At 51.8% G+C, this 70,055-nt stretch overlaps 1 protein-coding gene across 2 annotated transcripts; it reads left to right on the top strand.

The window, feature by feature from the left end:
• Positions 1-29,579: 29,579 nt before the first annotated feature.
• MIDN (midnolin) lies at positions 29,580-69,715 on the top strand. 2 transcript variants are annotated; one of them, XM_063147148.1, is made up of 8 exons: positions 29,580-30,082; positions 39,466-39,692; positions 42,197-42,284; positions 42,930-42,992; positions 52,838-53,269; positions 54,233-54,365; positions 55,988-56,278; positions 64,909-69,715. In XM_063147148.1, the coding sequence occupies exons 2-8, from the start codon at positions 39,475-39,477 to the stop codon at positions 65,169-65,171; spliced, it is 1,488 nt and encodes a 495-aa protein (XP_063003218.1). In that variant the 5' UTR covers positions 29,580-30,082; positions 39,466-39,474; the 3' UTR covers positions 65,172-69,715. The 2 variants fall into 2 exon arrangements, with proteins under 2 accessions (XP_063003218.1, XP_063003219.1); XM_063147149.1 differs by lacking the exon at positions 29,580-30,082 and adding an exon at positions 39,060-39,134.
• The last annotated feature ends 340 nt before the right edge of the window (positions 69,716-70,055 follow it).

Here is a 70,055-nt window from a genome sequence, read left to right as displayed (position 1 = left end):
GGTTTACTGAGAACAATCATAATAATGATGTAATATTTTCCCCAAAACTGCCGGCCCTCCGGATGGTTTAGATTTCAGTTACGTTGCATTATCGGATGAAAAAGGGGTCGGGCATTTGACCAGTACTAGTCCTGATGGCTCTGTGCTACCTCCAGTATCACAGGCAGTAAGCATATATGCACCAGTTGCTGGGGAACATGGGCGGGAGAGTGCTTTTGCACCGTGTCCTGCTTTGTGGGTCCCTCGTCGATGCCGGACTACATGGACCCTCGGTCTGATCCATCATCAGGGCTCTTCTTATATACTTCTGTCTCCTCCCGTATGTACCTGCCCAGACCCTAAGATCATCTTCAGGGGTCCTTCTCCGGGAACCCCTGCCTAAAGACGTGAGGCGGGTGACTACCAGGAACAGGGCCTTTTCTGCTGTGGCACCCTGGTCGTAGAATAAGTCCTGCTTGTGGGTCCCTGGTTGACAGCTGTGTGAACAGAATGCTGGACTTGATGGACCCTTGGTCCGATCCAGCATCGCTCTTCTTATCCTTGCATTCTGTTCTTAGATTTATGAGTCCGTGGCTGACCTAGAGCTGAAAGAAAAGAACTCAGGACATGCTCCAGAGTGCTGTCTTCATGATGAACGGCCCGAGCTGAATTTTGGCGTCTGGAATCTGCTTCCGGGCGGGCCTGGCTCCGTTTTAAGCCCGCCGTTGCTTGGGAAGGAATAAGGCCACGGGAGTCCACTCACTCGACCTTGCAAACCTTTGAAGGTCCTTTTCTTTCCTCAACGCCTCCTCGTGCAAAAGAGCGCCCGGCAACCTGTCATTCTGAGCTAGCGAGGTCAGTGTAATGAGTAACCGCCAGTGTTGCTAATTGTTCCAATAACGCAAGGTGATTCCATCTCTCCCCCACCCCTGCTTTTTCTCCATCCCAGAGATGGAAAAATTTCAGCCGCCCACACGCCCGCACTGCCCTTTCCGCCACGCACGGCTACACGGCAGGGAAGGTTACCTCGATCCAGCGGTTCTAGGCGGCTACACAGGGCCCAGACCAGACGCCCCTCGGGTAGAACCGGTTCTGCGTGTTTTTAAAACCTCCTCTCCTGTTGTTTCGCTGGACAAATGCAGAAGGGAGCACAATTATGTCTGCGGAAGGATGTGTCCGCGGGTGTGCGGATCTGCGCACATGCACAGGGCAAAAGAAATGGACCTTGTGACTTGAGAAGACCCCTTCTCCGTTCGTTTTCCCCAACCTGACCCCCTCCAGATGCGGTTGGACTACAACTCCCATCATCCACACAGGGCAGGGGGTGATGGGGGCTGTAGTCCATGCACCTCCAGATGGCGGCACACTGGGGAAGGCCATTTTATTTATATACCATTGCCTTTTCCCCCCTCTTGCAATGAAGCCAGCGTGCCTCTTTTTGTCCTCACAACAACAACCCTGTGAGGTAGGCTAGGCTAAGAGTCAGGGACTGGCCCAAATTACCCCCAATGAGCTTCATGGCGAAACGGGGGACTCAAACCCAGGCCTCAGTCCAACAGTCGCCGCTACGCCACACTGTTTTGAATGTTGTTGCAAGTTGCTTTCTGTCTTTTTTTTTTTTAAGTAAGAAATGTATATTTTTTAATAATAATGAGAAGAAAGGCTTCTAAGAAAGGTGTGTTTTATATTATTATTATTATTATTATTATTATTATTATTATCTTCATCATCTCTTTTCTCGCTCATGGCAGGTTTTTTATTTATTTATTTATTACATTTTTATTCCTCCCAATAGCCGAAGTTCTCTGGGTGGTTCACAAAAAAACCGCCCGTCATGTTTCTAAGCGTTCATGACGGGCTTTGCCTCTTTTTACTGATTCAGGAGTTTCCTGACGTTTGAGCCTGTTTTAAGTGTGGCTGCTTTCTTGATGTTGGTGTGGATGCATTTTGGCTGGCCCAGTTTCTGATGGTTTTCTGCATAGTTTTTTTTTTTTATGTGATGCCGGTGACTGACGTGACGAACGGAATAAGTGCAACCTTTTCCTGTTGCCATCGTTCTTTGACTTCCATACCGAGTGATGTATATACCTAAGGACATTTTTGTCATAAGGTATTGCTATGTCAATGAGGTAAGTGCGTTTTTCTTTTTCTTTTGTCTACACCTGTTAACTCTGGTCAGTCGTCCTGTCTGTATGAATTGTTCTGTCCTGGTATATTTCATGATCTGCATTTTCCAAGATCGTTTTGGGTGAGTATAGTATTGTGTCAGTTGTTTGATGAGGTTGGTTTTGATGGCCTGTTGTGGGTGAATTATTTTTGTCGCTGCATTGGGTCTGTACAGTCCATCCCTACCAGAATTTTACATCTTTCCATTACATGGTCTATGTTTCTTAGAACTGATGACATTAATGTTGTTGTTATTATTCCTCCTCCTTTTGTGCGACTCATTTCCCTTTGTCCGTCCTGGTCACTTGCTTATTTTGTGCACCGGACGATGCTTGTTTTTCTTACCAAAACAGCCGGTAGATGGTGCTAAGGGTTTAAACTAAAACGGATGTGTCTTTGTGTGTGTGTCTGTCTGCCTGTCTGTCTGTCTCCCAGGCCTAGAAACCTGTGTTGTTAATTACATGAAGGATCCAAAGAGCCAACAAAACCCTACATGTCTTTCATTCCTTTCCCTTTTTTGTCCCCTTTCAGAGTTTCACGGCCATCACTCCGTCGTGCACGTGTGGTCTGGAACCGCGACGGGGCTGATGGGTGGTGCTGGATTGTGCAGGACGGCCTGAGCACCCACTGAGGAGGGAGGGGTGAGATTTTGCTGGCACCCCCCCCCATCCCGAGAGAATAAAACTTCTGCTGGCGGTACCCCGAAATGGGTTGGGTTTTTATCCAGGCCCCGAAGAGCTAAGCAGTGAGGATCTCAGTGGTCTGACGGGAAATAAATTTGTACGTCTGCGCAAATGGTGTGTCCATTGCCTTTTTCCGTAGGCGGGTCTCTGCTCCCAAAGAGCTTACAGTCTAAATGATCTGGGAAGCAACGGAAAGCCAGGAAAGGGGGGGGTTAATAGGGGAAAATTTTGGCATTGCCAAGAGCGTGGTGTGCGGTCAGGATTTCGAAGTGCCCCTGCAAGGACTGGATTCAAATCTTGACTGGACTGTAAAGCTCCCCCCATGACTAGCTGTTGTCTTTTAGCCTCGCCCAACCTCGCAGGGCCGTTGTGAAAGTAAAACAAAGAACTATGTACACTGTCCAAAGTTCCTTGGATGGAAGCTGGGATATATTTTTTTGAAAATACTATTATCATCATTATTATTACTCTGCCCCTGAGCTGCTAGATTTCTCCAGACTTTGTCACCAACCTGCAAAATTATGTCCCTGGTCTGCTTTTGGTCCCCCTCTCCTTCCTGGCCTTTCTGTACCTCGTAAATTCAGCCTCAGTTCCCCCACTTGGGGTCACACTGGGGTGCAGTTGAATGGAGCAGGTAGCTATACTCACTGAATGACTAGAGAGATGCTCTCTGTGTACGCTCAGAGGCACTTTCCCCACCTCCTGGCTCATCTGCACTTCCCACACTGGAGTTTGGGCGTCGATTACGAGGCCAGGCCGGATGGCGCCGTGTGCAAGAGAGGCAGTGCGGTGCAGCGGTTGGAGCAACAGTGGGGAGACAGACCCTGGTTCAAATCTCCATCCTCTTGCTGGTCGACTTTGAGCTGATTATTATCTCTCATCCTGACCTACCTCGCAGGGCTGTTGTGGAGGGGAAGCAGAGAACCCAGGGCCGCCGTGAGGCGAGGAAGACCCCAACTCCACCCCGAACATCAGCCGGAGAAGGAACCGCTTCAGGGACCTGGTTTCATTCCTCCCTGCCAGGAAGAATGCCTGCGACGACTTCGAAACGACGATCAGACGCTGGAATCTTGCCCTCCCTTTTAGTTTTCCTCGTCCCTCCCCATCCGTTTTCCTTTCGTGCCGCAAGCCTGCGGGCAGGGATTGTTCACCTCCCGAGGTGGGGTGCGTTGCGTTTTTACACCGGAGAGCGGGGCGTGAGCCCCGTCGACGAATCCGAATTCCCAGAGACGTGCGTCTGGGAGAGGCGGGCCGGAGCGCGTGGGTCCGGATCCCACGGGGCTGGGGCGAGGAGTTGCCACCCCGGCCGGGGCAGGGCGGGGCCCCTGTGGCGCCCTGCTGGCGTGGCGTTGGTAGCAGTTGGCGCGGCCGTACCCAGCTGGTACGATGGCGCGGGAGTGGGAACCGAACCGACGCACACGCCCGGCGCTGATGGCTTATTAGAGAGGAGAGGGGGCCGGATCGGGCTGAGATAACGCAGGGAAGACGGCGCCGCTCGCCCAGGGCCCTTGGGGGCTGAACGTGGAGCGGGGGCCATGGCAAAGGTGTCTGCGCATCAGGGCCTTTGCGCAGGGCGGGGGGGCGAGGCCTCTATGCGCCTCCCCAGCCTTGACTCGCTGCCATGGATGTGGCGGCCTAGCGAGCCGAGGCGGAGCGGCGCTGGCCGCCGGCCAGGTTCCCACAGAGACCTGGTTAAGAAAAGGCAGGCCGCGCTGATGGCGGTTGCCGTGGCAACTGGCCAGCTGCCATGTTGGAGTGCGCGGGAGGGAGGGAGGGAGGGAGGGAAGGCAGGCAGGCTGGGAGGCCCCAGGTGCGCTGCCGGCTTTCCTGCAAGGGCGGATGGTGGGGAGGCAGGCGCGTTTCTGTAGGCCCATGCGTGTCCGAGAGGCGGGTGCGCGAGATGTGCCTGCATGGGGGGGTGCGCATCTGAGGGGAGGCCTGTGTCAGCGCCAGAGGAGGCTGCGCATGAGGAAGGGGAGCTATGCGCGGGGGTGCGCTTGCATCGGAGGAAGGGGGTGCGTACGTAGAAGCACAGAGCAGTAGAGTTGGAACGGGCCTCTAAGGCCATCGAGTCCAACCCCCTGCTCAATGCAGGAATCCTCCTTAAAGCATACATGAAGAGGTCGTACATAGAAGTATGGCTTCCAGATTACAAGAGGTCCTGGTTCCTCTCTATTCGGCCCTGGTTAGGCCTCATCTTGAGCATTGCGTCCAGTTCTGGGCTCCACAATTCAAGAAGGACGCAGACAAGCTGGAGCGTGTTCAGAGGAGGGCAACCAGGATGATCAGGGGTCTGGAAACAAAGCCCTATGAAGAGAGACTGAAAGAACTGGGCCTGTTTAGCCTGGAGAAGAGAAGATGGAGGGGAGACATGAGAGCATTCTTCAAATACTTAAAAGGTTGTCACACAGAGGAGGGCCAGGACCTCTTCTCGATCCTCCCAGAGTGCAGGAGACGGAATAAGGGGCTCAAGTGACAGGAAGCTGGATTCCGGCAGGACATCAGGAAAAACCTCCCGACTGTTAGAGCAGCATGACAAAACATCAGGAAAAACGTCCTAACCGTTAGAGCAGTACGACAGTGGAACCAGTGACCTAGGGAGGTTGTGGGCTCTCCCACTCTAGAGGCCTTCAAGAGGCAGCTGGACAACCACCTGTCAGGGGTGCTTGAAGGTGGATTCCTGCACTAAGCAGGGGGGTTGGACTTGATGGCCTTAGGGTCCCCTCCCAAATCTATGAATCTAAAGTGTGACAGTCCTCACAGTGGGGGAGGCAAGCAGAGCAGGGTGAAAAGCAGGGGGGAGACGTTGGTTCAGTGCAGGCGATGTGGGGTGCTAGGCTGCAGCAGAAGGGGGCTTGTTTACACACTGCCGCGTGCGCGCATGTAGCCCCGTGCGCACAGAGGAAGGCGAGTGCCAGTCCTCTGCGCGCACCCCAAACCCGCAGGGGGCCCACGCAGCAGATCCGTGGGTTGCACAGGTCAGGGTGGCTCTACATCCGCGAGGTGCGAAATGGTTCGTGGGGGGAGCAAGGTTCGGCAGGGAAGGAGTCCCATGAGCACGCGGGGGGGGGGAAGCGGTATAAGGAGGAGAAGGTGGGCGCATGCTCGAAAAAGGGGCGAAGTTGTGCGCTTCGCGGAATCCCGCACCTGTTCAAGGGAGGCTCGTGTTACGGTTGGGAAACTGAGGGAAAGGTCTGCTATTAAGACTCCCCCGCCCCCAAATCAAAGTAGAGAAGGGGAATTTTGAACAGGGGGAGCGGGGCAACGAAAGCCACGGGGCCACGAGTCGAGATGCGACGGCCACGCTTCGTAATCAGACTCTTTCTCTCTTTTTCTTTCATTCATTCTTCTTCGTTCTTCCTTTTTTCCTTTCCTTTTTTGGCCCTTTGTTTCTTTTTCTCTTCCTTTGTTTTTCTTTCATTTCCATTCTTTTCTGTCTTTTGCTCTGTTCCTTCCGTTTCTTTCCCGTTAAACATTTCCTTCTCCTCTTTCTTCTTTCCTTTTCTCTCCCTTTTCCCTTTCTTTCATTCTTCCTTTCCTTCTCTGTCCTCTTTCTTTTACTTTTCATCCTTTCCTCTCCCTCCCTCCCTCCCTCCCTCTCTCTTTGCAAGCTGGGACAAATTCGTCTGAACCTGCCCCCCACCTCCTCCTCCTCCTCCTCCTCTCCCTCCAGGGCGCGCACCAGTGCCTTCCCGGGTCTGGCCACATCTCCCGACCCAAGCTGGCGGCGTCCCCGTGGCCCCTCCCAAACGCTAGGCCGACGGGTTCAGGCGGGTCCGGTTCTCTCTGGGCAGAATGCCACGGCTGTTCATTTTACAGCTGGGTCTTTCTTTTTTCCTCCCTCTTTCCTTTCTGCCCTCTGGTGATCCGTGAAAGCTGACACTGGGGCAGAAAGAGTGCCGTCGGCCGGGGGGGGGGGTGCGGAATGGGGGGGGGGCAGCGCACCCAGACAAGAGCACTTTAACCGATGCAGGAGGAAGAGCGATACAGTGTGGGTCTTTCTTGTTCCACGTCTGCCCTTTTCTCAACAGCCTCCCCCCCCCCCCCCGTTTTCTATTTATATCTGCAAGGCTAAAGGTCGCCCCAGGCCTTGCCTTAACCCCCCCTCTCCTATTTTGGAGAGGGGGGTTGAAATAAGCCTTTGTGTGTGACATGAGTCCCTGATTCTGTCTCTCTCTCTCTCTCTCTCTCTCTCTTTCTCCTCTGCACCCCTCTCCCCAAAATAAACCCCACCATGGCTCTCCTGTTGCGCGTGCCACTGCAGGAGTCCAGCGCGCCGAGCGAGGAACAGCACAAGGCGAGTTCAAGTCCTGGAGCTTCCACACTCAACACACCCCGCGGGCCGGACGCTCCCTTTCTCGGCCTAGTCTCCTCCGCAGGGTTGTCGTCAATAAAACCAGGCGGAGAGAGCTACCTGAGCTGCCGAAAGGAAGGGCAGGATGAATCGGCGCTCCGTGAAATGTTCGGCGCGCATCGCACGCGGGTTACGGGAGCCCATTTCTCCCCTCTGGGCGCGCGACGGTCGCCGGGTCTCGAACGCTCGCCTGGGCGCCCCCCAGCTCATCTGCACACGACACCCCTCTCGGCCACGAGGGTATGTGGGCGCCTACGTGGCCCTTCTTGTGGCATGCGCATGTTCTCCCATGCGCGGCGCATCTCCTCCGGGGGTCCCTTCTCTTCCGCACGCCTGGTTGGGATAGAAGCCATCCTAAAACCACAAAAAGCCTGGCGAGATGGATCCCGGGGACTTATTTCTTTTTTGGAAAATCGAGTTCTGGAACTAGAGCACGGGAGGGGAACGTCCATGGGTTGGAGAGGCGCATTGCCTCCCCTTCTCAGGACCCCTGACCTCCACGCCGCCGAACTTTGGCCCTGGGGCAAAACCAGCGGCGTTTTGCTTCCGGACCGGTTCAGAAGCGCCCCGGGGAGGCCATGAGGGCTCTTTGGGGTCTGTAATCCTGGCTTTCCTTGCCTTTTCCCATCGTGGCTTCTCCCTGCAATGTCGGGCGCTTGTTGAGCGCCATGTGGCCTGCCCTTTGTTCCACTCCTGGATAGGCCCCTCCGCCTTCTGTCGCCGAAAGCGGTTCCTCCCGCAGGGTCGGGTGGGCGGTGGCGGCCCTCCCCCTTCTTTTCCCTAACACCCCTCCCTCCCCCACCCCCCTGATAATGACAGGGCGTGCGTGCGCCCACTGCAAATCCAGGCCTCAAAACAGCCGCCACCCGGTTCAGCCTGGAGGAGGCCGCACCGAGCCTTGCGCCGCAGCCACATTAGGTCCGGGCCTTCCCTCCCTGCCGCCACCATCGCGGCCTGCCTCTTCCCCCCTGCGTCTGGCCCCAGGCTCGCCCCTTGCGTGGGAAGCCGGAGAGCGAGGACGCATTCTGAAGCACCCCCCCCCCCGGAATTGATCTTCTGCCCCCTGCAAACCGCCTGCCACCTTCCACCCACGTCCGCCTCCGCGCTTTCTGCTCCCCAGGACAGCCTCCGCCCCGCTGCCCCCAAATTCCTCGAGCTGCCGCCCTCACTGTCTCCCGGGAGCCGGAACCCGTTTTTGGAATTCGGGGTGGGCTTCTCAGCCCCAGTACCAATTGCTTTGCTTTTGTTTTTCTGGAAACACTGCAACCCTGCTGAGCGAAACGTGAAGGCGAAAGCCCTGTTGAGCATGTGCAAAGGGCATCTCCTTCGCCCTTGGGGGTGAGGGAGAAGACATCTTATGGCCTGTCGCTCAGCTCGGTGGTGCAGCCCTCGCTTCCCACGCAGAAGGTCCCGTGTTCGAATCCCACCTAAGGCAGGGAAAGGCCTCTGCCTGAAACCCCAGAGAAGAGCTGCGACAAGTCCGGGTTGACAGTACTGTGCCAGACGGATCCCAAAGTGTGCTTCGCTATAAAGCACGTATCGGTTTCAAATCTGCTCCGTATTCAGAACCATGAGGACTAGCGCCTTGTTTTAATTTTTAGGGGAAGGACCTTTGCTGGATAGTGGTGCAGCCGCTTTTGAATGTATTATTTCTTTCAGGGGTGCGAAGCCGCTTTCCGCCAGAGTGCCGAATTCAATCTTGGAGAAGCACTCGGAGGGGCAGAGCCAAAAGACCCCCCAAAAATCCTGACCTGTTTTACTTTCAGTCTTTTCCTGTAACTAACTATGCCTTCGGAGGGTGGCGAGGACTGAGGCAGCCCAGCGACGGGACTTCATCGCCAATCGTTCAGCCGCTCCAATTTGCGTCATAAATCGAAATCTCAGCTTTACACGAAAAAGGCGGCTCCATTTTGGTGGCCGATTTGCCACATTAATGTGCCACCAAACAGCCAAATTTCTGCAGGCGGAGCGAGGATTTGGGTGGGGGAGAGGGTTGGCATCGCCTCGCTTTCGGCCAGCGCAGAGTTCGGCTCTGGAATCCGCCCCCCACGGGATGCGGCCACGGCCACGGACGCTTGGATTCGTGGATTCGCCCGAGCCACGGAAGAGAAGGCGATCCGTGGCTGCTAGTCCTGATGGCTATGTGTCACCTCCGGTATCGGGGGCAGGATGTCAATGTGCACCGATTGCTGGGGAACATGGGCGGGAGGGTGCCGCTGACCCCACGTCCCCTTTTTCAGGCGCTTTGCAAAACCCGGAGGGCGTTGGACCGTGAGCATGAAAACAAAAGGACATTCCCTTGTCTGTCCAGGAAGTTGGCATGTCCGGCTCATGCACGCCTTCCGCCCCCCCCTCCCCGTGTTTACTCTAGAGAAGCCCCCCTCCGGGCCATTCTTCCTGCCTGGGATCCGCCCCAGGCGACGGTGGCAGGCGAGCGTTTTCCGGAACAGTGCCTCCTGCTTCCCTCTCAGGATGTCCCACCGCCTGCATTGTTTGCTCTGCTGCCTGCCAGCGGCTTACGGGCCGCGGACGGGGGCCCTGGTGCCGGGGACGCCCTCCCATGAGTTCAAGGCCCCTCCGGCCTGGACTCCAAGCGCCGAGGCGGAGGATGTGGCTGGTGCTTCCATTCTGAGAGGGATGTGAAATCTGGGGTGTGGTGGCTGGGGGGGTGTTCAGTGCTTAATTGGGGGGGGGGCATTGCTGAGACTTGCCGCTGGGGGTGGCTGTTTCGAGGACTGGCCTACCTCGCAGGGCTGTCGTGATGACTGCAACAGGGCAGGGCAGGGGCTGCCTCCCTCGGCTCTGGAGGGAAGCTTCTTTTGTGCACCCCAAGCACTCCCTTTGCGCTGTGCCCTCGGCGCAACCGGCACAGACAGCTCTGCAGGACCGTGCCTGCCGACCCTCCGGCTGCAGAAATTCAGCAGGCGGGAGTTGTCCCTGCATCTAACTTTTTGGGGGGCTACAAAAATCAGCCAATGTGCATGGCAGGGTATCCGTGTTTCATCGGTTGTGGGTTGATTCTTCAAAGAGGGCCCTTCGCACAATTACGTCTCTGCTGGGCTGCCCCAAACGGGCCTTGTATTCGTGCCCAAATTGGAGACCACACAAACCATTCCTTTCTCTTTTCCGTCATTCTCTTGCTCTCTTCCCCCCCCGTTTTCTTTCTTTCTCTGATTCTTTTTCTTTTTCATCCTCTCTTCTCTCTCATCCTCTTTTTCTTCTACTCTTCTTTTTCTTTCTCTGTTTCTTTCTATGTTTCATTCTTTCTCTTTCTCTCTTATTCTTTTTAAATTCTCTCTCTTTTTCTCCTTCTTTTACTATTTCTTTCTCTCTCTCTCTCTTCCAGGCCTACTTGTTCTGGCAAGTTTTCCCACTGTTGGGTGAAGGAGGCGATGAACGCATCCCGCTCAGCGCTAGGGAGAGGCTCACGGGTGGCAGGCCGGGAAGGGAACAGGAGAAAGAAAGGTGGAGGAGGGGAGTTGCAAAACGTGGCATTTTTCCAAGAGCCGTCTGCACGCACACGTGCGCACCTCTGCTCATTTTTTCCACCTCTCCTTCCTTTTCTCCTTTTTCTTGGTTGAACCTGTCGTTGACTTGCGTTCTTCGGTGTGATTACAGGGGACGTGAGACCCCTCCCCTCCCCTTTGTCTGAACACTGTCTCTGGCGGGGTTTACGCGTCTGTGCCTCCCCATCCCAAATAACCCTGGTTTCTCAACTAGGATTCCCAAACCCAAGGGGAGGACGTGCTTTAGGTGTCCAACGAACAGTTTTGGATCTGTTAGGCCAGGATCCATCTCTGCCTTAACAACTTTTCTTTTAGCCTCAGCCGTTCGCCTTCTAGGAAACGGGCGTTTCGTGGCCGGCCACGCCCAGCCCGGCGGCCATTTTGCGAGAGCGCCCCTGGCACTCTCAAAATTCCAGACATGCCCCAAATGGTTGGCGATCCCCGGACGTGGAGAACCCAAACCCCAGAGAGCATCGATGCGAACGAGCGGGCGTTTGGCCAGTCGGACCCGTCAAACTCCATTCCGGCTGGTCAGCCACGAAAAGCGGATCGATTTCAGAAGCGATGAAAGAAGACAACGGCGCTCGGCTGTTTTTCTGAATGCAGGACTTCCCGCGTTTCGGACTTTCGTCTCTTTTTTGTCCGGTATGCAAGGCAAGAAACATTGAGGACTAGGATGATGCGATATCTTAGCCAGTTGATCATGCCTCCTGATGAGAAGCCAGTCATGATCCCAGGGTTCAGCCTACTAAGGAAGCAACTCAGTGCAGGTTTTGTCACCGCGGCTGAATTATTCACCCGGGGAAGGCCACAACCCCGGGCAAAACCGGACACCGGGGTACACCTGGGGACGTGATAACCGATCCCGCTGCAAGAACAGGCCGGGAAGGTAAAGGTTGCTTCCGGTGAGGCGGAGCGCGTCTTTCGCTCCTTCCAACGGCAGCGTGTCCGAATTTCTCGGGGCGAAACGTTTTTCTGTGTGGAAGAGAAGGCCGTCGCGGAGCAGAGCAAACGTTCGTCCTGGGCAGCCTTCTGCGTCCATGCAGAGGGCCCCTCGGGAATCTCATGCATTAGTGTGCCGTTATCCTAACTACTACCCTGTAAGGTGGGCCAGCCGGGTTGTACCCGTACTGCAGGCGGAGGGAAATGAAGGTGACCTTAAAAAGAAGCTATTATAGAGCTGGGAAAAGTGCAGAAAAGGGCGACGGAAATGACCCAGGGGCTGGAGCGTCTCCCCTAGGAGGGAAGGTGACAACCGCTGGGATTGTTCCACTTGGAGAAAAAGGAGCCATGATAGAAGTGTACAAAACGATGCCTGGTGTGGAGAAGGTGGACAGGGAGACGTTTTTCTCCCTCTCCCATAATACTGGAACCCAGTGAAGGTGGTGGGTGGGAGATTCAGGACAGATCAAAGGAAGGACTTCTTCACCCGGCACATGAACTACGGAATTCACTGCTGCAGGATGTGCTGAAAGGGGACGGGTCAACGGCTACTAGACGTGGAAGCCACAGAGCGCCTGCAGCACCAGGGCCAGTGTGCCTGCGTATACCGGCTTCTGGCGAAAGTGTGTCGTTGCGCACGTGTCCTGCTTGCGGGTTTTCCATGCACCCTTGCTTGGCCCCTGTGGGAACAGAATGATGGGCTAGAGAGGCCTCTAGCCTGATCCAGCCTGGCTCCTCTGAAGTTATGTCCTCAGATAGACTGTGCTTGCCCAGTGGGTGGTGGCACTGAGTAATCGCGGCCGCTGAATCAAGCCGGATTACCTTCCGCGAATGCATCTAATGATCCTCCGCCGACTCGAATGGCCGCCCGTCAGCACCACAGCTGTGTGGGCAGCGCATTCCAAGACAAGGCAGGGAGGGGCGTGTTGATTATCGCTGACAAGTTTTGAACGGGTGCCGCGGGGCCGTGGGCGGGAGAAGGCGCCCGGAGCGCAATGTTCGTCTGATCCCGGGGTGAGGCGGGCCCTGGGCGCTGCGCGTTGCGCGTCTCTGCATCCCTTTTCTCAGCTCGCCGGTTTCTGTTCCCAAGGGATTTGAAGATGTGTCCAGAGATGATACGGCAGCCTTTAATCCCCGACCTGTCGGACTACAACTCCCATCGCCCACAGCCAGCAGGATGGAAGTTGTCGTCCCATGCATCTGATGCGGGGGACGGTTTGCGGAAGGTTGCAGAAGGCTCTTACCAGATGCTTTCCATCTCCGTAAAGGGTGCAGAACCTTTTGCAGCCGGAGGGCCGCGTCCCGCTCCGGAGACGCTCTCGAGGGCCGCGTCCTAGCGGTGGGCGGAGCCCTGGGTCCACAGGGGTGGAGCCACAAACACCTGCCTCTTTTAGCTTAATACAATCCCTCCGGAGAGGTATTTCAGCTGCCGAGAAATCACCAAACGATAGGGGGGAAGGGGGCGTGGCCACCGAGAGAAGCCGAGAAGCAAGACTTGGCGTGGAGCCCTGGCTGTCGTTCAAAGCTCCTTCAAGACGCAAGCTTTGAAGCTCCACATCTTTTCACGTCTTTCCGCTCCTGCCTCCCTGGAGGGCCCAACATCCTCGCCCCCTTTCCCACCTTGGTATTGCAAGGTGGATCGTGATCGCAGCCCTATCCAGTGGTTTTTGGAAAGCAGGGAGAGGAGGGCGTTGGAACCTTGCTTCGGTAAATACCCTGAGGAAGTCAGTTCCAAAGATTAATTGCCGGCATGTTTTTTTTAAAATTATTATTATCATTATTGCAAGGGGGAAGTCAGCTTGTTTTTTCCTTCGCAGGCCGCTGGAACAAGCCGCCCCATGACTCACCGTTACACGTGTCCCCTGTTCGGGATAAACGTCGCTAATGACAGAAATACAATTGCCTTCCTCATGCATCACACCATTTATCCCTGCCCGTCTCGGAACAGGAAAACAAAGTTGTTGATTCGTCCTGACCAGGAGCACACAGCTGAGGTTTTGTGTGTGTTTTTTAAAGTTGATGGTGTTGGCCTTGGGCTAGCAGCTGAGGTTTTACAAAGTCTCCGTCTCGGCTGACTCTAGTTTTCCGTTTATTGGTTATTTCTACCTCAAAATAATAATAAAGGCAGCTTATGATCTTTTTTTAAAAAAAAGAAATATAATAACGATAAAACAATGCATCAGTAAAAGAAAAGAATTAAACATTACAAAAGAAGCAACTATATTATTTTTTATTGACAATGTAATAAACAGCAGATTGATAATTGAAATTGAAAGGTCGCATATATATATGTATATGTTGTTTGTTGAAATACAGGAAGGGAAGGAGGATGGGAACCTTCACGAGGGAATTCCATAGTCATGGCACCATGACGAAGGAATTCAGTATTTTGGTCTAACAGCTCATGTTTTGCAAAGCGTATCTCTTTGCGTTGGGCAGCTCATGTTTTGCAAAGTGTATCTCTCTCTCTTCCTTGGACTGTCAGCCAATATTTTTCAGTGGCTGCTTTCGTAAAGGTTGTGGCTGTTCCTCGAGCTAGCAGCCGACGCTTTGCACAGCTTACACCTTGGCCTCGAGCTAGCAGCTGAGGTTTGGCGAAGTTTATTGGACTCCGTATTGCGGTGGAACAAAGTGCCCCAGAAACCCAGGATGCTGGACAGCCCCCCCAAAAAAGGCTTGCACACCCAGGACGAATTAACAGACGGACCAAGCGTCCTTGGCCAGGTGGTGTTGATGCGAATAGAGCCGCTCAGCTGGAAAGGAAGAAGGAAAGCCGTGGTAGCAGATGGACCTTTCACAGGTGTTGGTTTTGGCATGCAGAAGGCCCGACTGGACGGGCTGCAGTTGCACGGGTGAATCAGATGTCAGCAGAGCAGGCAGGCGGGGCGACGAGTCCTACAAGATGAGGCACCGTGTGAGCGATTGCTCCAAATAGTCAAATGAATAACCAGTGGCTAATGCACTAATTGCAAGAACTCCTCCAAGACGTTGGCGTTGTCACACTCTTGGGTTTTGCCGGCGTGGGATCTCAGACCAGGTCTGCTCGCCTGGGTGATCTCACGTGCCTGTAGGCAAGCAGGGCCTTGGATTCTACGGCTGCTTTTAGATCCTCTGGAAAGGAGTTGACCAGAGCCCGTCCCACACCCCCGTAAGGGTTTCAAACTCCACTAAATGTGGCTTTACGGCACATTTTCTGTTGGTCACTGGCCTGACGTGGGGGCAAATTCCATCAGCTCGCTCGCTATTTTCTGGACTTTTGCCCATTCTAAAAGATTGGAATTCGTCTCCGGCTGTCAGAGCTCCCAGCTAGAATAATAATAATAATAATAATAATAATAATAATAATAATAATAATAATATATTTCTTAACTGCCTCTCCACTCGGATCGAGGCAGGGAACAACAGTGAATATAAAACACATTAAAAACTGATTAAAAACATAGCATGCGTGCATTAAAACATCCTTAAATTGGGGCTGAAAGCGATTTGACGCTGCTGATTTTTAAAATACCCCGAAGGCATCTTGAGATATCGGAAGGGCTGCCCCCTAGACACCGGGGCAAAGGTGTTTTTCGGTTGATTCAGGGACACGCTTTGTTATTTATGGGTCCGTCTTTTCCCTACGTGGGATGTCTAAGAGTCAAATCCATCCTAAGCCTCGTTTAGAGTAGTCCCATGGAAATGAATGGGATTTAAGTGAGTCACGTCGAAACGAAGTCCCATTCATTTCCATGGGTTTACTCCAAATAGGACATATGCTACAATCCTATGCCTGTTTAGACAGAGGGGAGGAAGTCCTACAACTTCTGTTTAGATGCGGGAAAGTTGCAGGACATTTTTCGCCCCTTTCTAAACATGGGTAGGATCGCTCCCTAAATAAGGAACCCAGCGAAGTTTGGAGAGAAATGGGGTTTGGATTAGGGCTGTGCACGGAAACCCCCCCCCCCGAACCGCTTCATGGCCCGATCCGAAGTGGAGCGAGATCCGGAGGGGTGGAGCGAGTGAACTGTGGAGGCAGGTAAGTGGGGAAGGGGGGACAAAATGGGGGCCAAATAAGCCCCCTCCCCCCTTACCTGGCTTAGCTGCCATTGGCTGCACAGACTGTGGGGGCAGCGGAGCCAGGTAAGCCCCCCTTCCCCCCACTTACCTGCCTCCATCGTGGTCCGGTGCAGGCTTCAACTGAGGCCCAGTTGAAGCCTGCACCGGACCATGACGGACAAAGGTAAGCCCTCCCTGCCCCCTTACCTGGCTCTGCCGCCTTCACTGCACAGACTGCGGCAGCACCAGGTGAGCCCCCTCCCCCCCACTTACCTGCGTTCAGAGCTCCAGATGGAGGTGAACCACTTCGCCTCGATCCGCAGCTCCCCCGAGCCAATTCGGATCCGCCTTTAGCGGAGGCGAATCGGGCCGCTTCGCTCCCGCTTCTACGACCCGAAACGGAGCGGAGCACAGCCCTAGTTTGGATGGCTCATGGCCCTGCTGGGAATTATCGGGCTTTTTTTTTCTGTCTTAACATGTAAAGAATTGTGGGTTTTGGCTGCAGTCCTATACCCACTAGCCCAGTGGGACTGGCTTCCGAGTAGACGTGCTTAGGACCGTTCTGTGCAAAACATCCAGTCTGAATCACTTCCCCTCCCCCCTTTCTCACCCCCATTCCTGGCTCTGCCCCCAGTTTGGGCTCATCAGAATAATGAGAGGCCGCCCCGCCTTGGCAGTAGTCAGGCACTCCGGAAGTACGGCCTAGCGGTTAAAGGAATCTTGTTCTATTTTCAGCCCTGGTGTTGACAGGTGTTTTGAGGAATCCCTTCCTAGTCCCGCTGTAGCCCTGTGTAATCCTGGGAAATTGAGATAATGATAACTATTATTTTGAATTGGGAGGGGAAAGAGAAAAAGAGATCGTGGCCTCTTTCTGTCCCGGGTAGGACAGAACCCACACGGAGAAAAAGGGGATGGGCAAATAGGGTACCGAGCAATTCATTTTTATTTATTTCATTTCATTTCTATACCTTCCATAGCCGAAGCCCTCTGGGCAGTTTGCAAAAGATGAGAACATTACACATTAAAAACCGATCTACAAAATTTAAAACCATAAAAACGGACAACGTGCAAAGACCACATCCACTTAAAAACCACTTTGAACTCTCAGCCAGACCGAAAGCTAGATCTGGGGTCAATTAAAACTCACCCTATATATAATTTAAATTATACTGTTTTAACTCTGTATTTTAACCTTATATCAATTTTGCTGCGTGGTTTTATCCTGGTTGTGCTTTTTATATTGTATTTTGTATTTGTATTTTTAACTTGTTGGTTGTTTTATGATGATTTTAATTTTTGTGAACCGCCCAGAGAGCTTCGGCTATTGGGCGGTATAAAAATGTAATAAATAAATAAATAAATAAAAATAAATAATGTATTTTTAAATAATGTATTCATTTCTGTATTTGTTTATTATTTCTGTATTCATTTCATTTTAATCAGAGGAGCCATGGTGGGTTACTTCTGTATTCATTTCTGTATTCAAATAAATAATGTATTTGTTTAATAAGCTCTTATTTTTGTATTCATTGCTGTGCTTATTTATTTATTATTTCTGTATTCATTTCGCGTTAATCAGAGAGGAGGCATGAGGGGTTACTTCTGTCTTCATTTATTTATTTGTATAAATGATGTATTTTTTTAGACGTGTATTATTTTTGTATTCATTGCTGTACTCATTTATTATTTCTGTATTCATTTCATTTTATTCAGTGAGGAGGCGTGATGGGTTACTTTGGGTGGCAGTGGGGACAGGCTGTACCCTGTGGATACAGATCTTTTGAGGGATGAGTCATTAGCCCTGAGGATTCGAGTGACGAGATTGAGCTACACCCACTTTGCCTTTGACTCCACCCACTACTGACCACTCTCCAAAGCAGAATGCGGCCCTCAGGTAAAAGCAATTCTTCACCCTAGCCTTTAATCCAGATGGGTCGGGACGGGGTCCCCTGCCGATAAAGGGAAGGCCCTCTGCGCATGCTCAGAAACTCTCCTTCCTTCCTTTCAAGCAGCCTCTCACAACCTGGCATCTTCCAGGTGGGTCTGACTGCAGCCTCTATCAGCCCCAGCCTTGACAGCTGGGGATGATCGGGTCTGTAGTCTGACCCGTTGGGAGCACGCCAGGTCGTGGAAGCCGTCTTTAAAACAGCCCTGAGGCTTGAGGCTGAATACAAATTCTGGGCCTCAGCCCCACCGGTCCCAATCCTGGACAACAGGCAGACAAGGCGCGCCCCTGAAGCTGTTTTTCGTCGTGTCGGACTACAACAACCAGCATCCATGACCTTCAGCCATGATGGCTGGGGTTGATGGGAGGTGAAGTCTGACGCATCTGGGCGCCGGATTTGCGCCATCAGTAAACCCAGCGCTTTGCAGAGTCCAAGACGGCAGGGCCTCTGCCCCGACCAGCTTACAATCGAAACTTCGACAGACGTGAAGAGATCCGTGTTGGCTTTTCGGCCGGTTTTCTTTCTTTTGTGCCGCTTGGCAACGAGGCTCAGCACGTCCTCGGACCCCGGCCTTGCGCACTGTCAGAGAGGGAAACAAGGAAAGGAAAAAGCCTGGCACCCAAGCCCGGCTTGAAGGTGTGCCGTCGGTGTGTTTGTGTGTGCGCGCACACTCGAATTCCCACACACCCGGGGCAGGGCGGGCCGCTTTTGCATTCTTGGCCCGGCACCAAGTGGGACAAGCTGCCTTGGCCTTGCCCTGGCGTGGGAATGCTTGAGCCCTGAGTGTGGCCCTGTGGGTGGTGCGTTCTGTTTCCTTCCCGCTTGACACCGACGGAGCGTCGCCTATCAGGGCAGAGCAACGCCCACCAGCCGTTCTGACTCAGGGCCCTCGCAGGCGGTTATTCACTGGGGACTCGTCCAAGATCCCGGCATCTTTCTTCCCACTTCCACAAAGAGTAGTCAGAGGCTGGGTGGCGGCGCTTCTGCCCTATCTGGCCCCCTCCCCCACTCCAACGCCAGCCCTGCCAAGACGCCTTGCTGTTTTTCGCCGCCCCCGATCGGAAAGCCAACCAACTCGGTCGGGCGGTTCCATCTTCGCCTGCACTTGCCCGGGGTCAAGAGCCGAAAGTGGGAAGGAAGCGCTCGGGAGGCGGCTCCGGTTTGCAGCTGACCTCTTGCAAAGGCAGCTTGGAGCAGCAGCCCAACTCATGCAAAGCTTATCTGTAAAAAAAAGAAAAGGAAAAGGAAAAAAGGCACAGTGCAATTCCATACATTTCTCCTCAGAAGTGGATCGTTGAATTCAACTGGGTTTATTCTCAAGTAAATGGATCTAGGATTGCAGCCTGTGATTGTAATCCCGTACACTTCGCCGGGAGTCAGCCCCATCGAATACAGTGGGAGGCACAGAGGCACAGTGCAACCCTACACAGATGGAGTAAATATGTATAGGGTTGCACTGTGCCTCTGTTTTTCTACTTGCTTTCTTTTTTAAGATAAGCTTTGCATGAGATGGGCTGCCCCAGCCGAGCGTGCTGCCTCTGCAAGAGGCGAGTTGCAAAGCAGGAAGCAAATAACGCTTGCCTTCAGCCTCACACGGCAGCACCCCTTGTCGTCAGAGCCTCTTACACAATCAGGCCTGTAAAAGTCAATCATGAGATGCTCTGCGTTTGCTTTCTAAGCAATTTCAGCTGCCGCTCCTGTTCTGACAAGCAGCTCAGCTCATGCATAGGCGATCCTGGTTTTTATAAACACGTATTTCGGGGAAAAGACAGGCTACAAAGTCCAATCAATTAACAAATATACTGATTAAATCCATACGGAGGGCCATTCTGGTTTCATTCGCCTGTAATAAACTGTCATTTGCTTATCCTGATCAGTTTTCCAGAAATTCTGTTGCGTTTCGGTGACTCAGCCCAACCAACACTTATCTTAACCACTAGATCTGACACCTCAGATGACTCCAGGTCTTCTCTTTCTCCCTTACCTTGATTAACCTGTGCAGGAGATTCTAAATAAGTTCTGGTTTTCCTCTCGCAGACCATATCTTGCATAGTTGGGGTTTTTTTTAAAAAAAAAAAACCAACCTTGCAGAGGCTTTCAGCTCAGATTTTGCAAAGCCTCGCCTCACTTCACCCCCCAGTGCCCCGTTTTCTTTTATAACCCTAAATCCCCCTTCCAAAAGCGTCTTCAGCCAGCAACACAGTTCTTGCAAAGTGCATCTTGCTGCTGGTTACAATCAGCATTTGAGTGGCCTCTTGCTTTCCGTCGGGGTCCCGAGTTCCATTTCTTCCGGGGTCAGGGGAACCGCTTTTCGGGCTGAATTTTATTTCGGAGAAGTATTCCAGGGTGGGGCAGAGCCAAAGGCAAAAGGAGGCATGGCTAAAAAATACCGTATCATAGAATAGTAGAGTTGGAAGGGGCCTCTAAGGCCATCCAGTCCAACCCCCTGCTCAATGCAGGAATCCACCCTAAAGCGTCCCTGACAGATGGTTGTCCAGCAGCCTCTTGAAGGCCTCTAGTGTGGGAGAGCCCACAACCTCCCTAGGACACTGGTTCCATTGTTGTACTGCTCTAACAGTTGGGATTTTTTCCTGATGTTTTGTCGTACTGCTCTAGCAGTCAGGACGTTTTTCCAGATGTCCAGCCAGAATCTGACTTCCTGTAACTTTAATAATAATAATAATAATAATAATAATAATAATAATAATAATAATAATTTTATTTCTTACCCGCCTCTCCATTCTGATCGAGGCAGGGAACAACAATAATACTCAATTAAAACATAATATACATCGTTAAAAACATCTTAAAATTCCACTGGGTAGGTCTGCCGGAAGAGATCAGCCATTATAGCTCAAGCTCAAATGCAGGGCAGCATTTCAATATTTTAGAATGAGGGGGGGAGGAAACGTCAACAGCTGGGAACCCAGTGAGCACTGCGAAAGGGGGCAGAGTCTGGATAAAAAGGCGTGGCTCTCCGGGGGCCGCTGGTGGGCCGAACCCGGCCCGCGGAGCTGACGTTCCCCACCCCGGGTCTCTCGTCCTCATTTGAGCAGGGATTGTCGCTGAGCTTGTCGCTGCCAGCAGACTCGGGCCTCCGGCGTCTCTGGGCGTGAGGATGCCACGCTGACTCGGAGCAAGGAAGCCGTGCCAGGGAAGCCGTCACCGCCGCCAAGAGCATCCTCTGAGCCTCAGCGTTCCAGGCCAAACAGGCAGAGTGAGACAGACGGAGCCATCTGCTGAAAGTCTAGAAACCCTGGCTGGCTGCATCGCTGGCTGCGGGGTTTCACGGGGAGAATGAGGCGCCAAGCTGAGTTTCTGGAGCTGTTGAGGATCCGCCTCATACGATCTGACGCCTGGTGCCCACGGGCCCCTTCCCTCTGCGCCCACTAGGCCTCCCTGCCCTGTGTGTGTGTGTGTTTATTATTTTGTTTAGATTTTTAAAATAGTTACCTGGCCTGCTGCCAAGTGAAACTCCAGCTCCGTCTTTATTCCCCTTGATGCCTCTGCCCACCCCGGGGGCATTCTGGGCCAAGCGACTTCACTCTGAACCCTGTTGGTTTTGCCTTCTGCGAAATGGGCGTCAGAGGAGAAAGCTGCGGGTTCAAAACGGAGCGGCGTTGGGGTTCGTCGCTCGGAAAATCCCGCCTCTGCCTCATATTTTCGGTTCTTGGGCACGTCGCTTTCCTTTTAGCCAGGGCGACCCTATGAAAAGGAGGACCGGGCTCCTGTATCTTTAACAGTTGTATTGAAAAGGACATTTTGTGTCATTTGTATATATGGGGACCCTGGTGAAATTCCCTCTTCATCACAACAGTGAAAGCTGCAGGAGCCCTGCCCTCTTTTGTATCTGGTCACTCTAGTATAGCTCCTGCAACTTTAACTGTGGTGATGAAGAGGGAATTTCACCAGGTTCCCCATATATAAAAGGACACCTGCTGAAATTCCCTTTTCTATGCAACTGTTAAAGATGCAGGAGCTCTGCCCTCTTTTAAATCTGGTCATTCTAGTATAGCTCCTGCAGCTTTAACTGTTGTGATGAAGAGGGAATTTCACCAGGTTCCCCATATATACAAAGGACACCTGCTGAAATTCCCTTTTCAATGCAACTCTTAAAGATACAGGAGCCCGGTCCTCCTTTTCATAGGGTCACCCTATTTTAGCCTTCTGGGTCGTGACTGGCCACCGTGGCCGCCGTTTTGTGAACCACAACACACCAAACGGCGGCCATTTTGTGAGAGCGCCCGCAGTCTTCTGGAAATTCCGAACATGCCCACCCGGCCCACAACGGCTTGAGGCCACAAAGTCAAACGATTTGTCTACCTAGTCTGGTAGTTGCCTTGCGGTACCCAGCGGTTTCCACCACCTCTCGCCCACACAGGCCTCCGCCCTCCCATCTCTGAGCCCGTGTGGGTGAAACTCAGCCCGGCGCAAGAATAGCCAGAGGTGTGCCAGAGGTCAGGGTGCGCGCTGGCGCCATTTGCGCCACACGGCGCATGGGAGAATGCCGGCGACACTTCTGCCCTGAGTCTCAGAGCATTAAGAGAGGTGTGTGGGAGAGCCCAAGCTAGGAATAGCAGGTGTATCGCAGGGCAGGATTTGAGGACGGGGTATTAGCGGCTCCGGCGTGTGGGAGAACAGCGGCCGGGATTGAGGACAGCCAGCCGGGTGGCTCGTTTTGACTGGGAACGGCCCTTATCCCCCGGCATCGTTCGCCTTAAACCCCTGTTCCATTTTTTCCCCTTTTGGGGGCCATGGCATGAGGGAGGAGGATTTAGGGACGCTGAAGCCGGGGACGAGGAAACTTTAGGCAGACGGAGCCTATTCGCCGCCTTTGGGCAACACTTTTATTTGGGGATGTATGAGGATCTCGCACCAGTTCGAGAATCACCCGCACGCGCCGGGTTCGTAGCATCGAATGCGAAGTGGCGCGCTTGGAGTGGGTGGGAAAATGTGCGCATGTTCGCGAATATGTCGGCGCATTTGAAAAAATGTGCTGTTCTTAGGTGCGTTTTGACATGCACATTTAGAAAACTACAGCCGGTTTCCACACTTTTGCAAGCGCACTTTCCCCGTTCCGAGAAACTGAAAAACGGTCCGTGAATGAAAGCAGGAGCGAGTCGGACAGAGCTTCCATGTAAACTTTGGAGAATTTTGATGAGGTCAAACACCCCTGCCTCTCCTGTCCCTTGATCAGGGCCGATCCAAAATTCCAGCCCAACGTGCAAGCTTTTGAGTTCACCAGAACGCTTCGTCGAGTGAGGAGGTCTGCAGTTTAGAGGTACACCTAGTCCCGAAATGGAAATTTGCCATCTGGATGAAATAGTGGCTGGATCTGCTTTGTCACAGTGGAAAATAGTCAGCGATGGAATCAAGGTCACGGGTGCCTCTTTGCATATGCTCAGCTCAGGAATATTTTTCAGGCCCACACACCAAACCTTTCCACACATAGATCCACTCCTGTTTTCCTCCACGGTGTCTCAATTTCAGCAACCTAATTTAAGAGCTGGGAAGAGGCCTTTCTCCCCCCACCTTTAAAACGGCAAAACCGTCAGGAGATGGAAACACGGACACTTCCTAGTGGTCATGAGACTTGGAGCTTCAAAATCCCCGCTGGGCCAGTCAATCTCTTTCGGCCTCACGCTACCTCGCAGGGTCGTCATATAAATAAAATGGCAGCTGGGGTTGTGAACTGAGCTTTTTGTACAATGCCTGGATCTCTTGTGAAAAACAGGCGAGATAAAAACGAACTAGGACTGCTCTGTGTTAGACCGTGCTTCAACCAGTCTGGGCATTCTTTCGTGTTTCCATACATTTCTTATGCTACGACTGCACAATGACATATTTTCCTCCTTTCCGTCTGTGTGTAGATGTCCATCTGTTCAATCAAAGATCCATGTGGACGATGAGAAAATCCTGGTCCGCAGGGTGCAACAAGAAGAGAGCACTTCGCCAGTTGTATTTCTGCCTGTCTTTCATGGACACACACACCCCAGGGCTAAGGGAACAAACGGTGACTCGCACCAGGGGCAGCTTTGCTTGATCTGGTATCCCCTGGGCACGATGAAGCATGACGCCCATCTTCTGCGGGCGGGGACGATGGAACCACAAAGTTTAAATATTGAGGAACACGTTCAGGGTGTGATGCAGATGGAGGAGGAGAACAAAAAGGCCTAAGTGAGCTTGACGGATTATTATTCCTTTTTCAACTGCTTCTTTCTCTCTCTCTCTCTCTCTCTCACATACACACACACATACTCTATTTGTGAGTCGCACACGCACGTTCTGTCCCATCAGCGATATCTTTTCCCGGCAATGAAGCACACGCGCAGAGGCGCAGACACACACAGGAAGAGATAAATATATCCACAACGCTCACCTATTAGTTGACGTCACAAACCAGCGTGCGTGTGTGTCTGTGTGTGTGTAGGCTGCTTGGCTAAGCAGGGGTGTTGTGGGGGAAGGCACTCAAATTCTCGGCCAGACTGAAGTGTTTTGAATGAGAGATTGTCCCTTTTTTTTCACCAATTAGAATCGGACGTTCCCAGCAGTGCCGACGGCCATTAATTTAGACCCCCGGGGGGGATACAGAGATAGCTGTACGGCAGACCTTTATTGTTTAAGATTTTGTGCCAGTTTTTCAACGAACGGTAAGCTGGCCTGCTGCAAAGGGGCCGTCTTTGTTTCCCAGAATGCCCCTGGGCCCCGTGGGGCATTCTGGGACAGGGACCTGTCTCTGAGTCTTGCCAGCTTTGCCTTCTGCGAAATGGGTTCAAAAAAGAGCGGCTTTGGACCCCACCTCTCTGCCTTGTCCTTTGGATCGTGGGCAAATGACTTTTCGTTTCGCCTTCCGGCCGATTTGGAAATGGGCGAGCCTTGTGAGGGCGCCCACAACACTCTCTCAAAATCCCAGATGGCTGCGTGGAACTTCCAGTATCAGAGGAAGTCTATCTCTCTGGATATCAGTTCTTGGGGACCAAGGACAGGGGTGATTATTTGGGTGGAGAAAAAGGATGGAGAAAATGGACCTTGAATCTAATCTCGCAGGACTCCACAAGTTCAGGGCCTTTTCCGAGCAATGCACAGTGTTTGCAACATCTAACTGTGCCCATGAACCTTCTATGTGCACATTACCCAAACCTCAACGTATGTTTTTGAGTCATCGAAAGAAGCGTGAGATTGCAGCAACATCACGGCCAGACGGATGTATCGTCAGAAGGAAAGGAGCATTGTCAAGAGATTCAAACACACCAGAAACAAAACAAGAAAGGAAGGAAGAATTAAAATGGGCCTTTATTGATTTACAACATTGTAACAAAAAGCATTACCAGAAGAAATGGACCACCTTTCATTTTTTTTTTTAATCCCTTTTATGGTAACATACTAGAAACAAAATAGCAGAGAAAAAGAAAGAGGTGTGTGCGATCAATTAAAATTGTCCTCTACTAACTGACATCATCATAATCCACAAGCATGACTAGAAGGAAAGGGCCATCCTTCACAGATGCTTTTTTTATTCCCTCTTACACGAACATACCGGATACAAAATACCTTTTCCCTGACTAATCAGCAAAACCTTTAGCTGGTGAACCTGCCCGTTTGAGGTTTCAGTCTCTAGTTGCCACGTTGTTTCCTCCTGAAGGGCTCTTGTGTAAAGCAGGTAGAAATTCAGGCAGGCTTGTCGATTTGGGGGTGGGGAAAGATTCTCGTGTTGAATTTCAGCTCTTAAGGAGTCCTGTCTGGGGGGGGGGGGGCGTCAGCAGCCCTGCAACGTGTGCCTTGGACGTGGTGAAGAGGTGGGAAAGGGATCTTTGCCCTTTGCCAAGTAAATTCACTCTCCTCTCGGACCTCTGTAGGTTCGTCCGTGGGGCTTTGGGGGCAGACGTCCAAGGCCCAGGAACCAGAAGAAGCAAGAGAGAGAGGCCCAAACGCAGCAAATCTGGATTGCCACATTTGGACAAGAGGGAAGTGACACACGTTGCCGTCTAAAGAGCATTGGGGCGGGGGGGGGGGGGGAGAGACCTTAAGTCCAGAGTCTAAAATTACCAAACTGCTTCACTGACGTCCTTCCAGGGTTCATATTCCAGGTGACTCTTAAGCAGGCCGGTGGTTCCCCTGGTGTCTTCCCGGTGCCATTTTGGGGCCCCAAGGTGTCCCCTCTGTTTTCTCACACACACACCAAACTGAGAGGCAACTGAGAGTCGGGGGGGGGTTGCAATTGAAGCAGGAGCTGCCCTGTGCACAGCTGTGCATTTGCGCTGCCGTCACAACAACCATCCGATTGTGGTTCAGAGAGGGGAGAACTTCAGCCTGAAGCCCCCGGCAACTCAGTCAGTGCAGAGATGCCCCAGGCCTCCGTTCCCCTAACTAAACCCCAGCTCCGAGCCCATTCCTCCTCCCCTCCCATTCCCCTCCCTGTCAGAGTGTTTTCTGCCCGGCTCTTGTGGTCGAGTGACTCATTCAACCACATACGGCTTCCCTGTCCGTTTCTGTTTGACTTTGATTCGCCCGAACGCCTGGGTTGGGCTGTGCAACCCCGGCAGAATATTCCGAGCACCGGGCCGGGGGCAAAAGGTTGAGAGGACGGCAAACAAAAATGTGTTGACAGGGCGCCGGTAACCTTTAACAGCTGGTGGCAGGCTGGGGCGGGGAAGAGAAAACCACCTCGGCACCTGTTGGATTTCTGTCTGCCCTGCCCCTTGATTCTGCTGAAAGCTTTAAAGGCTAGGTAGTGAAGCTGCAGTCATCCCGGCCGTCTCGGCTTACAAGGGTCAAGAAAAGTAGCTCAGAGGTTTGGAGGCAAGTGAAGGCACGTTTTCCAGGCATACGGGACAGCAGGGGAGAGCGCCAGGCATAAGGGGCAGTGAGGGTATAAGGGGCAGTGAGGGAAGGTTCTAGGTGTTGAGGGCAGTGAGGGAGCGTTTCAAGTATAGGGGCCAGTGAGGGCCCAGTGAGGGAGCATTTCAAGTATAGGGGCCAGTGAGGGAGCGTTTCAAGTATAAGGGCCAGTGAGGGGCCAGTGAGGGAGCGTTTCAAGTATAGGGGCCAGTGAGGGGCCAGTGAGGGAGCGTTTCAAGTATAGAGGCCAGTGAGAGAGCCTTTCAAGTATAAGGGCCAGTGAGGGGCCAGTGAGGGAGCGTTTCAAGTATAAGGGCCAGTGAGGGGCCAGTGAGGGAGCCTTTCAAGTATAAGGGCCAGTGAGGGGCCAGTGAGAGAGCCTTTCAAGTAGAGGGGCCAGTGAGGGGCCAGTGAGGGAGCGTTTCAAGTATAGGGGCCAGTGAGAGAGCCTTTCAAGTATAGGGGCCAGTGAGGGGCCAGTGAGGGAGCGTTTCAAGTATAAGGGCCAGTGAGGGGCCAGTGAGAGAGCCTTTCAAGTATAAGGGCCAGTGAGGGGCCAGTGAGGGAGCATTTCAATTATAAGGGCCGGTGAGGCGCCGGTGAGGGAGCGTTTCAAGTATAAGGGCCAGTGAGGGGCCAGTGAGGGAGCGTTTCAAGTAGAGGGGCCAGTGAGGGAATAAGGGCCAGTGAGGGAGCATTTCAAGTATAAGGGCCGGTGAGGCGCCGGTGAGGGAGCGTTACAGGAATAAGGGGTAGTGAGGGTGGCAGTGAGGGAGAGTTCTAGGCATTAAGGGCAGTGAGGAAGAATTCCAGGTGTAAGGGGCAGCAAAGGAGAATTCCAAGCATAATGGGCAATGAGGGAGCGTTTCAGGTATAAGGGGCAGTGAGGGAGCGTTCCAAACATAGAACCATAGAATAGTAGAGTTGGAAGGGGCCCATAAGGCCATGGAGTCCAACATATGGGGCAATGAGCGGGGAGTGAGGGAGAGTACTAGGCATTAAGGGCAGTGAGGGAGAATTTCAAGTATGAGCAGTAGGGCAAGTGCTAAGCATTAAGGGCAGCGAGGGGGCAGTGAGGGAGCGTTCCAGGCATAATGGGTAGCAGGGGAGAATTTTCATTATAAGGGCCAGTGAGGGAGATGTACCGGGATGTAAAAACGGAGCGATGTGGTGAACAGATTGAAAAGGGAGAGCCTTGAATGGTTGTGCCGAAGGAGGGATTTGGGGCAACCGAGGCCCCATGCTTTTGACCTGGCGCCCTGCCCGCACAGGCCTCTGTTGCCCCCTCCCCTCCTGTGGCTCTCTGAGCCCATGAAGGTGAAAGCCCTCCCAGCACAAGAACTGCATCGAGGAAGCAGCCCAGAGGCTCGGAGGCAGGTGTTGAGCAAAAGGCACTCTGTTCATGCTCAGAGACCCGCTTCAGCTCTGTTTACGCCATGGCCTTGGGTTAAGGCAGGCTATTGCATGTACGCTTTTCACAATCGCATCTTTATTCTATCCCCCCAACACCCCAAAACGTCAATTCAAAGGGTCATGCCCTCCAAAAGACGTAGATCAGTGATTCCTTTAAAAAGCCATAAAACCCGCACAAAGATCAGTTAAAAGATGAGATCAAGGGTTAAAACAAAAGCGAAAAACAGGACTTGTGACATCCATCACCGGAAATGTTTTAATTTTTTTTAAACACACACACACAAAACTTCTCCCATTGATGGATATATCGGGAGTTTGCCCAGAAGATCTTCCATTGGCGGGGAGTTCCGACGTTCCACAGCTCACCCAGCATGGATGTGATCCCAACAAACCCTAAGGAGTGTGATCTGGGTTCAGATTCGTGTTCAGCTCCGATGTTGACTCAGTTTCTCCGGCCTGTAAAATGGGGAGAAAGGCTGGATTTGTTGAGGAGACGTCTTGCGCAGCGCCGTACTTGCGAGATTCGTATTGAGACATCTCAAAGGTATTAAAAATGGAACGCTGGGTAGGAAAGGGGTACTTCGTCCTGTGTAACTCAAGGAACCCTATGGGTTTGGGACAGCAAGTGAGGGGGGGTGTTCTGTGCCTTTCAATCCTGGGGCATCCCAGGGAGACTGCGTGATTACGATGTGACGCAGCAGGTGGACGAGAGCAAGAATTTGAGTAACAGGCTGGTAGGCGATCGAGTCACCGTTGGGTCAGAGAGCCGACTGGAAGATGTTAGTCACGGGCTGGCATGTGAGCGACCTGTCAGCGTTTCCCTGGGGCGGCGCCGGAGACCCGCCTGGGCATCTGGACCCAGATAAGAGAAGAGGTCAGTGAGGACGGGAAGCTGACACAGGCATCAGAGGAGTTTGTTTGCAGGGGCTCGGAAGGCAGGCGGGGTCTTGGGGTCAGGCCGCTCCACATCAATCTCTTCACCTCTAAGTCCGCATTCCTTTTTCTTAAAAAAAAGAGAGATAAAAGCAGTACCTCTGAGCATACACAAAGAGGCATTCCCTCGCCACCATGCAGCGGCAGCCCGACGTCACAGAATAAAGGAGCTCTCAGTCTTCCAGGGCAGACAGGGCGGGGTACGGCAAGAAGGAAAGACCATCCCGCCCCCCTCCGGCCGTTCGGAATGGTGGGGATACCTGTCCGAAGGTTTTGCGACTGGCAGGAGGCGAAAACAGGGTGTCATTTGAGGTGCTTTGGTTCGGAATGCGCCCCCGCCAGGGTTGAAAGAAGTTCTGTGTCCCTGGCCTAGGCAAGGACGCCGTCAGGGTCGGACTCCGGGGCAGGAGTCTTGGGGGGGGGGCTCCAAAGATTGAGCAGGAGCCCTTCCCCCCCAAAAAAACCCACCACATTTTCAAGCGATGTGCATTCCCATTTCTCAGTGGAAGGACAGAGTGCCCTGAACATGGGCAGTCAGGGCGGTTGAGGCGGAGGTGGGAATGTGGTCCAGGCGTCAGGAGGGGAGGGATCCAGCCCAGAGCCAAATGACACGGCGTGCTGCTGAGCCCGGCAGCTGGCCAGTTGGCCGCTGCGGCCCAGAGCTCCTGGCAGGCCGCCCCGGGCGCGTATGCGCGCAGCTGTGTCGGCGGCGTTGCGTCATTCCCCCCCCTCGCTCTTGATGAGTCTGCAGGAGTGCAAGCCTCCCTCCTTCTCTTCTGAGTCGATCTCTCTCTGTGTGTCTCTCTCCCTTTTCAATCCTCCTCCTCCTCCTCCTCCTCAAGCCCCACCCAGCATAATGTGCCTGTTCATGTGCGCCTCTGTGCGTGTGGGATAAAAACTTTTCCAGCACCTCCCAAACATTAAAGAAGCCACAGGGCAAACAGTGGGACACTTGGGCGAAGGCAGAGGCTGCCACCGGAGACGGATTACATCCACCCTTTTTTCTTGTCTTTTTTTTTACTTTTGTCTTCTTGGCTTCTTTTTCTTCTTTGAAAAAACTAAGGATCTGGAATTTTTTCCCCGTTTTGTTTTGTTCCTTGGTCTTTTCTAACCCGTTTGGAGGGGGCCCTGCTCACCCAAAGGATCCCCGCACACGTTCCAGGATCCTCCAGCAGTCTGAAAGAAGGATACGATATAGATATATAGATATATTCGCCTGGGGAGAAATTTCGGATTCTGGCGTTTCTCTCTTCGGTTTCGGCGAAGAGACACCCGACGGATTCGGTGAGTCCATTTCGATCACAGTGCCCTTCTGGGTGACGGGGGGGGGACTCCTCTTTGGATCCTCGTCAGCGCTTGAACCCTGCGCCCTTTGATCCCCCAAATTTAGTGTGAGATTCCCCTGCGAATCAAACAAAGAAGCGAACCCATTTCGGGCTGTAAATTCCGTGTGGCTGCTTCGCACTGGCAGCGATCCAAGCTTACCTGGGAGTAATCCCCATTCGATTCAGTGGGGCTTCCTTTTGAGTAGATGGCTGGGAGGGGGGGTATGTGTGCTGAATGTCTTCCAATGCACTGTTTTCAACGCTGCTCCTCTATGCACCTACCTGGGAGTAAAGCCCATTGGACCCAGTGCGGTTTACTCCTGAGTAGACGATGCAGGGGCTTGCACTGCGTAACGCTCTCTCGCTTCAATTCTCCCTCTGTCTGTCCCTCTCTTTCTCTCATCCATGCATGCGCCCCTCCAGTAGATTTGGGGAGATTCCCTAGATATTTCCCACGTTGTTGCCTGAGCGAGGTTAAACAAAGAAAAGGTATTTTAAAAATGAGATTTCTTTTTTTAAAATGTCAATGACTGCGCACGTAAAACCCCTCACCTTTGGATGGTTGGTTGCCATCTCCTCGGGGACGGATCCCTGTCCATTATTTCCGTGGGGCTTCCTCCAGAGTAAACATTCGTAGGCAAGTCACAGTGCAACCCTAGACAGGCCTGTTCTAAAGTAAAAAAAAAAGCCCAGATTCAATGGGGTTGCTCATCCCCACCGCCCAGGAAAAACTGGGCCGAGGATTGCCAGCTTACGTGCGTGTAGGATTGGGGCCTTGAGTCCCAGGAACCACAAAAGAACACAAGGAAGAACTTACCCCATTGGTGTGGGGAGGGCGTTTGAATCGATCAGTAAAGTAGGGTGTGTGAAATCGATCAATAAGGAGTGAACCCAAACCATTGGGGGGCCCAGAAGAACCCATAACGTGTGGGTGACCTCCTGGTAGAAGCTAGAAAGGGTGGGGGGGGACAATACCCACAATTCAACAAAAACTTATTTATTCTCCTACATGGATTCCAGAGCTGAAGCTCTGTGTGTGTGTGTGTGTGTGTGTGTGAATTTGGGCCAGAGTGGGCGACGTCCGCCTAATCCTCCTTCCCTAGATTCCCCACTAACATCTCTACTGGGCCTATGGAGCATGTGCAGAGGGCCTTTCCCGAGCGACCGCGACCTTGCAGGCCAGGGCGGTGGGAGAAAGCCAGCAAAAAAGCAGCCCTCTTGAATGCGGGCGAATGTTCGCCCCTGCGCAACCACAGCTTTGTTTGCTGCTGAGCTTTATCAGCCCAAGCGACGCCCCCCTGGCTGCCCTCTCCCCCGCCCCCCACCCCAGCGTGGGGGCTGGAGACCTTTCAGAAGGCACAAACCCCCGCCAGGAAGGATTTGTTCGGCAAACGCCGAAATTCGTCGGGGGGGGGGAGAAAGCCACCGAATATGCATTCTCTTTCTTTCTGGAAGAGAGGGGAAACGCGCACCTCTGAAAACGCGCACCTCTGAAAACGCGCCCCTCCGAAAACGCGCCCATCTGAAAACGTGCCCATTTCCCCCCAAATTTAAAACCGCACAGCGATGGCCCTGTGTTTTCATTTGGGGGAAGCGTTCCGCTTCACCACTGCCATTGCGGCTCCCTGTTCCGAGAGAGGCTTCGCCCCCTGGCAAATTTCTTTCAAGGTGGGGGGGCATATCATGGCTGCTGTGAGTCTCTCGTTCTCCCCACCGACCCACCCACCCACGCCTTGCCGTGTATTCTGCCCACGTAAGCAAGGGCCGTTCAGTCCGCCCGCCTCCCCTGCCATTCTTCCATGCTCAAGGGGCCTCTGTCCATTCATCCATTTTCCACAGCGGGGGCTGGTAACTGGGCAGGGGATCTGAAATCTAGCCCGATCTGTTTCCCCCTCTCCGCACCCCAATTTCGGCGCTGATCGGAGGCTGGGGGAGTAGACCTTTGTATCGAAAGGACGCACACCCCTGACCACGTCAAGAGAGCATGACCTCTAGAATTCCCGGAGGGGCCGCTGGGTTAGTCTGTTGCAGCGAAACTGGCAGCAGTGCCTGCCCTCCAAACCCTCCGCCGTGACCTTCTGCCCTGGAAAAACCCACACTCCCCACTGGAATGTGTGGGGAGACGCCTTTGTTTACGTCCTCTGGGGGGTGAGGAACATACTCTGTATGCGCTCAGAGGTGCGCCTCTGCGCTTCCTTTTCGGAACGCCCAGGCATCCCCAAATACACACACACACATTTCCTTCCAAACCAACCAACCCCCCCCAGATGCCGCCTCTTTTCAGCGCTCTCCGGCTGGGGTCGGAGTGCAACGCCCATCTCTCTTGGCCAGGGATGCTGGTTGTTGTAGTCCAGCCCACCTATAGGCCGCCAGGCTGGGAGAGAAAAGAAATTAGAAACGTCTGTACACTGGAGGAACACACAGAGAGATGTTTGAAATTCTTTGTCTAGTCACCTCCCCGAGAACAGGAGGGTGGTTCTGCCGGCAAACTTCTCCCCCTGGAATTATGAAAGTCTGGGGGCGGGTGGAGTGGGGGGGGGTCAAATCTTCCCTTGCTCCTTTTCTGTGGAAGGAAATTGAAGAGGGAAGTGGGCGATTCCAGGAGATGTGTCATGGAGGCCTTCAAACCGAAGCAAGACAAGAAGACGCCCCACTGGGTGAGGCCATGGACTCTTGCTTGTGCGGGGAGGGGGCATTGCAGCCCCCCCCAAGAAACGCCCACGCTTTCGGCGCTTGGCCTGCCCACACAGGCACCCCCCAACGCCGCTTCGCCTCCTGAAGTGCCAGGAATGAAAGATCAGGTGTCCCCTCTCTCTCTCTCTCTCTCTCTCTCTCTCTCTCTTTTTATTGCTACGGGTTATTTTCCGAGGGCTTGCAGCCATCACTTCCTGCTAATCCTGCTGGTCTTTTCGGCCTAGAAAATGCCGTGGGCGTGGGTGGAAATTCAGGATGCCGAAAGGCCACGGCAAACTTTCGGGTCACACTGCACCCCTCTTTGACCGAGGACGGTGAAGAGACCAGTGAGACCCGGAAGCTTGTCTGCTCCTTCGCCGGAGTTGGGGGGGGGGGATCGCTCACGGCCTGTCAGGTGCTAAGTCTCCTTGGGCTATAGCCATGGACTCTGTTGGCGACAGCAAGGGCTTGGAAGAGAGCATCTCTGGGCATGAGCAGAGTGCATTTCTCCCCTCCTGCTTCAACAAATCCCTACATATCTGCCCTTGCAGATGTGTGTGTCTGCGTGTGTGTAAGCACTCCCAAGTCACTTGGTGGTAGGGCGAGATTTCAGCACAGAGACACAGCTATTGGCTTGTTTATCCCATACTTTTTCCCCCCTGAATCATACTTTATTTTATCTTACTTTTCCATTATTCACTAATAACCACTAAATGTCAGTGAAGGAGTGTGGAGAAATCAAGAATGTTGTTCCATTCCCTGCTAAGGGCACAGGAGCACGGAAGTTGGCAACCCTCCCCGAAAACCTCCCCTTCAGTGTAGCCTTAGGGGAGGTGGCTTCACAGGCTGCAAGCACTGAAACCCAATCTTTGGGCTTCTGCCCTTCCCACAGGCTGGCATGCTTTGATACAGCAGGGACGCTGTATCCCCAAAAATAACCCCTCGGTGGTGTTTCTGCGTCCTGCTCTTTTGAAATGAATGACTTTACCAACCGTCTCAACAAGATCAGGTTGCAGCGGTAATTCACTCTGCGTTTCCCCCCCTTCAGCATCTAAGCGCTATCCCTCAGCCTCTCTCATCCCTCCATTTTAATTTGGCCAGCCGCTATGGGCGCCAAGTTCAGAGACCCACGGGACGCTTTGACGGTACTGGAGCCACAGCCGCATCCACGCGCGCCGATGCTAATCCGTGCCAAGTTGTTTGTGTGATCTGCGTTGGCCAAATACGCTTTGCAGTTGCCCGCCGCGACGGATCCCTGCAAATGGGTTAAATCCGGTCGCTGAAAATGAATGCTTGGAGGTGGGGCAATCTGGGAAGGCTCTCCTTCCAATCACAAATTCCTTCTAAGCGCACTCAGTTGCACCTGGCCCCGGATGGTGGATCTCAAAACCCAAGTAAAACAGAGCCCGCAAAATGTATCTCTGCATCAAAAGGAGCATCTCTAAACGGAGACGTGGGATACTCTATTTCTCCGCCCCATGGAGCATTTTGGTTTTTAAACTGTAAGCCCCTAGGGGAAAGAGACCTTCTTCGTTCTGCTTAGGAAAGCGGAGCTGCGTAAATAATACAATCATATTTTCTTCCACATCCTGCTGTCCCCGTCCCCTGGATATATGTTATTTATATCATTTTAATTTCAGATGTTTTTATCCAACAAGTTCAGTGCGGTATGCCTTCTCCTCCCAACCCCCTCGGTCCTCACAACAACCCTGCGAGGCAGGTTAGAGTCACAAGATGGTGACAGGGTCAACATCGGCCAGTGAGCTTCGTGGCTGCGGGGAGAATTTGAACCCAGGTCTGGGCCCACCCCACCGCCTTGGCCAATCCGCCTTGGCGTTCATATCTTTGTTTCTGCCAGCAGAGGGCGCCCTTGCTTTGCTGACTCATTCCTGCTATTAATTTAGCTATTACAAAGGAATATCCCTGATTTCAATTTAGACGTCGTCATATCGGTATAAGGAAAGGCAGGCTCAAACCGTGAAGTCTTTTCTTTTAATGTAACAGCAACCATATCAGGCGGTCGGATTCACACCTCGGCTCTGATACCGGGCCTCTTAGTCGCCTATTTGAAGAAAAGGAAAACCAAAGATCTCAAAAACACCCCAAATTTAAGACCCAAAGGAAGCAAGAGGAATTGTACGCTATTGTCCCATCTTCAAAAAATAATAACCAGGTTGCATTTTGCAGCCGTCTAACTCCCGTTACCAATGGGGGAGGCAGAGCAGACGGAACAAAAGAGCAAAGCCTTTTCTTGAAAAAAAAAATTATGCTAAATTTAAATGTTCCCAGCTAGTCAGGTCATTGAGTGTGGGGTGTCAGCAAAAATGCCAAGCTGAAAGGCCAGAGACGCGCTTGATTGGGCCTGCTCAGTTTGGCCGACGCAAGCCGCTGGGGTGATGCAGGGAAGCGTTCGCGATCCGGCGCTGGAGAGACCCGTGCCTCTCCAAAGCTTGCGCGTTTGGTTGGACATCGACCTCGATCAACAAGACCAGAGAAAGATGACCTGTTTTGCCTACTCCCACAGGGGACTACCACGGCCTTCTCTAACTCGGGGCCTTCGAGATGGGTCTTGGACTACAACTCCCATCATGGGAGTCCAAGACCCATCTCGAAGGCCCCGGATTAGAGAAGGCTGTCTACGATTAGAGAGCTTCTGCTATTGGGCGGTATAAAAATACAATAAATAAATAAAATAAATAATATGATTATTGCTGTTCAAAGACTTCACTGGACGCTTTCCGTAAGCTTTCATGGGGACTAGGAACTTACTTGTTTTCAGAGAGGGAGATGAAAGCAAAATGTCCCAATGCTTCACTTTCGGTCGCACGTCTCCTCCGAGACCTAGGGAGGCAACCCCAGGGAGGGTTTCATCACAATTTCATTGACGCAGCAGCAGCGTTAGAAGGATGCTATGCGAATCGCAGATACTACTTTTCAGAATGTACCTCAAAGGGCCCAGTCCTTCTCAGAAGGCAGTCCCATTGAGTTCACTAGGGCATGCGGGCATAGGGCTGCAGCTTCCTTGGAACATCTGAAGCTGTTACACACTGCAAATCTCCAGGCAGGAGGAGTAAATTGCTCAAAAGCAGCAGTCGGATTTTCTCACCTCCGGCCAGCGGGTCAGACTAGATGACCTCTCGATCCCCTGTATGGTACCATAATATAGCACTTTCTCATCGCAAGAATGGGGGCAAGCAAACAAACAGGAAAAAAAACCCCACAAAAAACCATCCTCCACGACTTCAGGGCTCTTTGCTCTGAGTATCCCCTCTACACACAGCCTATGTCTCAAGGCAGCATGATATAGTGGTTAGAGAGAGTCTAGACTAGAACCGAGATGAGATGTGCACCCAAATCTCCACTCAGTTACGACCGCTGGGTGACTTTGGGCAGTCTCTCTCTCTCTCTGATATTCTCTCTCTCTCTCTCTCTCTCTCTCTCTCTCTCTCTCTCTCTCTGCTTGTGTGTGTGTGTACTTAAGCAACCCCGCAGGGCTGTTGGTGTCAGGTTTGCAAATGAAGAAGGTGATAATATAAATGTAATTAACAATAAAAAGGACACTGGTGTGCACAGGGCAGAAGACTCCTGTAGCCGTCTTGGATGAGGTAGATGGGACTTGTAGTTTATACAATTCACAATAGGCTTTGCAGGGCCTTTTATACCTTTTTTAAAAAATAGAACATTGATTCAGACTGGGCTTGCTGCCAAGTAAATGTGTTTGAGGACTGCAGCCGTAGAATCTCAGTCTGGCAAAGAGTTCTGTGTAGCTCCGCAGGTGTGCAGGGTTGTTCTAGGCCGGGTTTCCCCACATTGAGAAAAGGAGCTAAACCCTCTTGCTGCTGCTATGGTGGTCGTGGCGGTCCTTCCGAAAGGCAAAATCATGTCCTCGGTATAATATTCATGGATGCTACACAGAGATTAATGCCTAAAGCTCCAGAGACCAACCCAGCGGCGCAAGCGGGGGGGGGAGGCTGAGGCACTCTGTGCATGCCCCATGGCATGCTGTTCTTTCTTCTTTCTCTTGTTCTGGAGTCCCCACATGGCTGGCGGAAACACACTGGGAATTGTAGGGGTCTTTTTCTGTCTAAACACGGATTGGATTTTATCCTACGTCTTGCTGCCGTTCACAAACGCAGCATCTATGGATTGTCTCCTGACCTCCAGAAAGAGAGAAAATTGGAAGCATTTTCGGCACCCCTCACAATCAGTTCTCTGGGGGTGCAATTCCAGGGCTCTGCTGGGGTTACATTAATTTCGGGATATCTCCGCGCAACGGGGCCTGTCCCACACGATTTGCGTATTATATCGCTACCATCTGTCTAAAACAAGCTTCCCTTCCTAATCCCAGGGGTGTGGGGACCCCAGGGGGGGTGCAGCAGAGTGAACTCTGTGCATGCTCAGAGGCTCCAATTGTCAGCAACCCACATGCACCAAGGCAGAAACCAGACTCTCAGGACACATTTGGGGGCTAAAGGCCTGGATGGATGTGTTGGTAGGGAGAGAAAGGAATCCATTTTGCGTTGCCAGGGGTGCTTTGAAAGAACCCTAATTAGAAATACCCCCCTATTCAAGGTTGTTACCCCCAGGGTAGATGAAAGATATGCGAAGAATGTTTAGCTACCCTGAGGGTATGTGGGATGTGTTCCACATGACAATGGGACATAGTAGTACTTTTCCTCTCCTTTATAAAAATGCACCCCCTGAAACTTTACTAATTACAACAATAATGCTAATTAGAATAAATAAATAAATAAATATAAATAAATAATGATGGTGCTATATAAATAATAATAATAATAATAATAATTAGAAGAACAATGCCAGCCTAATTTATTTATTTCAAGTTTCTAGCCCTTCCTGTTCTCAACACAGCTGCAGTTGGGTTCATTTTTAAAAAATCAGATGAAGGCTGCAATTGTGTATACATTTTACCCATCGAGGCAAGAGTAGGTTTTCATTCAATCCGGCGGGGCCTACTCCGAAGTAAACTATCCACAGACGCTGGAGAGGTCGTTATACCTGGGAGTAACAGCTATTGCAAACAGCTACCTCTGTATTTACTCTCAGGTAAATGAGTGCATTGCAGCCTTTAAAATGAATGCTGCTTTAATTTAATTTTCTTTTTTAAGACTATGCTTAACCTAGGTTTTATTTATTTATTATTTATTTATTTATTTATTTATTGCATTTCTATACCGCCCAATAGCCGAAGCTCTCTGGGAGGTTTACAAAATTAAGACCATTCAAAGTATAAAACAACAGTATAAAACCATAATATAAAATGCAGGTCCCTCTGTTTGCTGGTGGGCATAGTGGTTGCAAGCTCTTTATATTTGTTTTAAACAAATAAAATAAATATTACGAAATAAATCAATCCTCTTTGCGCTTTTAATGACATATTCCACTTTTGCAAAACAAAAAAGACTAATTTATACGTCTCTTTCTCCCTCCCTCCCTCTCTCTCTCTTATTTACAATATTTATTTTGTTTATTTTAATTTTTGTGAACCGCCCAGAGAGCTTCGGCTATTGGGCGGTATAGAAATGTAATAAATAAATAAATAAATAAATAAATATTCTATTTTTAATCCCACCCTCTGCCAATTAATGTTCTCGGGGCAGATCACAAAAGCCTAAAAAGCAATATAAACGGTTAATATATATATAAATGCTATGCAGATACTATTTATTATGTTATTGCCGTCTACATAGCTGTATGTAGAGGTGTGGGGGTGGATATATAGATAGATCAGGCACACACGCCCCCATCTTATTCTTTTATAAAGCTCTTTGTTGTAGAAATAATATATTATGAATGGAGCCCTTTAAAAGAGGAAGGAAGGAAGGAGGGGGGGCAGGTATGGGGGCGGGATTCGCAGAAGCGTGTGGGCGGAGCGAGGGGGGAGAGAAAGAGCCCTCCATCCTGGTTACTTCCAAAGCCCCGCCCATTATGGCTTGATCGCGGGAGGCGGGGAAGAGAGTGAGGGGAAGAGCCGACGTATCCGGTCTGCCTTCCACGTGGAGGGGGGAGCCGCGAAGCCGCCCGCCATTGGCTCACCGCGCTGGCCCCTGGGCGTTCGGAGAGCGCTGATTGGCTGCGGCCGTGCCGGCCGAGAAGGGGAAGAAAAAAGAATGAATGGGGAGGAGGGGGAGGAAGCTCCGCCCCCCGTTTAGAACGTTGATACATTATAACTTTTTTTCCCCTCCCGTCTTCTTCTTTCATCTCCGGCGCCGGTTACTTTCACACCAGACTTCGGAGCGGCGGCGCCGGAGCCGGCTGCTGCGCTGCTGTGTGTGTCTGTGTGTGTGGAGGGGGCCGGTCACGGGTTCGAGCCCAAGGTGGGGAAGAAGGAGATTTTTTTTAAAAAAAAAAAAATTAAAAACCTCCTTTTAAAAGGAGGTTTTTTTGGGTTTTTTTTTAAAGCCTCCCCTTTTCTCATTGTTTTAAGAAAAAAGCGGGAGGGGCTGTATTTTGGGGGTGGGAGAGAGGGGGGGGACAAAAGACAAAGGCGAACGCACAAAGAGAAAAGAAGGGCCAAAGGAAGCGGAGTGACTCCGGAGCCGTGTGAACGCGCGGGGTGGGGGGAGGCGAGGCGGGGAGGCGAGCGTCCGTCCGTCCCTTTGTCCGGCTGGCCTGTGTTCAAATCCTGCCCTCCTGCTGCCGCCCCAGGTTTATCGAATGGACCACCAATCTACCCCCAGGAGCTGCAGCCGGGGGGGCCCAGCCTGCGAAGCCGTCCAGAGCGAGCCGTCCATGAATGTTTTCGTCCACACGACCACCGGAGCCCGGTATGAGCTCTCTGTGCCCGTGGAAGAGACGGTGGAAGGTCTGAAGAGAAGGTTGTCTCAGCGGCTCAAAGTCCCCAAGGAGCGCCTGGCTCTCCTGCACAAAGAAAGGTAATGGAGCGGCCCCGATCCGCAATAAATACAAAAAAGGGGGGGCGCGGGGTTCGAATCCTCCTTTTTTTAATCGAGGGGAGGCTCGTGGCACGAGCCCTGGGCAGGGTCTACTCGCGAGTAAACCCCGCGGCCCTCCCTGGGGCAAGCGTGGCTCTCGGATCGCAGCGCGTCTGGTGGGCGTGGGTGCAGCGGGTCTACTCGGAAGCAAGGCGCCGTGAGAAGGGGGTTTCGGATCCCCAGCCGGGGCGGGGGAGGTTCCCCGTGCGGGTCTACTCGGAACCGAGCCCGCCTGGGTTCGAGGCGGCTTACAGCCCGGGAACTGCGTGCCTGGGATCCTGGAAGGAGGGTGGGGGGGGTCTACTCAGAAACAAGCCCCGCTGGGCTCAAGGGGCCTTAATCTCGCCCACACACACACAAGCAGGGAAAGCGCATGATAGGACTTGCAGTCTTCATGCCGGGAGCGAAAACTTTAAAAGTATTAAAAAGTGGGAAACGTCGCAGAACCTGAACCGGGTAAAGTTGTGTCATTTCTGGAGTGCATTTGTGCGTGTGTGTGCAACAAAAACTCGCCCCTGTGCACACACTTATTCCTTGTACTTTGCTGTGTATTATAGTTCTCCACTGTTTTTCCTCTTTGTCCCCTAGTTTATAAATTTGTTTGGTATGTATTGAGATAGTTGTTTAACAATCGCACCCGTGTATAAATATGTGTGTGTGTGTGCATTTCTACACAATGCAAAACCGGCGGAGTTTCCTTTTGACATGGGGCGATAAGCCAGGTAACACCCCCCCCAAATCTCTCTGTGTCTCTTCCCCTGCCCCGATTTTGCCTTGTTACATTCTTTTCTTCAAAATAATTCTTTAAAACCAAGATCTAACTTCCCCCCCCCACAAAAAAAACTAGCTTCAGTGGTTCCTTTGATCCGTTTTTTTACCGGGGGGGGGGCTGTCCTTGCAGGTTGGACGAGTTATCGCGACCTATTGATCTACGCCACCCCCGCCCCCCAAGTCAAAATCCGTCTTGGCCTCTTTTTTTCTTGATTTTTTAGAGGGGGGGGGAATAAGTGAGCCTTACTCCCCATAAAGGGCTGTGTAGGGATTAGCTTAGGGTTCTCTTTAGATTCTGTGTGGGTTCCCCCCCCCCAAATTGCCACCTCCTGGTCTTCCGCTCATGAAGGTGTCCTTTGTTCTAAAGCTTTGGGTAGCGTGCAAGAAATACACGCCTCCACACGCATGTAGCCGGACCATTGTGACACAGACCTGTTTATAAATTGCCATGCATTGGGGAGGACATTGCAGGGATCCCCAAGGGAGGTTTCCCTCCCTGCCCCCCCCTCTGCAAAGGTTATATATTTTTTGTAGGGAGGGGGCAGAAATTTAATTGCAATTGTGACTTCCAAGGATCAAGGTTTGCATCAAGCCTGTTTCTTTGTTTAACTAAATCACACACAAGATGCAAAACAGGTTTGCCCTGGCATGAGAAAAACCCGGGGTGTGTGTGTGTGTCTCTCTTCTTCCCCCCCCCCACAAACTGGACCCCCCCTCCCATATTTCTCCACCTTATTACTCACTCACTCCCGCCTGGCCTGTCTTTCTCTCCTTTTCTGATCCAGACTTTAAAAAAAAAATAGACTTGAATCCCGAAATGGCCTCTTTTGTTTGCTTTTGACCAAATAAAAAAGGGAAATTGAAAGAAGAAGAAAAAAAGCTCGTTCGTTCGGGGGTGGGTATGTTTTTTCATTTTGTGCTTTTTTCCGATTCCGCCCCACCCCAGAATTGAGGAACCGGTTCGAATTTAGAGAAATGCACTCCAGTTTGGGACCGTTTTTTTAAATAAATAAATAAACAAACAAACCTGGTCCTGGAAGCGGGGGTACTTTATTTATTTGTTTGAGGGTTGATTCATTTCTTTCCACCACCCCCCACACACAAATTCTGGAGGGGGGGTATTTAAAAATCCATCGCCTCCTGTCTGTATTTTATCCCCCCTGAAATGTCTATATAGATTGCCGGTTAAAACTGTTCTGTTGGCTCTTTGTCGGCCCAATTTTCGGAGGGGGGGCGATTGGGAAAAGAGACTTTCTTGAGGGATGTCTGCCGGATGCTCTCCATCTATCCGGGGGCGGCAGAGAGAGAGAGAGAGAGAAAGACTTCTGATATTAATGTTTACATAAGAAGGCGGAAAGACGAGAGACCATGGGTTGTCACGTTTTTTGGGAAGAGGGCCATCGTGGGGGGGGGGAACCTTAAGGAAAGGTGAACCCTCAAATGTAGGGGAAATCCTTTTCTCCTGAAATAGGCAAATAAATCTTTTTTTACAAAAAAAAACCCAAAGAAAACAATTAACACCCAATCCATTTTTTAATTATTTTTTGCATCTCCCCAACTTCAATTTGCGTGAGGAAGTCTTTTGTAATATGTGGGCCGTGTTCAAATTTCCTGGAAGTAACGCTTTTTCTTTCCTTTTTTTCCTTCACCCGCCCCACCTCTTTTCCTCTTAGACGTCTTAGTTCGGGCAAACTGCAAGACCTAGGGGTTAGCGACGGAAGCAAGTTGACCCTCGTACCTACAGTCGAAGCTGGATTGATGGTAAATAATGTGTTTCCCCACACACACACATCCTCCAGTAACACGAATACACCATATCTTCAAGATTTGCTGTTTCATTAGTGGTTTCTAAGCAGAGGCTGGAGGACCACCTAGCAGGGGCGTCGTAGAATGGGGTCAGGCTAGATGACCTCCAAGATCCCTTCCAATTCTTTGCCCCTAACAGCATTCCCTTATTTTATTTAATCAATTGATATATCACTTACTAATATTCAAAAGCCTTGGTTGAGGGGATTTATTTATTTACATTCATGATATCCCCGCCTATCTTCCATGGAACTCAAAGCGAGATACCTGGGCCTCTTCCTTACCCCGCCCTCGCATTTTTCCTCTCTACAACCCTGTGAGGTAGGTTTAGACTGAAAGTTGGAGCGAAGCAGGAATTCGGTTTCTCTTTCCGCCGTGGCCATCAATATTTTTGTGGGCCTTACAAAGGCCTCCACAAGCGGTCACCCCAATAATTTCCGATTATTGTCCAAAAGAAGAGAAGAAACTCCCATTCATATTTTTTTTCTTCTCTCTCTTCCTGGTCGCCTAGAGGCGATCCTGAGTTGCTCCACAGGCGACCAGGCGAAGCGGAGCGTCGAAAAGCCTCATTTTCTCTCCTTTTTTTATTGCCTTCTGCAGTCGCAAGCATCCAGACCGGAACAGTCCGTGATGCAAGCGTTGGAAAGTTTAACAGAAACTCAGGTAAGGCTGATGCAGAGTGACGGAAGCGAAGCGTGTTCCTGTAAGCGCTAATATGTCTTCTGCGGACTTTGCTTTGTGTTGTACCCCCATCCCCAAAGAGAAAAGCGGGATCCACAGAGATCTCTGCAAGGAAGTCAAATGAAAGGACTGCCGTTACAGAGCTAGGACTGTGGTTTTCATGGATTCTGGGTCAGCGTTTGTTTAAGGAGAGAGGGGGCAAAAAAAATCAAAATACGCTGCCTTTGCAAGATTCTAGTCCACAGGGAGGCCAGAAGATTGTGGTTCTTCTGAATTCTGGATCAGCGTGTTCAAGTCCATAGGGAGGCCTGCATTCCCTTTCTGCTGTGTTTGCTCTTCTTTGCGGTCTTCCATTTCCAACCCCCCCTTTTTGTTAATGGGGGGGGACCCCAGTAGGGTCTTTGGTGCGGAGAATGTAGCGAGCGACAGGCAACAAGACCTTGAGCTGTTCTTGAGGGGTGGGGTGTCAGAGGGCACCCCCCCATCCTACACTGTGGGCGAAGATCCGATAAAGCCACCCCCCAAGTTGTTATGGGGCGGGGTGACTTTTAATTTTTATACTCTGACCCATCAGCAGGCCTGCATGGCTAATACTCCTGTTTCCTAACCAGTATCCATTTTGAGTCCTCCTTAGAGGAGACCCATTGGAACGAACGGGGCTTAAGGGCAATGGAACGGGTCTACTCTGAGGAGGGCTGACCTTGGGTATAACCCAGTTGTTTGATTTTTAGCCAGACCGTGGGTTCGATATATTGGTGAAGGGAGCGTGTTCGGTTTCGACATTATGTTCTGTCGGCCAGGCCCCTCTAGGTGGGTTGGACTGTAACTCCCTTCATATCTGGGGATGATAGAGCTTGTAGTCCAAAACATCTGGCTTGAAGAAAAACTGCTCTAGCTAGATAATTTCGTTGCACGTTATGCTTCTTCTTTTTCCCCTTTAATCCAATTCTCTCCACCCCCAAACCTTGAGGGCAGAAAGTTTCTTTGCCATTATAAAAAACAACAAAAATCTGTTTATTTTTTTCAAAACATCTGCGTCGGATCCGGTAAGGGAGACCAGCAGGGAAGGTGTGATTCCCTCACCCCTTAGAGATGAAAATTATTGAACTCCAGACAGACATAACTCATCGAGTAGTCCTGTAAAACTGGGTCTTTGGGGCTACCGATCCGAGATGTTACCTGGGAGTAAGCCTCGTGCAATGCAATGGGACTCCCCAGGAAGCACGTAGAGAGGGTGCCCCTGTAAGAAGGTGGCAGAAGGGTGCGTGAAATCTTTGGTGTTGAATTTCTGTCGCTCCCTCCGTATTTGGCTTTTGAATTTAGCTGCCTGACCTTCAACTCCCCCTCCCAGAAAAATATTTATTAAGTGCACATTTATTTAGGTCTCAGAGGGGGTGGATGGGGGGACCAAATGCATTTGAGTCTTCGATTCTCCCCAACGAAACTTTGTGTGTGGGGAGGGGGTTTCTTCTCTCCTGGACACCCCCCCTCCAAAGCCTCCCTGCCCTTCCATTTCCCCCCTTCCTCCCCTTAACTCTGCCCTTGCCTGCGTCTTCGGGTTTTCTGCACACTCAGCGTCACGCCTGAGTCAGGCTTTGGGCGATGGCAGCTTTTCTTTCGTAATCCAGCCTGGGTGTCAGTCGTCGTGCGGCCCCCACCCCACAATTCCCTTCCCCGCCCCGCCCCTGATATATTTACGCCTGTCCGGTTTGTAATCCTGGCTGAAGATGTTGGGGGTTTTGGAACCGAGAGATTGCAGCCGGAATGGGGGGGGGTGTTCTCTGCTACTGCAGTGTTGCGTTGATTCTGGCACGGTTTCCTTGCTTCCTTTTGGGGGGGGGTGTTGCAAAACCAGGAACTGGGGAAGAGGGAGAGGGTTGGTTCCTCTCCCCCCCCCCCCATTTTTGCTGATTTCCTTTTACATGGAGACGGTTTCGAATTTGTTTACTGCTCTCTCGTCTCTAGCCCAGGGAAAAAGTGGCTGCAGCAACGGGCTAGCCGGGGTGGGTGGGTGGGACACTATTGATGAGGGGGTGCGTGTCAGGAATGAGTGGCGGGGGGGGCGCGGCGGTGGAGACAGAGCGCCAGCCGGCCATCTGTTGGCAGCGGGGCTGTCTTTGATTAAGTTCCTTCTGTTGCTTGCATTCCTTTCTTCCTTTCGAAGGCCTCTGCAACATTTCGGTAGCAGCGCGCTGGGTTTTTTGGAGGGGGTGTGTGAATGCTTGCTTTATTGTGTGGGGAGGGGGAGGCCAGCGTCCCTGTTTCCGGGCGGCAGAGACACTTAGACCCCCTGGTTATCTGGAATAGTTTGACGTTGGCCCTTAATAATAAACGGAAAAGAACCCGACGAGCCTTAAAGGGGCCACGGTAAAGCCACGAAGTTGTGCTCGGCTTTGTAACGGAGGTGAAAGGAAAAAGCAGCGGGGAGGGAAGAGGAAAGCATACCAACTGAAGCGCCAGGGGTCCGACTCGTTAGAAGGAGGCTTTTTATTTAAATCAGCACTTTATTCGGACTCATGAGGACTAGTATCTCATTTTACCTTTAAGGAAAAGACCTTAGCTCAGGGTCAACCCAGCGTCTGTCCTGGTAGAAGGTCGCTTCCTACATGCCAATGTAACCTGGCACCTTCCCGGCGTGTTTGTTGATTTATTGATTTGATTATTACCCCACCAAATTTGGGATAAGTGCTACGCATATGCGCAATTTCAGGCCTGACGATTCTGAACTGCCTCCCCAACAAACCCAGTTTTGGCCCTGAAGACTGTGGGGGGCAGCGGTATGGAGGGGCTGTTAAAACGCCACTAGCGGCTGCCTTCCTGCTAAGATAGAACGGTGGGGCAGGGAAGGTGGCTCGTTCTTTCCTCATCCCTCCCCACCGCCCTGTCCTCTACACACAATCGTTTGTGGATCAGTTGGCAGGAAAAAAATTATCTCCCCCACTCCGCACCCGCTGCCCTCTTTTTTCAGTGAGAAGGATCTGCCAGTTCGTGTTAGTGGGGTATTTTGAGGTGGGGGGAGAATCCCCATCCCTCGTTCATACGGCGGCAGGTTCGGAATCCACCAATGTCATCTTTTAGTGACGGTGGCCAAATCCACTTCCTTTAAAATGACGTTCCCTGCCCGCAACCAGGTGCCCTCTCAGCGTTTTGGACTCTACCCAGCCCAGTGATGGGACTTGGAGTCCAAGCTTTTGGGTGATGGGACTTGGAGTCCAAAACCTCTACAGGGTGCTGCTGTTTTGACTGGGGGAGATGTTTTAAAGACTCGGTCTTCAGTCATCCCTCTGGTTAGAGAGGGTGGGGTTCTCTCATTTGGTGTATATTGCGGGGGGGCGTACATCCCTGTTGTATCCGGTTAAGGCAATATCCCTACATTATTATTATTTCTCTCGAGCTCAGGAAAAGGCATATTATGTGTGGAGGGGGGGAAAATAAAAATAATCTTTTGAGAAGTGTTTTAGCTGCCCCCAGATAAAATTCCTTTACAATTACATACCCCCCCCCCCAAGCCCCATTTTTCTCCTTTTTCCAGTTAGGAGGACGCAGAGCGTGTCCTCATACCTGGGTGAACTTTTGTTTTGGGGGGGGGGTTCCTCTGGTGTGTTGGGGTTTCTGCTCCCTCTTGCCTCCAGATGGAATGCCATCTCCCTGGCCTGCATTGCCAATCCCCTGCTGATGTGTTGGCTGGGGATAATGGGGTTTGTAGTCCAGCCGGCCTGGAGGGGGTTGCTGTAACCCCTGTAGGGGGAAGCAACCTGGCTCTCTACAGGCGTTCTTGGCCTGGAACGCTAACCATCCACACCCAACATGGCTGATGGTTGGGGAAGATGGAGATTGTAGTCCAAAGAATCCTGAAAGCACTGTTTCTCGCCCCCCACTCTGGTGCTGTAACCAGTGACGCTAACCAGAGCTGTGCACCATTTTGAAAAGGGGGGTCTCTTTCTCACGCACCCCCCCCCGGTTTCCCAAACAGCTGATACATCACAGGTGCGCCGTTGCGTAGACTCGAAACTCCATGCTCCCCGCCGGCCAGGGATGATGGCAGTTGCATTCCGATCAGTTTTGAAGTCTGGGTGGCTTGCCGCTGGGGAGTGCGCTGCAGAGGCGTGGGTGCAATGTGTGTGTGTGTGGCCCCCCCCCACGAACTCCGCAATCCCACGTACCCAGAGCATCAGGGCGGGAGAGGCGGGTTACTTCGGGGCGAAGCGCGGCGTTGCGTAGAACAGCGTTGATTGTTCTCTGAGTCATCTCTCGTTTCTTGGAACCGGCATTTGCTCTCGGGTTCCGTTCAGAGGCGGTCAATTAAATCCTTCTTTTGCTCTCCCTCCTCTTCCCTGCCCCCTAGTGCCAGTTCCCCTGGGGGGCTTGGGGGGGTCTAAATTCAAGGGAAGAAAGGACGCTTCAAACAGTTGGCAGCCTCTTCCCACAGTGGCCATCTCTGCCTTCCTGGAGGTGGTTGTGTTCTCAAAAAGAAAAGGGGGAAATCTGTATTTTTTTCTCTCTCCATGCCTCCTCCATCTCTCGCCCTGCCCAGTTCTCTGCCACCGTTCGCTCCCAGGCGAGCACGGCTGTGCAAATGTTTATTCCAGGCGTCTGCCCCGCCGCCCTCGGACCTTACCCATACGGCTCCAGGGGCGGGGGATGAATTCCCTCCCTTCTCCAAACCCATTTCCTTGCACCGGGGCGACCTCTGAACATGTGCAGAGCGCGTTTTGCCCCGCTTGCCTCCTTGTGACCCGTAACCTAAGCCCGGGAGGATGTGTCTACTACCAGCCAATGGCTGGTTGGTTGTCTGTGGGGGGGCAGGGAGAAATTCAGTCTGCCTTTTCTCCCCACATCCTGTTGAAAGGTCTGGGGGGGGGGGTGTTTCAACATGTCCGTAGATGGACCTTCTTCTCCCCCGTCCGTTCAAATAAAATCGCATTCGAGCAGCGGCAGAACGGTTATTTTTAGCGCCGCTGGGGGCTTGTGGCAGCGGGATGTTGAGGGCCGGCCTGTGTTTTTATGACGGTGTAGGGTGGAGAGACAGAGAGGCGTGGGGTGAGCGTGAGTCAGCCAGGAGGGCCGGCGAAGATGTCTCTGCTGACTTCAAGTCGGCTTCTGACGTCAAAAGAAGCTGGAGGAGAGAGAAAGAGAAGCCAGGGAGGGGGAGGCTGAGACGAACAGGACAGGGCGGTGTAGTGGTTAGAGCCGAGCGGACCGACTGGTGATTTAAACGACCTGTACGGGGGCGGGTGGGCTTCAGCCACCTTTGTGGGGGTGGAGGAGTCCGCTAGAGGCTGTTTGAGTTTGTGACGGAAAGCGGCGCTCAAAGAGAAAAAGGGATTGCGCAGAGGCGCAGTCTCGTTCCCCAGCAGGGAGGGCGGATTGGGTCTAGTGGGGGCCTTTGGCAGCTGGCTTTTTTCCCCCCTTTAAGGAGGCAGAAGTGGGTTCAGTCGCAGTAGGGACCTGGGCAATCTCCCCCCCCCCCCCGGTCCCATCCTTCTATGTGCCTCAGTGACCACATCTGCAAAATGGACGCACGGCACCATGGCTGCGTTTTCCTTTTCTTTTTTGCACGGCCGATTCAGGGTTTAGCAGCCGTCTCTCGCGCCATGTTTTGGTTGGTGCGTCGTCACACACACACACCCCGTAATGCGGGACCCCCGCGCGGCAGAAAAAGGCGTGGCGTCCCTCGAACCCGGGTCCTTCCCTCACTCCCAATTTCACCCTATTCTACTGGGGCGGGGGTCTGAGAGATCGCGTGTCAGGGGCTCATTTCGGCCGCCCTGTGCAAAGAGGCGTGGATTAACATGACTCCGGGACCCTAGCAGAAACGCAGCAATAGTGTGGCGTGGAGGGATTTCGGTCTGGGCGGGGGGGGGGGGCGTTTTCCCAGTTCCTTCTCTGCGCGTGGTATTCCCATCTGTCTGCTGGCTGAGCCCTGGCAGAACAAAGAAACCTGCTTCCATTCAGACTGCAAGAGAGGATTCCTGCGGTGGGGGGGGGCAGGGAACACGCACTGAAACGCTGTGTGCGTGCGCATGCGCGCATGGGGGGGTGGAGAGACTCTGCCAGCTGCTCCGTCTCCTCGGAGCCCGCTCCATGCGCCGTGGCGATTTGCGTCGGGCGAGGGGGGGCAGCAGTCTTTTGTTCAGCCGGCGGGGGCGGGCGGTGCATGCACGGGGAGGCCGGGCAAGTCGTGACAGGCACCAGTGGGGGGAGAGGAAAGCCTGACGCAGGCATCCTTTCACCGCCAGGCCAGCGTAGAATTTCGGGACTGCTGGGAAAACGTTGATTTATCTGGGGCCAGGAGGGGGGCGGCCTTTCCCCCCGTGGAGTTAAGAGGTGAAGAGGCTAGTCCTGTGGGCTTGTGAAGGGCGGTGTAAATTCGGGGGGGGCGCGTACGAGGGCGGCGTAATCCCCTTGCCTGCTCCACTGGGGCGCAGCGGTGAGAGCATTAGAGGTCCGGGTTCGAGTCCCCCTCATCCATGAAGCTCACTGGGTGACTTTGGGTATTACCTAACTTTCAGCCTAACCTACCTCACAGGGTTGTTGTTAAGATAAAATGGGGAGAAGGAAGAGGAACATCATGTCCGTGGGATGCTTTTCGCCTCCCCAGTTGGCAAGGCAAGACAGATCTCTGCCCCTGCAGGCTTACAATCTAAAAATCACGGACAAAGCAGGTGCTAACCTTAACCAAACATTATATGCTAAACAACAAGAAAGTTATAATGGATTTATAGCGAAGTTTTCATATTAAAGTAAAATACAAAAAAAATTTTAAATATATATATATATATATACCGTATTTCTTTGTTTGTAAGACGCACACTAATTTCAGTATCACCAACAGAAAAAAAAGCTTTGATTCTAAGATTCTAAGACGCACCCCGTTTTTAGAGATGTTTATATGGGGGGAAAGTGTCTTGGAATCGAAGAAATACGGTATATATATAAAGAGCACTCACAATGTACAAGGGGTTAAAAATGCAATATAAAAGTATTGTATCGGGCTACCTCTTAGGAATCCTGTCAATTTCTTCTTGTTTGAAGAAATTGTCTAGGGGGTACACCTCTCCTGCCATTGGAGGCTCCATTCCGGGTTATGCAGGGCCCCAAAACTAAACTGTGCTTTCTTCATTGCTGCGATACTTTGCAGCTTCGCTGAAACGCCCCAGTGTTTAAAGCTGGGCCAGCTACAGGGAGGGCATGCGTGCCTGCCTGCCTGCCTTTGCGTTGTGACTTCCTGCAGCAGTGAGTTCCCTTGGTTCATCTCCACTAACGAGACATGTGGGGGTGTTTTACCGGAACTGCCACAGGCCTTTACCATATATGTTGGGGACAGAGGAAGGAGGAGGCAGAGAAGGACAGGACGCAACCCACAGATGAGAAAGACAAATGAAAGGTTTAGCAGGGCTTGCACTTTGCACATGCTCCTCAGGCCCATCCCGCCTGAGCCCTGACAGCTGGGAAGCAGTACATCCCGACGCCGCGTTTGCGGGTTCCTGTGTTGCGCGTTTGCGTGTGATTCTCTTCCTCCATTCATTATTCTAAATCTGAAAGAGCAAACCGGGTTTCTTTCTCTCGCCTTCTTTTGGGGGGGGGAAGGCATTGCCGGCCCCCCCTGTTTAAAATCTTGCACAAGACGGATCTTCGTCTTCGCCCCTCCTTGCCCGGTGTCCGAAACTCACAGCTTTGCTTTCCCGCCCACTTCTTCCTTCTGTGGCTTCCATCTGGCACGCACACACCCGGCGGCCTGCATTTCTTAGGGCCGCTGCGTTCCCACGGGTTACTCAGAAGCTTTCGGGGGGGGGGCGAGCTTCCGTTTTCTGCAACAACGGAGTAGGAATGGGGCTTTTTTGTGGAGGGTTGAAAAGGTGGGAGAAGGATTCCGGCGCAGCTGGCTGTGGCTCGATCTTGTTTCTTTCGCTGACATTTCCGCAGTGTTAAGCCTTGAGGGAGGGGGCCCTCGCAAAAAAGCCCCTGTTCCCTCCCAAACGTGAGCGGCTGACTTCGAGTAAGTCTCAGCAGCATGGATTCTTGTTGTTGTTGTCGACGTTGTGGGTTTTTGTTTTTTTTTGGAGACTGATGAACTTAAATAAACCAGTTGTCCGGAAACGTCTGACTTCTCTTTTTTCCTTTCGCTGTGGCGGAGGCCTTCCCGCACTCTGTGCATGCTCATCAGATTGTCTTGATCGTTTTGTCCCGATTCCGGGGGGGTTCTCAAGCATATCTTTTTTTGCTCAGCCGAGCTACTAGCTGGAGGGGCAGCCTCTGTGGACGGGATTACCCCATGAATCATAGAATAGTAGAGTTGGAAGGGGCCACTAAGGCCATCAAGTCCAACCCCCCCCCCCCGATCAATGCAGGAATCCACCCTAAAACATTCCTGACAGATGGTTGCCCAGCTGCCTCCTGAAGGCCTCTAGTGTGGGAGAGCCCACAACCTCCCTAGGTCACTGGTTCCATTGTCGTACTGCTCTAATCGTCAGGAAGTTTTTCCTGCTGTCCAGCTGGAATCTGGCTTCCTTTAACTTGAGCCCGTTATTCCGTGTCCTGCACTCTGGGAGGATCGAGAAGAGATCCCGGCCCTCCTCTGTGTGACAACCTTTTAAGTATTTGAAGAGTGCTCTCATGTCTCCCCTCCATCTTCTCTTCTCCAGGCTAAACATGCCCAGTTCTTTCAGTCTCTCTTCCTAGGGCTTTGTTTCCAGACCCCTGATCATCCTGGTTGCCCTCCTCTGAACACGCTCCAGCTTGTCTGCGTCCTTCTTGAATTGTGGAGCCCAGAACTGGATGCAATACTTTAGATGAGCTCTAACAAGGGCTGAAAGGAGAGGAACCAGGACCTCACGCGATTTGGAAGCTATACTTCTATTTATGCAGCCCCAAATAGCCTTTGCCTTTCTTGCAGCCATATCGCACTGATGGCTCATATTCAGCTTGTGATCTACAACAATTCCAAGATCCAGAGGACGCCCTCCCATGGACTAGCAACTTAGCTTTCCTTTTTGTTTATTTAATTTCAACAACAGCTTGTCGCTTTGCACACCCTTTTCTCAGATGGCCAAGGGGGGTGAGGTTAGGAAAATAACTCAGTTTATTTAATTTTCTCTCCCTCAAACCCCACAGCCATCTCCTTTCCCTGTTCAGTTAGCAACAATAACACTTCCAGTTTAAAGTCTCTGCCCGCGTCCTTTTCTTTTTTCCCCCCTTTTAAATAAAGCCTCCACCCTCGAGAAGCTGAACCCCACCTGGTTAAGCAAATATTTACCGCCGTCTTTCCGCTCTCGGCCTTGCAGCCAACTTGTCTTTGAACCCTCCCTTCCCCAACCCTGGGCAGATCACTTGGGCGTGAATATTAGGGTTTGTCCAAAGTGAAGCCCTCTCTAGGGGCGGGGGGGGGAGGCGTTGCCCTGGAGAAATGGAAGCCCGCCAGCCTAGTTTGACTCCGCATTCGCCAACCGTCTCTCCCCCCCCCGCCCCCATGTGGCCGGACGACTAGAAATTCACCCAGTGCTGCTCTTGCCCCAGCCAGAACGTCAGTCATAGTGACTGAGCTGCACCTGTTGAACTGCAGGGGTACAGGCACAATTTAACGGACCCGTCTGGCAAAGCTTGCAGCTGTGGGCCTGCAGGAAGCTGTGTTGTGAGGTGGCAACCGCACTGCATTCAGAGTGACTTGAGGGGGGGATTCTCGAAATGCGTTCACTTGACTTCGTTTCTGCGCAGTTCCGCAGTCCCGTTCCCAGACGTTTTGACGCTGCTTTGTAACTCTGCTTCTCCTTCGAAAGAAAAATAATAGCATGGTTTAAACGTCGGCTTCTTTTCTCCCCCCTGCTCAGGTAAACGACTTCTTGTCGGGACGGTCGCCGCTGACCCTCGCCCTCCGCGTCGGGGATCACATGATGTTCGTCCAGCTGCAACTCGCGGCCCAGCAGAGCGGCGCTCAGCTGCAGCACCGCCACGTGGTCGCCAGCCGCGGGGAGCCAACTGGCGGCGCGGCACCACCGACGACGCCTCTGGCAGCGGCCGGACCAGCCGTCTCCGGCTGCCGCCCGCTCCACGGCAGCGGCCCGGCAGCCTCCGGTTACGCCCGGGTCCCCGCAGTGCCCGCTTGCCCGCCGAGTCCCCCCGCCTCTCCCTCGCCAGCTCACGCCACGCCTATGTACTGTAGCCCCGCCCACCCCACGCCCGTCACGGCGGGGATGTTCCGGTCGCACGGGGCCAGCGCACAAGCCGTGGGCAGCAGTGGCAGCGTCTCGCCGTGCTCGGAGGTGAGTGGCGGGTGTGCCGCATTGCCGTGGGGATGCGTTCTTGTGGGGCGAAGAGGAGAACTCGAGAGCCAGGACTCCTGGGTCCAATTCCTCCCCCCCACCCTGCCCGTTTCCTGCCTACCCCGCGACAGTCCGTTGTGCAAACACAAAGCAGATCCTCTCCGAAGGTGGCGTTCGTCGCAACGGGGAGGCAGTTTGCACGGGGGTGTTTTAGTCAGGTGTCCCCCGCCCTCCCGGAAAAAACCACAAACCACGGAGAAGTTTGTATGCGCTGCACGTATTCCGTGATTTGCGCAAGCAGCGAGTTCGATACCTTGAGGAAACGGCTGCTCTTAAGTTTTATCCCAAACCAACGCAAGTCTCTAGTCCCTAATGGCCGCCGAAGTGCAGCAAGGGTCCCTTCGGTCTCTCACCTTACCTCAGAGGTACGCAACTTGGGGGCAGCCCAGATGTCTTCGACTACACCTCCCATCATCAATGGTTTGGGATGATGGGGTTTCTCATCAGATGCTTGGGATGGCAAACCCCGTAATCCTTAACTGGGTGGAGGTGATGGGCATTGTAGTCTGACGCACCTAGCTTCCCCTGCTTAGGTTGCTTTTACAAACACTCCCCCGCCCTGACTTGACTTCACAAGCAGGATTTTCGCCACCCACCCAAGTTCCAAACCTTAACTCTGAACCGGGACCTGGTGTTGCTCTGTCTCCTTCTTCACTACGTGAAGCATTTTTACCCTGCTGTTCAGCCAAAGAAGGGTTTCCCATGACAGCTTATGAAATATCAATAATCAGGCCATTCCCTTTCCTCTGGCTTACAACCTAAAAGACATGACACGAAAGGAAACGGGATGAGGAGGGAGGAGGGGGAAAAAAGCAAACTCCGGAGGTGCCTCTGCCACGTCCCATAGGTGCCTCTGCCGTGTCCCAGCACGTCCTCCATTTTCTTCCCTCCTGCTTTTCCCAGGTGGATTGCACCACTCGGAGTAATGGCTCGCCCAGTGCCGGCCCGGCCCAGCCCTCCCGTACCCGCAAACCCGGCGCTGTGATTGAAAGCTTCGTGAACCACGCTCCTGGCGTCTTCTCGGGAACGTTCTCTGGTAGGCCCGCGTTGAGTTTCTGTCTCCCTTGCCCCTTTCGGCGTCTTCGATTGGGAGTTCGCGTGCAAGCCTTGGGACTTCACAGGACTCTTTGTCCGATGAAACGAAGAACTCTGTGAAACATGGAAAGCTTGTATATGCTTGCTGACTTCCCGGCCACACCTAGCAAATGCACTGGAGCGAAGGGAATATAAAACGGATTCGTGGTTGGTTCTTGCTAGAAACCCGGGTCTGTATCAGAGAAACATTTTCGTAACAAGCCAAAAAGTACTCCTCTCTCGGTCACATAGAGTCCTTTAAAGCGGGCTGTTGCGATGGCCACTGACGTGTCAAAATGGGCTACTGGAAAAATGTATCTGATTTAAAGATATGCAGGTTGTAATCTGAACACCACGTCCCCATATATCTTTTATTATTATTATCTTCTGGAACACAGCAGGCTAAGAAGGCTTCTCTAGTCTGCCCAAAATGCTGGAAAGGTAGATAGATTTTATCACGACTATATATCAGCCCAAACACTGCCACTTGCGTTCATGACAGCTAGAAACTTGCCTTTTTCAAAGAAAATAAAAATAAAAACCCATTTTCATTTTAAGCAGGCACGGGGTGGTACGTTCTTGAAACCTCTTGGCAACCATAAATGAAAGATGATTATTATTATTATTATTATTATTATTATTATTATTATTATTTTATTTATTTATTTATTTATTTATTTATATAGCACCATCAGTGTTTTTAAAAAATAGGACACAGGGGTTTTTTTATTAAAAATTGGGATGATAGCCATGAGGGTTAGTGATGCTCTTGAGAGAAAGGAAAGTTGGAATGAGAGCCATGCGGACTAGTGACTTGACTTTCTTGAGAGAAAGGAAATTTGGAATAAGAACCATGAGGACTAGCAACATGAGTTTCTTGAGAGAAAGGAAAGTTGGAATGAGAGCCATGAGGACTAGTGATTTGACTTTCTTGAGAGAAAGGAAATTTGGAATAAGAACCATGGGGACTAGCAACGTGAGTTTCTTGAGAGAAAGGAAATTTGGAATGAGAGCCATGAGGACTAGCAACGTGAGTTTCTTGAGAGAAAGGAAATTTGGAATGAGAGCCATGAGGACTAGCAACGTGAGTTTCTTGAGAGAAAGGAAATTTGGAATGAGAGCCATGAGGACTAGCAACGTGAGTTTCTTGAGAGAAAGGAAATTTGGAATGAGAGCCATGAGGACTAGCAACGTGAGTTTCTTGAGAGAAAGGAAATTTGGAATGAGAGCCATGAGGACTAGCAACGTGAGTTTCTTGAGAGAAAGGAAATTTGGAATGAGAGCCATGAGGACTAGCAACGTGAGTTTCTTGAGAGAAAGGAAATTTGGAATGAGAGCCATGAGGACTAGCAACGTGAGTTTCTTGAGAGAAAGGAAATTTGGAATGAGAGCCATGAGGACTAGCAACGTGAGTTTCTTGAGAGAAAGGAAATTTGGAATGAGAGCCATGAGGACTAGCAACGTGAGTTTCTTGAGAGAAAGGAAAGTTGGAATGAGACCCATGGGGACTAGCAACTTGACTTCGAAAGAGAGCAATGAAGGATCCGCGAAACTAACCTGTCCCTTTTCCCGGCTCCCTCTCAGGCACTTTACACCCCAACTGTCAAGACAGCAGCGGCCGGCCGCGGCGGGACATCGGTACCATCCTGCAGATCCTGAACGACCTCCTGAGCGCCACCCGGCACTACCAGGGCATGCCTCAGTCGCTGACGCAGCTGCGCTGCCAGGCGCAGTGCTCCCTGTCGCCCACGCCGTCCTCCTCTACGGATCTCGCCGGCAACACTACCTCAGACAAGATGGCCGCCGCCGCCACTAGCCAGTCCTTGCATTTGGGGGCCCACTGCCCGGGCCAAGCGGCAAGCTGCAAACCCACCGGTGAGTCCCCAGACTTCTTGGGTCTCTCGCCGGTTGGGATCCGGGGGCCGTCCCGCGATGGCGGGTGGGAAGTCGTTTCCTGCAGAATTACAAAACGCCCCCCCTTTTATTTTAGAAGTGTGTCGTCACGTGAAATTAAATCTTTTAACAAATGACCAACCGTGCGATAACGGTCGGACTGGGTGGCTGAAACGGACCCAGTCGGAGCTCAAATCCGACTCGCTGCTTAGCTTCCGGGCGCCAGCCGCTGCGAAACGTTTCTGCGTTCGGCTTTTCAGGCTTGCCGGAATTTCTGAGTTCGCCGTTTCCGAGGCCTTTGTGACATGTTTTATATTTGGGGGCTGGAACCTTGTGTGTGTTTAGACCGGGGGGGGGGGGGAAGGGGCCTACATCTCCCAGCATGCCCCTGGGGCAGGAAAAAGTCCTATAAAAAGTCCCACCATGCTCCAAAGCCAGAAGGAAAGACCTATAACTCCCAGAACTCCCCAGCCAGCAAGGGGGGGGGGGAGTCCTCCAACTCCCAGAATTCCCCAGCCTGGGGAATGCTGGAAGTTGGAGGACTTTTTTCTGCGTAAACATCCCCGAATGTATTTGTGTATGTATTTATTTGTATACTACATTTCTGATCCACCCTAACATTTTCTGGATGGATTCTAGACGGTTTTAAAAAAACCCAAAAATGCCATGTTTCAGTATAGAATTTCTCAGCACATGCCAACTCTGACCTTTCCTCACGTCCAATGGGTCTTTCTCCAACCTCAGCGTGCTTTTTGGGGAGTGTTTGTCATAAAATTTATCTACCTTTTTCAATGGACCCAATACAAACCAGATCAGATTCGTGTCGCTCTGGCCCAGTGGTCTACTTCTAATTTGATTCTGGCCAGCTGGTGCGTTTTTTTAAAAAAAAATTACTCCCGTCTCAAATGATACAGCATGCAAGGAGGAAGGGATGCGGAGGGAAAAGGGGAAAAAAGCAAACAGTCGTTCCGCAGGGCTAGCATAATAGGTGGCCTCCGAGTCCCATCATCCCTCGCCACTGGCTGGGGCTGATTGGAGTTGAAGTCCGTGGACTTCTTGAGGGGCGACGTGTCCTCGCCTACCCCCGGCGTACCGCCTTTCAGGTTTAGACCTATATCTGTCTAGTTGAGGATTCTTTGTGAGAGTGTTAGCAGGCGCGGTTGATGTGAAACCCTCTTGCGTGTTACGTGTTTCTGTTTCCCCCTTGACGTGGGGCAGCGGGAGGAGCAGTACTTGTGTGATTAAACGTGTGTGTTCAGCGGCTTCCTGAGTGTCAGAATTCTGGTCGACGGATTTTACATTTACCTTTCTGGCCGGGTTGGGCTTGCAGTTGAAAACTTCCGCACGGGCACCAGGTTGGTAAAAATGATCTAGACTTTTAAGGGTGCGCCCTAATGCATCTTTAGATAGGGGGGAAGTCCTACAATTCCCATCATGCTGGGAGTTGCAGGACTTTTTTTACCCTGTCTAAACTTGCGTAGGATTGCACTCTAACAAGTAATGCAATCTACATCTTCCGATGACCGGACTGCAGATTCGCCCGCCTCTTTCGCAACGGCCCTGCGAGGTCGGTTAGATGGGCAGAGTGACTCCCCCGCAGACTAAGCTCCGACTTTCCATCTTTCCAGAGCTGTACCCACTATGCCGCACTGTCTCCCCTTTCCCACAGTTTGCCTCGCACTCTGGCGTCCTCAAACCGCTTTTTAAGTGGAACTTCGGGCACGAATCGCGCCCAGGCCTTTTTGCCGGCGGGCGGCGCAAAAGCAGGATGGGTTGATCCCTGAAAAGAGAATTTGGTTGACTGATTGATTTTCTTGAACAAAATCACATTATTTGGGGTGTTGGAAAAGTGTGGCTCAGCTTAAAGCCCCGCTCCTTCGGTCCGTTTTCCCAATTTTAACCCGAATGCAGCCCGAACCGTTGAGTAACGTGCCACCCTGCTTCTGCCCCAGTTAGAAATCCCAAGGAAAGGACATACGAAACGACGATCACTAGCCATAATTTGGCTGCTTTTAGCCCAGCCTTGGTAACCCACCAACAGATCCGTGGTACGGCCCTTCCCTGATGGAGTTGATTTGTCTCAGAGCAGATGGGAGGGGGGAAGAGGAAAAGGGAGGTTCTGTGTTCGAATGCTCCCACCTCTATTAATTCTAGGTCATGACCACCTTGGGTCATATGAAGAAACAGCTTATTTCTTTGCATATGCTAATGGCCAGCATTATTAACCCATTCCAAACCGGAGGCTTTGGCCTACTGTCTTTTCCTTTCCTTAAGTGCTGTTTGCATATGCAAATAGCCTGCCGGTGTCCAGCAGCCGTGACTGCACTAAGGTGTGTTTTTTCTCCTGCTTTCAAACCCCGCCTACCATCATACAAATTGTTTCCCCCAGATTTCTTTTCCTTAATGCTGATTTTTCTCACTCTTAATCGACCCATTCTTAACGGCATTCGAATAGCCAATGGGCCGGTTGGAAACATATTTGTTCATTGTATTCATCGTTAATTCGGGCGTCCCGCCTGGATTGCTAAACAGCCCCCAAAGCACTGAAATCGTTTTCAGGGTTTGACCTTTTTTTCTTCTTCAAGAAATGGCGATTAATAGAATCATAGAATAGCAGATTTGGAAGGGGCCTGCAAGGCCATCGAGTCCACCCCCTGCTCAATGCAGGAATCCTTGCGCAAAAAGTGTCAGCTCTCTGCCCCAGGGCGCTTCCAAATCAGATGTGGGAAAGCGAGCAAAATTCTGCGGGCTTTGAGGCGTGCAGCGCTGTACCCGAGGAGTGCAGCCTGTTTCAGCCCAGTCGGGCTTACACCTGAGTACACACATACGCGCGTGTGTATTTTTGGGACTGCGGCATATCTTGGCTTCAGCATGGAACCGCGCGTCTCTGTAAAAGGACGCCTGGATGCTTTTGCCTGCCCCCATTTGGATGTTTCGGACTGCACTTCCCATCATCCCCAGGCTTTGCACGCGGAAGGTTCCCAGTTCGATTTCTGGTGTCTCCAATTAAAAACGGGAATGGCTCTTTTCTGGCCCACACCCAAGGGAGAGCGTCGCGGCTTGCCGGAGAGCGGGGGGGATTTGAACCCGTCTCCCCTTAGCCCTGTGCTCTAATCGCTACCCCACGCTACCCTGTGGGCTTGGCTTGGACGCTCATCCTCTGCCTGCAATGGGTTATTCCAAGGCTGACCCTCTCTTCGTGGCACCCTTTCCAAGCGGGTTTTGGGGGAGGGGGGGCGGTGCAGCGCCGCTGCAACACTCTACAGAGCAGCCTTACTCAAGCGCTCACGCCTCTCTTTGGCTCCGTTGCGAGGAAGCCGTGGGCCGCGGTCCGAAAATAGAACAGCGAGCTGGCGGGGGCGAGGGGGGGCGGTCTCTGCAAACCGACTCGGCTTTTGTTTCTCCTCTCTTTCCCCATCTCCCCACCCCACCCCACCTTCGCCATTTCTGGCCCGGCTGGAAAATTGGGATCTCTTATCTCTCTCTCTCTCTCCCACCCACGTCTCTCCCGTCACTAGCCCCCCACCTCCAATGCGCTGATGCGCTGCAGAACAAGCGGCAGACGTCTCTCTGTCCGGGGACAGCGGGGAGGAGGTTTTTTGCCAGCTTCTGCGGTGGTTTTTTCACCGTGGGGGGGCGTGCGTAAGACTTTCCCTGCCAATGCCTGCCTGTCACTCCCCCCCCCTTGCATTCATCCTCCAGCAGGGCTCTGACCAGAAGCAAGGCGGGGGGCGGGGCATGCAAGTGACTGACAGAAGGGGAAGGGTCTGCCCCCCTTTCTTTTCCTCCTCGGGTATCTCCTCCGCCACCCTTCTGCCCATCGAATTTATAGCATAAACAGGTGTGTAGACCTCTCACATGTGGGGTCTTGTGCAGAGCTTAGCAAACAACCCCCCCCCCCCCGGTCGCACGTACCGAAAGCCTGACTTTCATTGGGAGTTGGCCCCCTTTTCCCTGAGGTGCTGGTTTTCTGCGTGCAGGGATGTCTCTATTTCTGTCTAGAGGAGCATTCAGTCACCCTTATCCCTGAGCTGCCGCTTTTCTATATGCAGGGATATCTCTATTTCTGTCTAGAGGAGCATTCAGTCACCTGGCCTCCTTATCCCTGAGCTTCCGCTTTTCTATATGCAGGGATGTCTCTATTTCCGTCTAGAGGAGCATTTAGTCACCTGGCCTCCTTATCCCTGAGCTGCTGCTTTTCTATATGTGGGGATTTGTTTGTTTCTGTCTAGAGAAGCATTCAGTCTTCTTGCCTCCTTATACCTGAGGTGCAGCTTTTCTACATGCAGGGATTTGTTTGTTTCTGTCTAGAGGAGCAGTGAGTCGCCTGCATATTATGTCCCCTCCGTGTCTTGGCAGAGATCATTTTTATGTCTCTCCCTTTTCCACAATCCCGCATAGTGGTTAGAGCAGTACACTCTGGACATGAGCTCGTCCGTTTTGCCTCATGCTCCCAATTTGACAGCAATTCCTGGACCTTCTCCGCAACGACATGTTTTTCATTGGCGAGACCTGGTCTTGAACCCGGGACCAGTTACTGCTGATGCGTGTAGCACGCTAGGCGCCGTATGAAACAGACCGCGAGGGAAGGCTGATGACATGCGGAAGGCATGCGAGAAGTTCCGGGTTCAAATCGTCGTTTTCCGCCCACTGCTGCGGTGCAGCGGTGTTGCGGAGCAGAGAAATACAGAGCGGCCTCCCTTACAGGGATGTCGTACGGCTACCAAAGAAGGTTTTGTTTAATGCCGTGCACTGCTTGATTTCTAAATGTGTCCGGGGTGTGTGTGTGGGGGGATGACTTTGCCGTCGGCGTGACGAGTACCATTCCGTGCTCGTTTCTTCTGGCAAGGTCAGTCCAACCTCTTGACGCCACGTCGGAGGCCCTCCAGTTCGCCTGAAGGCCGCCCAAAGGAGCCGTGAGCATTCCTTTCCCTTCTCAACCCCTCCCCACCCCCACACTTTCTGGGAATCTTCTCCCCGCCTTTTCGTCTTACCACCCACCCACCCCCCGCGCACCGTGCGCACTGCTCTAGATCACGCTCCGCTGCCAGCCCGCGCTCCCCCCACTCTGCGCACGCTGGCCTAGATACGTCACGCCGACGCCTGTGATCTTGGCAACGGCCATCGCCTCCTTGGCAAGCGAGGAAAAACAGGGAGAGGGGGACGCTTCGGGCAACCAGGGCTACCAGCTGCCACTCGCTGGAGACACAACAAAAAATGTTACCCGGGGACGGGTGCACGGCGGAAGGGGAAGCGTGCTTTTTTTAGCGTTGGTGTCCAGAGCTGCGTAGTTCCGTTGGCTGGGGTTCAGTCCGCCCCCCGCCCCCCAGCGCATATCTTTGGGGTGTTTCCTCTCCGTGTGTTTTCTCCCCCTCCCCACCGCGGACCACCACGGCTCCCTCCCTCCCCTGCTGGGGGAGTTACGAGGGAGGGCCCCCCGCGGCGTGGCCCCCTTCCTACAAGAGGTGCTTTGCTCTCCCTTCCCAGCGCTTCAGAACTGTGGCCAGGACGTTGCGCCTCTGACCATGTGCGGGGTATAGTTCCTACCACAGATGATTTGGACTTCTTTTTAGGGGTGGCGATTGACCCAACTTGGAGTGGGTGTTCCCTGCAAAAGCATCTTCCTTTTGCATTTGACCCCGCTAATCCCTGACCCTCGGCCATGCTAGCTCAAGCTGATGGGCCACGTAGTCCGCTCCGCCTGGATGGCGCCCGGTTGCCTAACGCCGTGGGTTAGGAGCACGGGTGGAGGCCTTTGTGTGTGGCTGGACTGCAGCTCCCAGCGCCTCTCACTATTGATCATGGGGGCTGATGGGCCTTGCAGTCCAACCGTGACTGATCCGCCTTCGCCAGCGAGGGTCGGGGGGGCGCCATCAGGCCGCATCAGGTGGCCTGGAGATAGAGTGTCAGGCTAGTAGAGCAAGCGCAACCCGGGTTCGAATCCCTGTTCACCGAACAGGAAGGGAGAAGGTTTCGCAGAGCTCCTTTCTAAGAAAGGCACGGAATCAATAAAGAAACATAAATATAGTCAGCGAAGGGACTGTTGGAAGACGTCTTCCCCTTATGAAGTTTTCTTTAACGGGGGGGGGGAGGGGATTGCTTTTTCCCATGCTGTCCACGAATCCATCTCGCTCGCTGGCTCTGTGGGGGCGTTTGCACAATCGTGGCCTCCCTGGATGAATGCTTCGAGAATAAATACCGCCCCCGGCTTCTGTCCTGCCTGTCACCACCGTAGATTAGAAATGCCCTTCCGTGCTTAAGGCCATGGGATCAGCTAGTTAATTCTTAACGCGCTCAGCGCCTGCCCACCCCGCCGTTGCGAAGGGCCGGGTGCGAAGTGGGGAAAGGCCACAAAAATGCCTCCCTTTTTTTCTTTCTTTTTTTTCTCTTTAAGTGCCTTCCTCCTCCTCCTCCTCCTCCGCTTCCAGCTGCTTTCTTCTTTCCTCTTCGTCCACCTCTCTCAAATCATCCATTTTTATTTTCTTAAACCGCTTATTTGAAAGAGGGTCGGGGCGCCTTTCGATGCCACACTGGGGAAACGGAGGCCCGGCCAGCCGACGGCGTCAGACGTGGCCGACACAACCCGGATCCTTTGCATTCGGCTTTTGCTTTTTGCAATTTCACCATTATTATTTTTTAGCCTGTCTTTCCTCTCCCCTTCCGAAGTCCCAGTGACACTGGATGGGGGGAGAGAGAGAGAGAGAGATCTGTGGCCAACGTTTTCCTCTTCCCCTTGCCGTCGCTCTCTCACACACACGCCCCGAAAAACCCGGTCTCTGTAAGCGTTCGATTGTTCGCCCGCCCACGGGCTGCTAAAGCACGCGAGAAAAGCGCGCCCCTCTGCCTTTGACGGGGAGGCGCGTGGGTGGCGTGAAGCTAGAAATGACTTCTGTTCTCCTCGGAGAGAGGGGAAGTGATCAAAACCCAGGGAGGGCGGCGGACCGACGGCGGGGAGGAGAGACGGTTTTCAAAAAAAAAAAGTGTGTGCCAGGAGCCATTGTTTGCTTGCGCTTCCTGTCTCTGTTGCCATGGAGACAGAGGCCTAGTTCTCCGTCGATGCTCCCCCCCTCAGTGACGAGGGACTGGTGTTTGGGGGGGGTTATTTGAGCGCAGTGGTTGGGGGGTAGAGTTAGGCACTGTTGTTTTAAGGAGAAAAGTGAGTTCACGTGTGATTTTTTTGGGAAAAGATATAAATTGGTTTCTCTGTCAACCATTGGGCGGCCATCTTGGATCTGCTGGCGCCCGCGTTGGCCAAACTCCATTCCGTGTCCCCTTGATCTCTCCAGCCCTCTGCTGGCGCCCGCGTTGGCCAAACTCCATTCCGTGTCCCCTTGATCTCTCCAGCCTTATGCTGGCACCCACGTTGGACAAACTCCATTCCGTGTCCCTCTGGGCTCCAGCCCTCTGCCGATGCTCATGTTGGCTGAACTCCGTTCCGTGTCCCCTCAGGCTCTCCAGCCCTCTCGCTGAACTCTCTGCTGGATCAGTCCAAAGGTATTTCTGGACCAGCATCCAGAGGGAAGAGAAAGGGGAGAAAGCAGCTGATTGATTAAACATCCAGTCAGCTTATTCCCCTTACCCCACTGCCAAAAAACCCTGCTTTTTGTAGCATCTTCCCTGAAGAAGAGACTTGCATATCCCGGAATCTTGCACGTTTTTATTTTTGGTGATCTTCAAGTTGGCTTAATGAAGGCATTGCACTCTGTGGATTGTGCGATTTCTCCCCAAGGCTGCCTTTGTTTCTTGTATAGTTTTTCTAGTTATTCATGTGCAGGAGGGGGCCATCACCGAAACACCCACCCCCTCCCCGGGTCCTTTCTATATACCGATATCTCACTAAACATCCTCCGCTTGATTCTAAGCGTCATTGTGTCCATGAAACTGAAAGCTAGCATAGACCAGGTCTGGATCCGAAGTTCCAGCCCAGCCCACCGATAACCAGCTTCTCTCACGACTGCGAGTTTTGACGGTGGCGCTCCTGAGGCTTTATAGCAGGCACTGAGATGGGATTGGCTCTCTGCCGTCACATGATCAAGTGATGGGTGGAGACAGACCCAAAGTGGGTAGGGCTAAAAAATACCAGCATTTTTTAGTTTAAGGCTCTTTCTGCCAGTAGCTAAGCCTTAAGAAGAGACATTTCAACCTTTCAGATTGGGGGGACGGGACTGCATAATCACTGGGGTAAGGGGGTGTGGCTAGAGGAAGGAGGCATGGCTATCTGGGCCACAACAACACCAACAACAACAATAATAATAATAATAAATCAGAATTTATTTCTTACACGCTTCTCCCATTAGATCGAGGCGGAGAGCAACAGCAAGCCTTAAATGCATAAAATACTGATTAAAAATATAGCAGACACTGTTAAAAAAAAACATCCTAAAAGCATCCTAAAATGCCACTGGATAGGCCTGGTTTTCCCTGTGGATTTTTATTTTAATTGTCTGAACTCGTTTGATTACGCACCATGCTGGAAATGGTTGACGAAGGGCGGGACGTTGCTTTTTTTAAAAAAAAACACGACCACCACCCATCTCTCTTTTCGTAACGAAGCGGATACTTTTCACCGCTTCGGGCGCCCCGTTAATTCCGCTCCCCCTCTTGTTTTCCAGGCGACCGCTTGCGGCAGACGGAGAACCGTGCCACCCGTTGCAAGGTGGAACGCCTGCAGCTCCTGATGCAACAGAAACGCCTCCGCCGGAAAGCTCGCCGCGACGCCCGCGCCCCGTACCACTGGCTTCCGAATCGCAAATCCAGCCGGACCAATAGCAACAGTAGCGTCTCCAGTGAAGGCAGCCTGGACTTAGATTTCGAAGACTCTGTGTGGAAACCCGAAGTCAAGGCAGACCTGAAATCTGAATTTGTCGTAGCATAAAAATAAAAAAAAGATTGCGGAAGTCACAAACTTCGGGGGAAGGGGGACCGATTTGGGGAGGGGAGGGATTTGGAGCAACGGAGAGGCGAAAAGGACCATTTAGTAATCATGAAATAATGCCGTTTTGGTTCCGACGAGGGCGAAGTTTGGGGGCGTTTTGATTCGAAAAGACTCGGTCGCTGCGGATTCCTTTGGATCAGACCCCGTCTTCGGATGTGTTTAGGTGGAAGCGACGTCCCCTTGGAGAACAGTATTTTCTATAAGTTTCAAAACAAACGGGAAAAATGCACCTGGTTTTCCTTTCAAGAGCTGAAACAGCTTGGAGCAAATCGAGCCGGGAAGAGCCATTCCTTACCAGGGAGCGGACTTGAAAGGAAGATGGCGAACACTTTGGCGGGGGGGTGGGGGTGGAATTGGGTGGTTTCTTTCTTTTTTGCCGTTTAAGAAAAGGGATTCTTTAACCGACTGCCTTAGACTGCGTGTGGAAGAGAAGACGGACCCAGAAGATAGCAGGGAGCTGGACTTGCCGAGCTGGCGTGGATTTCAACCTCCCTGGCATCGTAATTTTATTTTGTTTTCAGGCACAGGGAGGGAAAAGCGAAGGCGGTGAAGAGCGGCAGGGTCAGGAGAGAGGATCCTTTTCGCTGTCCACAAAGCGGCTTGCTCCCCTGTGAAATCGGCGAGGGTGTCCGTTCAAAATCGGAGGCAGTTTGAGTGCTGGAAGCGTCCTCTTTTTTAAAAAAAAAAACACGAAACGACGAGAAATTGGGTTTTTATTTTTATTTTGGTGACTTCTGTGTAACGGGAAGCGCTGTGCATTCTTCAGGCGGAGAGGGGCCCCCCGAACGGGATGGGTCGGGTCGGTCAAAAGATGGATTTGAGGGGGGATGTGTGTGTGCGTGTGTGCGTATATGCGTTTCTGTGTCCTTTCTTTCCTTTCTCCTTCCCTTGATAATGTAGCATTTCTCAACGGATCTTCAAGCTGTCGAATCTGAACTTCTCTCTTCCACGGACGTTTCCATTGCCAGGACCGCATGCACTTTATAGAGGTGTGAATCGCGTCACAAGCCCATAAACTGTTTTTGGATCTCCCAAGATGATTCTGGGGAGCGGAGGAACAGAACGCTCACTCAACCCCGAGTACCTCTCAAACTCTCTCTGCGTTGTTGTACATCTTCGATGCGATATATATCGACTCTATTTTTTTTTTTAATTGTGCACATTAAACGTTAGCGAGATTACTGGGTTTTGCTTTTCTTTTCAGGTCTGTGCAACTCCTTCCTCTTCCCCTCAAACCATTCCACGCCCCCTCGGCTCTTCCACACAAAAATAATTCAGCATCATCCTCTACGACGTTTGGTTCCATTTGTGGTACAGTCATCACCGGATTACTCCTGACGTTGCCGCCTCCTTTATTCTGGGCAAAGGTGCACATCTACCTTCCTACAACCACCCAGTCCTCCTAGGTTGAATCCCCCCGGCTTTTTTAGCACCCAGGAAGCACCGGCACCCTTGACATTCCGTTTCGCTGACCTCATCCCCCATGCGTGTAGATGAGCCCATGCGCCCGCTCAAGAAATCCCGAACCTACGCTCTGCTGTAGAGTTCCTTTTTCTCTCTCCATTTTTTTAAAAAATAAAATTAACACAAAATAGTATCAGGTAATTCTTACTGAGATACTTGGCTCTCTGTGTGTGTGTGTGAGAGAGAGAGAGAGTGTGTGTGTTTTTAAGTTATTATTTATAGACTAAAATTATCTGAGCCAGTAATTTTTTTCCCTAGGCTGTAGAACTTTTGTCCTCGTCTTCATTATTATTTTTTTCTTCTGTGCAAACCTAGCAAACCACAAGTGTGTTTGTGTGTGTGAATGCGTGTTTTCGAGCAAGGGAGCAGGCATCCCATAATAGAGACGGCGTGGGTAATGTGTAGGGGTCCCAAGGAACTGCAAAATGGAACGAGCGATAATTCACACAAAGCCGCTGGTTTTGTTACGTTTAAAGTGGCTAGGGTGTTACGGGACGTACCGCCGGGCCTCTCTTCACAGAAGATAACCCTTTCCCCCCCCCCCGCAAAAAAAAAAAGACTTCCCAGGGATTCCTTAACCCAATTCCAAACTGAACAGACCATTTCCAAAACCTGCGATTCCACCTGTCGAGTTTTAATTTGTATTTTTTTTTGCGTTTCGTCTCTAAAAACCGAGTGATCTGGACGGTTGCCTTGTGTCGAAGCAGGGGAGGTGGGGAACCGCCGGCTCAACTCCCATCATCCCCGATTGCTGCCTGGGGCTTATGGGTGTTGGAGTCCGAAAAGCCGCACGTTCCCCGGCTGATATTGGAGAAGGCTGATAGAATGTTGCAAGATTAGGCGGCCTGCAGTAAAAGATTGGGAAATTATCTTCGGAACTTTTTATAAGCCTCCGCGGTGCTCTTATCTTCGGACTCTCCTGTTCTGGTTCTGATGTGTGTGTTTTATTTTGAGCCTTAATTTAACCAGATTTAAAGACAGGATTTTGCATCTTCTGCCTTCCCTTTCCCCCACCACCCCTACATTTCTCCTCTCGATTCGTGTTTGCTCACACCCCTCTTTCCAGATGTTGAGGCTTGATGGTGGAGGAGGCAGGCAGCACCAGTTCACACCTGGATTTGTCCTGAGGATTTTACACTACTTGTCCAATATGCGTTCCCCCCCCCCTTTCTTTTTAAACTTCTGAAGCAAGTGCCTCACTTCGGAGTTTGTTTGCGAATCGGTCGCTTCGTTATTCTTACTTAATTGCCTTGTGTGGAAATCCTATCTTTCTCCTTCTGGGCTGTTGATTCTTGCTTGCCATGTTGATTCTTGCTTGCCATCCTTTAAAAGGATGCTTTGGCATCCTTTTAAAGGTGTCTCTTAAGCCCTGCCCACCACTTCCTGGAAGCCAGGATGAGACACTCTAGGGGGGGAAAGGAAACCGCTTGGAAGAAACTCTATGCCCCAGCAGGACCTGAGCTTTGGAGCCCGTGTTGGGAATTCATGTTCAGTTGGTGCATTTTTTTTAAAAAAATGAGAACGATTCTTAAAGCCTTGTCATATAGTCAGTTAAATCTCCCCACCAAAAAAACCCCAACCCTGAAGGGACACCCCTATGAATATTTAGGCCAAAAAAAACCTTCATCTCCCAGCATTCCCCAGCCAGCCATGCTGACAGAGGCATACAGGGAGTTGTGGGCCTCTGTCTAGCTATGCATAGGATCGAACCCTGAAATTTTTACACGCTAATTGATGTGCATTAGGAACTGAGCAAAATCGGTCTTGCCTCTTCCAACGGCGAGCAGTTATGCCCCAATTAAAAGAAACACGTTTCTGCCTTCATCTTTACCTCCCAACCAAATTGGATGAACCCGGATAAAATCAGAGCAAATTCCCTAATGGTTGTCAAAGCTCTTCCCGCACGACTATGGAAAAAGGTGACGTGGCTAAAGCCAAACGGACAGTTTGCATATCAAAATGAAAAAGCAGGTTGTGTTTGGGGTATTGCTTCCCCTTTAATGCACACTATGTCATAAAAACATAGCCACAAAGGTGTGCAGGCCAGGGAACGAAAAGCGTTGCTTTTTATAAAAACCGGATTTTGCGACATTCCCTGACAACGTATCTGTGTTTTGAAGCGATGCTGAAAAAAGATGGGGACCTGGATTTGGAACTGGTGCTGGCGACCTCCGTGAATTCTTCTTTTCCTCTTTCTCCCTCTCCTCTTTTTATGGATGAATTCGAATCCAGAACCCCTTAAAAAATGGAAGAACGAGTGTCTTCCAAAGAATCTAAAGAGTCGGTCCTAAAATGGCTCTCGGGCTCCATTTCGGAAGTCGGATACGGAGTTTTCGGCTCGCCTCTTTGAATCGTGGGCAACGCTCCACGCCCACAGTGTCCCGTGTAGCAGGGTCCACTTTATCCCCGACCTTTTGCGTATTTTCCAAAAGTCGCACAGCCAACCTCACTCCACTCCGCCGCTGCCGCCTCTGACCAGCGTTGCCAAAACCGGTAATCTCTTGCCAACCACAGCGAGAAGGGGAAATTGCTCCCCCTCTGGTCAGATCGTGCTGTTACACTTCCTGTTCCTTTTCCCTAGATGTGAAATTCGTTTGTATGTGATGCTGTATCAGGTTTTTAATTTTTAAAAAAACGTGTTTTTTTTATTACATATTTAAATATTCTACTTTTTTTTTTTGTACGGTGCGAATGTGCGTCCTCTTTTCCCATGGATCCATTTTCCCACCTTCTCATCTTGTGGGAGGTGGGATGGTTTGATTTTTTGCGTTTCTTTGTTTCTGGATGATTTTATTATTATTTTTAAAATACCGAACGGCAAAAAGGACAGTCAAAAGCATTACAAAATATGTCTCCTGTGCGCGTCTGTGTGTGGGTGTGTTGAAAGGCGGAAATGGCAAACGGGATGAGTTGACCTGTTTTATCACCTCATTTAAGTTACTTGTATTAAATAAAGAAGAAACTTTTAAAACATGGTTTAAAAAAATAATAAACACAAAATAAAGATTGCTTGAGCCACAGTTGCGTTGTACAGGCCTTTCGTGTTAAGAGATTTTGGGTGGGGGGCACACAGAAACTGGGGAGCGTGAATTATTGCGGGCGTATTTCGTAGTCTTTCCAACATTGCTTTAGGGCTGCAATATCCTACACACCAGGGCTGTTGTGAAGGTGTTTGGCCCGCCACAAATCCTAGTCCAGTCCTCCTTGGGGGTGGGGGACGCTTGGACGGCCATGCTCTCCTCCTCTGCCCTCCGCGTTTGTGTGATTTTTCCCACCTGTTCTAAAAGTTTTTGCGACAGCAGGAAGAACTTTAAGCTAAAACAGGCTGGTAATTTGGTCACGCCCCTTTTCCTTTAGCCC

This window comes from Elgaria multicarinata, chromosome 23 (assembly GCF_023053635.1).
Source record: "Elgaria multicarinata webbii isolate HBS135686 ecotype San Diego chromosome 23, rElgMul1.1.pri, whole genome shotgun sequence".
NCBI classification, from domain to species: domain Eukaryota; kingdom Metazoa; phylum Chordata; class Lepidosauria; order Squamata; family Anguidae; genus Elgaria; species Elgaria multicarinata.
This window is presented reverse-complemented; position numbering and strand designations above follow the sequence as displayed.

Bases quoted from the DNA above. Each gene is read 5' to 3' on its own strand.
- MIDN (XM_063147148.1), top strand. From the start codon at position 39,475: ATGGACCACCAATCTACCCCCAGGAGCTGCAGCCGGGGGGGCCCAGCC. The intron at 42,285-42,929 runs GTAAATAATGTG...TGCCTTCTGCAG, and splicing joins CAGTCGAAGCTGGATTGATG to TCGCAAGCATCCAGACCGGA. The intron at 54,366-55,987 runs GTAGGCCCGCGT...GCTCCCTCTCAG, and splicing joins CTTCTCGGGAACGTTCTCTG to GCACTTTACACCCCAACTGT.